Here is a 70,209-nt window from a genome sequence, read left to right as displayed (position 1 = left end):
CATGCAGGAGGCCCTTCCTGCCTTTCCTCTGCTGAGGCATGTACATGTCCCCGAGGCAGGGACATGAAATGGCTGTTCTTGTGATGTGCTCTGAGCAGCTTCTGAAGGAGATGCTTCGAGAAGGTAGCAGCATTTCATGATGCACAATGCTACACTGAGGGTGACTGGGAGCAACTGGGAGCACGCTGGGAGCAATTGGCATCATACTGGGACTGATGTGGTTGATTTAACTGGGACCGTACTGGGAGTGATTGGAAGTAACTGAGATTAATACTAGGACCATACTGGGTGTGCTGGCATGTGACTAGGATCATAGTGGAGGTTACTGAGCTCATATTGGTGTTGAAAGGGAGTAACTGGGATCACACCTTGGGCTACTGTGAGCAATGGCGAGAAAATGGGATTATTCTGCAAGCAAACTGGAGGAACTGGGAATGACTGGATGCATGCTGGAGGACACTGGGATATACTGGGCGTGATTGAGATCATAATGGGATAACAAGCACTTTACTGGGATCACTGGGAGTGTCTGGGAATGGTTATAGACATGCTGAGGCCAACTGGGCTATACTGGGAGCATCTGTAACCGTACTGGGGATGACTAGGAACACACTGGGAACAACGGGGACCATGCTGGGGACAGCTGGGACCCCATGCTGAGGGCAACTGGGAGTGAGTGGGTGTTACCCCAGCCTTTTAGAGGGGCAACACGTTGCGACGTGGGAGTGGACCTTGACAGAGGACAGCAGGCAGCAGCTTGGTGAAACATGGAAAGCTCTTTATTATCTGACTCCAAAGGCTTATATACATTTTGTACAGAGGGCCAAGATTGGCCCAAGGAGGTTACAACCTCCTGACTCCATTGGTCAATATGACCATCAGTCAAGTTCTCTCTCAGAGAACAAGAATGCAAAACATAGAGATAATTTCTAAGAATACATATTGTTTACATGAAGCAGCATGAGAAAGCTGCTGCAAAGACTCAAACACTTGAAGGCAAAAAATTCAGGGACGACAAGTGGGAGTGACTGGGTCTATGCTGGATGTTAGGAAAGACGAGACAGGAAAAGCTTACAAATATGATTGCCTGGCAAGAAATACTGAAAATAAAAAATCTGTGAGTGAAATAGAAATGAAAGCCAGCTTTGAGATGTGATCATGGCAGGCAGGAAGATGGTGATTAACCGGGAGATGGGTTAAGTGATAACAAACAATGTGACACCAAGGGACTCAAGGGTGTAGCCCAACCAAGGTGTCCGGGAAAAGGTAGGTAAGAAGGTAGCCTTTGGAGTTTAGAATACAGAGTGATATGGTAATATAGCAGTTCTCATAGGCTGTATGCAAAGTCTGTAGGTTTTGTATCTCGTATGTGTTGGTCACTGTAAATTAGAATATTCAACACAAAAGAAGATATTATGTATTGTAACAAGGTGCTCCCTCTCTTACCTTACCTCGCTTACCCCTGCCACCTCTCTTACCTCCTACCCTCTTGCTCTCTCTCTCCCTCTTTCTTTGGGGCTTCCCTTCAGCTGAGGCTGGTGGCTGAAGGGAGGCCCTTTTTACCCATGACCCTTGCAATAAAACCATGTGTTTTCAGAGTGTCTCAGGTTTGCAGAGTTCTCTCTCCCTGCCATCCACGGATGTTCTAACAGCTGGGGGCAACTAGGCATGACTGAGACCATGCTGGGAGGGACTGGGATCATCTGTGGAGTGACTGGGACTATACTAGTGACAGCTGGGTGCAACTGGAATCACACTGGGAGGAACTTGGAGCAACTGGGACCATGCTGGGGGCAACTGGGATCCTACTGGGATCACAGTGGGAGAGGCTGGGCTCATGCTGGGGAGACTGATCATACTAGATCATACTGGTAGCAACTGAGGACAACTGGGAGTGACTGGAAACATGCTGGGAGCAACTGAGATACACTGGGAGAGACTGAAACCACAGTGGGGGTAAATGGGAGCAACTGGAACCATGCTGGATGATAGTGGGAGCAGCTGCTGGGGTCATACTAAGATCCTACTGGAACCAGACTGTGAGTGACTGGAAAGGCGCTGTCCCTGATTGGAACCATGCTGCAGGTGACTGTGAGCAACTGGGCCCATACTGGAAGTGACAGGGAGTCACTCAGGGCATGACTGGAATAATAGTGGGAGTCTAAGAGTGACTGGGGTCATACTGGGGTTGACCTGAACCAAACTGGAGGTGACTGGGTGCAACTGGGATCATCCTGAGAGTCACTGGGATTACAGCAGGTGTGAATGGATCCCAACTGTGGGTTACTGGAACCTACTGGGCCCATCTTGGGAGGAAAATATGCACACATTGGGACCAACTGGGATTAACTGGAAGGTACTGGAACAACGCTGAGGGGACTGAGACCACAGCTGGGGAAACTGGCATAATACTGAGATCACACTGGGACCACACTTCGGGCAACTGAATGAACTGGGATCATGTTGGAGGCAACTGGGAGTAACTGGGAAAGACTGGGATCATTCTGAGGTCATCAGAACCTTACTGGGGCAACTGGGATCTACTGGGAATGTCTGTGACCATACTGGGGGTACTGAAACCACACTGGAAACAGCTGGGACCATGCTAAGAGAGACTGGGACTATTCTAGGGACAATTGGGATCACACTGAGGGGAACTGGAAACAACTGGATCTATTCTGGCAGCAAATGGCATCATACTTAGATCACAGTGGAGCAGCTGGGCTCATACTGATTGACACTGGGATCACACTGAGGGTGAATGGACTCACACTGGGATTGACTGGGAGTGGCTGTGAGCAACTAGAATCATGCTGAAAGCAACTGGGAGGAACTGGGAATGACTAGGAACATGCTGGGAGTGACTGGGATATACTGGGAGCCATGAGAATCGTACTGGATGCTACTGGGGTCATGCTGGAATTGACAGGGAGCAACTGGGATCACACTGGGGGCTACTGGCAGCATACTGGGATTATGGTGGGTGTGAATGGACCCTGCCTGAGGGTTACTGGGGGCTACCAGGCCCATGTTGAGAGCCTACTGGGAATATCAGGATGCAGGCTGGTGACAGCTGGGATGTACTGGCAGTAACAGGAATAAAACTGGGGGCAACTGAACCATGCTGAGGTAACTGGGAGTGCCTGGGAATGACTATGAGAATGTTCAGGGCAACTGGGATATACTGGGAGTGCCTGAGACCATGCAGGTGGTGACTGGGACCACACTGAGAGCTACTGGGAATGTGCTGGGGGGAACTGGGACCATCCTGGGGCCACACTGGAGGAAGTGTGAGTTTCCTGCTGGGAAATACTGGCATCATACTGGACTGACACTGGGATTGTACTGGGAGTGACTGGGACTATACTTGGGGGCACTGGGAGAACTGGGAGGTCACCGGATGGAAGTGGGAGCAACTGGGAGCAAATGTGAACATTCTGGGGACAAATTGCATCATGATTGGGAGTGACTAGGCTGATACTGGAAACAGGGATCCTACAGGAGTCAGGGGAAGTGACCAGGATCACACCGGGAGTGACAGGGCTCATACTGGGAGTGCCAAGGAAACTGGAACCACACGGGGGAAGCAACTGGGCCCTTTCCCAGTCATCCCGCCCCTCCAGCCCCAGCACCCCCTGCAGGGGTCCCCGCAATCCCAGCCCCCCGCCCTCTCCCCGGGATCCCCGCTCTGCGGTTCTGGGGCTCTCCTCTCTCTGGGGTCCCGCTCAGGGAAGCCGCGGCTCTCCCGGGCTCCCCAGACCCGGTGTCCCCCTGGCCCCGCCGGTCCCGCGCGCTCCCCACGTGGCCCCGCCAGAGCTCGGAGGGCCTGGCCCGGGAAGCCCAACCCCCACCCAGGCGGGACCCGCATCCCCCCGCCCCCCGCCGGCGCTCTGTCGACTCTGGGACACCCCAAAAACACCTCCCGGGGACACCCCCCATGTCCCCCTGAGCGGCATCTGCGGCTCGGCTTTGGAGCTCTGCAAGCTCCAAACATTCCCCCAAAAAACCCAAACCCAGGGACCCCCCCCGGGATATTTGGGGCGAGCTCCCCCTCCCGGGCACCTGCCGGATGGCGGGCGATCCTCCCGGGGGGCTGAGACTTCAGGCAGCGCTGGACGCGCTCACACCCTCCTCTCCTCTTCTCTCCTCCTGCTTTCTGCTGCCGCTCCGCCTCTTCCTCCCTCCCTCCGCCTCCTCCCGTGTTCCCGAACCCCTCGCAGCCTTCGGGAGGAGTGAGGATGGAGCCGGGGACAGGTTGGGATTCAGGGGAGGGGCATGGGAGGAATGCCAGGAGTGGGAGTGACCGGGCTGTACTGGGATCATACTGGGAGTGCGTGAGAGCAGCGCGATGGCTCCAGCTATTCAGGGGGGATCCAGGTGGGATTCCACCACTACAGGGGTGTTTTTTCCTCCCCATTTAACGGTGTTTGTGGGGCCGCAGCCCCACAAGCCCCTTTTAAGGAGGGGCTTTAAGTGACATTTTTAGAGGGGCTCCCACTCCAAGCCCCTGTGGTGGATGTTTTGCCCGCCAGAGTGGATTTTTGGGATTCTCCCCACCATCGCCGCTTTAAGGCCCCTTGCGCCCCGCTCTTGTCGGGTTTCACTATAACTCCCCTTAAAAAGGCAACACCACTCCCGTTGATTCTGGCAGCGGAGCCCACAAATATCTGTGTCACCCTCCAAATATTCCCCGGCACCCTCCAAATATTCCCCAAGGCCGCAGAACCCCATACAGGCCACCCCCAAAACCCTCTCAGGACACCAGAATTCCCACAGGACCTCCCAACACCCCCCCCCCCCAGACCCCCTTGAGAAGGTTTATACCTGGCACGGGGTCCCCATCTCTGTCACCGGCAGGTTCCCCAAAACAGCCTTGGGTTGCCCCTGGGATCGCCTAATCGCCCCCTTCGGGACTCCCGAAAACCCCCCTCGGGAACCCCCAAAAATCCACCCAAAAACCCCGGGATCCACAAAACCACCCCGGGAACTCCCCACGAATGTTTATACCCAGGACAGGGTCCCCATCGGCCTCACTGGCATCACCCAGGTACCCCAAACTCTGGAGGCCCCGAAACCCCACCTAGGATCCCCAAACGCCTCAGGGCTCTGCTGCTGGGATCAGCAGGAGTGGTGTTGCCCTTTTAAAGGGGAGGTCTAGTGGCGGGCCTGCACAACTTGCGGCTATTAAAGCAGCGATGGTGGGGAGAATCCCAAAAATCCACCCTGGAGGGCAAAACATCCCCTACAGGGGCTTGGAGTGGGGACCCCCCCAAAAAATGTACCTTAAAGCCGTCATGATCCCCCCTTAAAAGGGGCTTGTGGCGCTGTGGCCTCACGAACACCCTAAAATTGGGAGAAAAACCATCCTTTTAGTGGTGGGATTGAAGCGTAGAATAAGGAGTTTACAACTAGAAATTGTAAAGCAAGTATGTTTTATTTCTAGCTGGGACACACGAGGGGGTATCTCCTCCAAACTGCGTGTACCTGGTCAAGACAAGGTCCAGGTTTAAATACACGTGGATTCCACAAACCCTCACCTCCCCACCCGCCCGTTCCCCGCCTTCTCTCGCTTCGTGTTCTAATGAGTTGTAACCTGGTGGTTGTGCCTTGGGAGGGAAGGCCGATGTCTTCCTCAGGCTGATCTTTGTTTCTGGGCAGGTGCAGTGGAGATGTGGCTATTTTTCAGGTCACTGCTCTTGCCAAAGATTAGGAGCTTGATTTTGCTGGATTCAAGCCACAAAGTTGTGCTTTATCGATTTTTGACAAATACCTTGGTCCTGCTTTGCTGAGTTTGAACATTATACATCTTACCTATATGACTTCTGCTTAGTAACTACCTAACAACCAAGCTTAATAGCTAATCTTCTATGTGTTCTTAGTACAAGCAGTTTCTTTACTTTTACAAAATCACCAAAAGCTGCTTCTAAAATCCTGTATTTTTATATTCATAAACATTCTCCATATCAGGATTCCACCTCCCCCGCAAAACCTTAAAAAGAGAAAAACTCCTTTTCAAAGGAGCCAGAAGACCCTTAAATGCCCTCAAAGAGGGACAAGACGCCCTGCTCTGCTGGGGCCTCTCCCAGCTGGGAACTCTCCCGTTCACTGCACTCAGGGGAGGCCCGAACGACGGCAGGTCCTGGGCTGAGCCCCCACTCAGCCGGGGGTGCAGAGGGAACTGGGGGGGCTGGGACGGGGCTCGGGGGTCCTGGGGTAAACTGGAGGACCCTGGGCTGTCCCAGACCCTCCTGTACACCCTCTCCCACCCTTTTCCCACAGTTTCCCTAAACCTCCACTGCTCCCAGCTTGGTTTGGGGTGACCCTGCCCTTTCACTTCGTGTCCTGGCCCGGGATGAGGAGGAGGATGAGGAAGGGGAGGGACAGAGAGGGAGGAAGATGAGCAGAAGGAGGAGGAGCTGGAGCAGGGAGAAGCACCATTAGGGTGCTTTCACCCTAAAGCGGTACTTTCACCACTCCCTGTATCTGCATCTCCTTGGGCCGGAGACCATCGTCCCCCATCCCGCAGGTGCCCGGGGAGGGGGAGCTCGCCCCAAATATCCCAGGGGCTCCCTGGGCTTGGGGTTTTTTGGGGGGATGTTTGGAGCTTGCAGGGCTCCAAAGCCGAGCCAGAGATACCCCTCAGGGGGACATGGGGGGTGTCCCCAGGAGGTGTTTTTGGGGTGTCCCAGAGTGGGCAGAGCCCCGGAGGGGGGTGGGGGGATGCGGGTCCCGCCTGGGTGTGGGTTGGGCTTCCCGGGCCGGGCCCTCCGAGCTCTGCCGGGGCCACGTGGGGACCGGCGGGGCCGGGGGGACACCGGGTTTGGGGACCCGGGAGAGGGCCAGGGTTTGGGGAGCCCCTGAGCGGAACCCCAGAGAGAGGAGAGCCCCAGAACCCCAAAGTGGGGAGCCCAAGAGGGGGGTGACCCCTGGGATTGCCGGGACCCTGTTGGCTGGTGGTCTCCATAAACTCCTGGATCCCTTTAGGCACCAGGGAAGGTGATGTTTGAGAGGATTTCGGGGTTCTGAGGGCATACGAAAGAGTTTTCTCCATTGATTTACAGTCCAGAAGATGAGATGCCTCCATGTAGAGGCATCCGATACTTACAGGGACAAGGTACTCTGCAAACCTGTGATATTCTAGAATATGTGGTTTTATTGCAAGGGTTGTGGGTAGAAAGGGCCTTCCCTTCAGCCACATGCCTCGGCTGAAGGGAAGTCCCAGAGAGAGAACGAGAGAGAGCAATAGGGTAAGCTGACAAGAAGAGGGGAGAGAGCTAGAGCAACGTGGCAGGGGTCAGAGTGCAGGGGGAAGAGAGCAGAGGTAAGAGCAGGGAAAGGAAAGTGAGGTCCAGAGAGAAAGAGCGAAGAGGAGAGCCAAGAGAGCAGGGACCAGAGAGAGAAAGCCAAGAGAGTGAAGAGGGCGAAGAGAGAAGAGCAGAGAGCGAGGTCCAGGTTACAATACATTATATCTCCTTTTGTGATGAATATTCTAATTTACAGTGACCAACCAATACAAGACACAAAATCCTATAGAATCTACATACAGCCTATAAGAACTACTACATTACCATGTGTTCTATTTTAAACTCTAAAAAGTCCTCTTTAGACTTTTCTGTTTTGCTACATTGACCTTTGGATCCCTTAGCCAACAGAAAGGTATTGTTCAATCAAAAGGGATTCTCCTTCAGCTGGCTAGGCTATTGTTTTTAGGTTACATAGTAACTAAGATTCGGTATCCTACAACTCAAAGTAAGCTTCCATTTCTATCTTGATTACAGGTTTCATATTTTCAGAATCTTTTGCTAAGCAATCATATTTATAAGGTTTCCCTGATTAATCTTTCCCAACATCTCCATCTGTCCATCTCAAAACCACTGAATCCCACTGAAAAATGTTCAGTGCCACCTCAAAATGGCTCAGTCTCTTTCCAAAATTACTTGACCTTATAGACGCCTCAAAATCCTCAGGAGGGGATGGATGGGCATTCAGAGGGTTGGTATGGGTTGGGAGGTACATGGGAAGGGGTATTGGGAGGGTGGGATGGGATTTGGAAGGAAGATCTGAAGGTTTGGGATGATAAGACCTGGGAGTTCTCCTTGTTGGGCATCCCCCACATCTGAGGGCATTTGAGATCTTCGTATGTAAATCCTATTGGTTTAGGTATATGGTATGATTTTCCAGGGGAATATTATTTATTGGATCTAAATGAAGATGTTAAATAATTGCATATTTATAATAATAATAATAGAAACTATATTGTTAATCGGAAGGGAAATGTGCAGCTTGTCTGCCAACACCAATCTCTGCAGAAAATCCAATTATATCAATGATATAATTAATAATGAACCAAGTGGACACGGTGACACTCTGGGCCCTCATCTTTAGCAATCTCTTGGGATAGCTGTGTGCATCTACAGGGACGCAAACCAGGGGTGCCTAAGCCTGTTGATCCCAAGTACACCCGCCTTCATATGAGCATGTCGCTGCTGACAGTGGTGCTGTGTGTACCCTCTGCTCTCCAGAGCACTTCCATCCTTTGAGAGATGCTGATTAATTTGGTAGCTGACACCACTGGGCAGGGCCCCCATGGCCCCAGTCTGACCCCAGCACCTGGGCCAAATTTTCACTCCCACAAAAAGGTCTCACCAGCAGCAGGCACTTGGTCCTTACAGCATATAAACACACACAGACACACACAGTGAAACTGGGAATACAGAGAGCAAACACTGAAGAGGATTCAATAGGACAGGACAGATTCTGGTGATGAAGTACCAGGATCAGCCAGCAAAGTCCACTGAACAGCCCCTTTTCACCATACAGTCAGAAAATGATTTGGACTGGAAGAGCTCTTCTCTCGTGATCCCGCCCTGCAATTAGGAGGCACATATGTCACCAGATCAGGTTGCTCAGAGCTCTGTCCCTCCTGACCTTCACTGTTTAGGGAAATGGGACATCCACCACCACCCTGGGAATTTGTTAACACAGCAATTTCAATCACACTTGTTACCACAGCAACTACCACACCAACTATCCACTTAGGACTCCTTCCTAAGTGTGGTGCCACAGCAAGCAAGGCTTGAATCACTTGTGATGCTCAGTTGCCATGGAAACCAGCACTAGGACACCCCACTGCTATGAGCTTGTGCCATAGAATTCTGGAGCTGTGATGTTACCATGACAAGCATCAGCCAAATGCACTGCTGATGCCCAGTGTCATGGCAACCAGACATGGAAATGCTATGCCAGGGACTATTTCCATGGTTACCAGCACTCAGGATGGCTGTCGTGACAACCATCATGGATATGTTGCCAGGGACTGCTGCCATGAACATTTCACTGAGACCTGTTGGCTGCCACCACAACCATTTCAGGTCCTGTTGCCAAGGCTGGTTGCCACGACAACCATCGGGGCAGTTGCTATGGCAGTTGCTAGGACAACCTACACACTACGACCACCCCCCCTCCCCCCCCCCCCCCCACTGCTGCAATTTCCATGGCAACCACCAATAAACCAATTGCCAGGGACTTTGTAAGACACTTGGCCGAATCATTTGCCATGGAAATTATCCCACAATACTATTGAAAGGTCAGTGCCATGACAACCATAACAAAACTCCATTGCTACAGCTGATTGCCATGGTAACTATCCCGTTGCCTCCTTGCCAGGGCTGGGTGCACAGCACTGACAGTATTGGCCCCTGGTGCTGGGGTATGGGCATTGGAGACTGGTTTACACTGTGGGGAGTTAACTTCCTTCTCAGGAGCTTCTCTGGGGCAGGGCTTGGATTTGGGCTGGAAATGGGGAGATTCCAGTAGGTTTTTGTTCCTGCCCAGAGCCAAGGCCTTTCCTGTTCCTCATCCTGCCCCGCCAGTGAGGGAGTTGGGAGAGCACCAGAAAGCAGGAGAGACACAGGTGGGACCAGTGACCTTGACTTGACCCCAGGGTATTCCCAGACTCTGTGGAAGAAAAATCAGTCTGGAAAGAGGAGGGAGAAGCAGCACTTCATGCTGGCAGTGATGGTGTTTGTGTTCCCAAGTCACCATTGCCTGGGATGGAGCCCTGCTCACCTGGGGACGGATGAACATCCACCTGCCTGTGCTAAGAAGGGAATGAATTCTTGGTTTTGTTTCCTTGCACAGTTTTTCCTTCCCCCATGGACCTGTCTGTGTCTGAGCCCAGGAGTTCGGTCTTTTTCACTCTCTGCATCCCATTGGGGGCTGCAGCAAACTGGGCATGACGGGCAGGTGCCAGAGAAAGAGACAGGGAGAGATGTAGCTGTGGACTGTTGCCATGGCAACAAGTACAGGGGACCCTCAGTCCATGTACAGAATCAGGCACAGAAACAGGCAGATATGATTTTACACCCTTCCCTGCTGTCTGCATTTCCTGGAAGCTTTCCGGAGTGTTGCTGGCAATATTTTTGTAATTTTTCAGGTGATTTACCCAACACCTCCCAGGACACACGGTATCAGGAGAATTATGTGAGATACCTTGGATTAATGTTCCCTAGAAAATACCAAGGTTCTAATTGATTAGTTACTGTTTGAGTCTACAAGTGGGCAGTACAGACTTCAATTTTTTACTTTCAAGTGCTCATGGGGAAAGCACACTATATTCTTCCAGATCTTTGCACAATATTTGTTAGTTACATAGAATAACAAACCTTATTTACACCACTGCTCAATGGTTCAAGCTAAGGAACACAAACTACTGGCCTCTCCTGTCTACTGGCCTATAAGACTAAACAAAAAGAATAAAATATGTTTGTGCTTCCCACTTTAGATGAATCTGGGATATTTGATTTTTCATTCTATTTTAAGATGTACTTGTATTTTTCTTGTTATCTCTAGGCTTTGAAGTAGGGTTTGTCATTGTTGTGAAATCAAGATTAATCAAGGATTAATACAGAAATAGATGTTCTGATCTATCCTTACACTTCTGTGGCAAAAGCTGCTGGTCCCTAGGAAGGCTGGCTGGTGATTTCTGTCTGTGTTCAAATATTTAAACAACAACACTTAGTCCCACACTTTATATTTCAGATAAACAATTTAATGGCATCTTAACATGGTTTTCCCAATCTTATAACGTGCATATTTTACTCCTTATGAAGCTGAAATCTTTTTAAATACAAGTAATTCTACTGAAACTTCAAATTTAAAAGTTTCAAAACCATTTTAACACACTGAAAACAAAACAGTCTAAAAAGACAGGTCTAACAGCCATTAAAATGCAGGAAAAAACAAGAGGACTTTAGGTAAAAGTGCATTTAACAGTGACATTTCTTTCACTAAGTATTATGTGTTAAGAAAAACAGAGAAAATTTGAAAGAAGATAATTTCTAATGTCAGAAACAGCTTTGAAACAACATTCTATGCAGTAATATTTATTTCAAAATTTAAAATTGGCTGATTTGTGTCCCAACATTTTGCAGCACAAGGGAGGAAAGGTGGAAATGCTCTGCAGGGGGATTCAGTTATAGATCTATAAAGTTTATATATGTAAAGGAAATGAACATAGTATTAAATGCACTGAGTATGACAGAAAAATGCAGCAAAGTACTAACACTGAGAGAATAACAACCCTGTGGTGGCACCAGTAAGCAATGCCAGCGCACTGGGTATTTCTGCATTTTAAGCAAAGAACTTTACAACTTCTTTCATTTTTCTTTTCCTGTCCATTTTGGAAACTGTAGTCCACCCTGCGTCACGCATTCTCCTCATGGTTTTGAGTTTCAGTGCAGAGCCTGGAGATTTCACATTGGATGGAGCTGGTGTCTAGGAAAGAAAATAAAGCCATCCATTAGTTTCTGCCAACAATCTGATTAACTGTTTGGTTTAATCTTATGAAGGACCAACATACCTTTTTTGGTGCTGTGGAATGTAATTGTGAAGCATGTGGATAATCTTTGTATAATTTTTTAAACATTTCTTCTTCCGAGACTATGCTCTAATAAATTAAAAAGTTAGTTAGTCACACTACATTAAAAAAACTTTTTCTTTCCCCCAAGGATATTAAACTATGAAAAAAGAAAAAAGTTAAGATGTCATTACGAGGCATAACAGTTTAATAAAAAGAATGTAAATTATGTACATACAACTACAGTTCCAGAAAGAACCAATTAAGTAAAAATATACACATAAATATATGGCTTGAATGTGGAAGTCTAAATTCTTTACCTTCATTCTTAGACACAGCAGTGAGCACAGAGTTCAGTACCTGATTTGTTCTCTGATTCTTACCAGGAGGTCAGTATGCTCAGAGCTGTCTGACTGAGTATCCAGTTGGAGAAGCACTTTTTGCTTTTTTCTTGTGCTCTGCTCTGAAGGTAGGTTTGTGCTTCTTCCACTTTGCAGTTTATCTTTTGGAGGAGTCTTTATAATATATGTCTGGGAAAGAAAATTTTTATATTTTTAGATTATGTTTTATGGGCTAAGTATAGAATCTAAACCCAAACTCATGACCCAGTTTACAGTCTAAGAAGACACCTGAGAGACGTGTTGGAGCTGTTATCGTTCCATCCAAATGTGAAGCAAAGACCCAAACAAAGTGGGGTGGGGTGGAAATATCCTTTTTTGGTTGCAAAATGAGGAGAATGAATAGGAAGCTGTGGAAGAGCTGAGTTTCATGGCACATTGTATCTAAGTGCTTCATGCATGTTGTATCTAAGTATTTCTGCTATCTGCAGAAATTCAGGTTATTCTGATCTGTAGGTACTACATGTGGACTAGATCAAACATCTAAGAAAATAGAAACAAACAAAATTGCAGGGAAAGGCTTTCAGAGAAAGATTGATAGTAATATCAAAATTGGTGTTATTTAAAATAGTCTTTTCACTGGAAGTTAAACTGAGAAGCATTTCAATGGTCCAGTGCAGTCCTTTTTTTGAAAGATAACATCAAAATGGTAGTGGATTCCATGGTTCCAATACAAAAACCACAAGCGAACTCCTGACAGGAAAGAAGGGTAAGTTCTGCAGTCAGGAGTACTTTGATATTTTGACAATTTTTACAGCTATATAAACTTTTCTCTCCTATAGAGAAAAAACATGCCTTTACAAATAGACACTTTTGAAGACTAAAAACAATTCTAGAGACATAAAGCAACAACTGAGGAAGAAAAATGACACATTGGAAACCCTTCCACAACTGTCTAATATCTCCATGGAATGGTATCACCCTTTAAAATCCCTGCTTATCCTAGGAAAAAAAAAATAAACATCTACAGAGAAGTAAGAAATACAGGCAGAAAAATGCAACAAGAAAAATTCACTGTTAGCAGTTACCAAACACTACCAAATGTTGGACTGCCCAAGGAGCTTCCTGCAGGTACCAAAGGAGACATTTTTTTTCTTTTCCACCATGTTTACTTCCATAGGAATGTAATTTGGAGACTTTTTAAAAATTTTTGTACATGAATAGATTCACTGTCTGGATCTAAACAAGGTTTAGGAATCTCAGGAACATAAGTTTGTATTTTTTATAACATAAAAAGTTTTAAGTTAAAAGCATTCCAATGTCTTTGGCTGAATGCAAATTATTAGGGCACTTCAATTGATTCTACACATATAAATACTACCAAATTCTAAAACCAATTAAAAAGTTAAAGTTACCTTGTGTTTCTTTTCACTTTCAGGAATCATATTTCGGGAATGCTCTTTTACAAGATTCTCCTAAAAAAAGAGTTACATTATAGAAAGTAAATATTTATTTGAATTCAGTTGTTAAAAAACTTCTTGGTGTAATGACAGAACACAGTCTAAAATCATGGACTGTTACAAAGTTCACAGAAATACATGACCAGATTTAGTACAACTGCAGCATTCAAAAGTCATTGTTTTTCTGTTCAGTTTCATTTCTTACACAACTTCTCACACAGCACAAGCCCAGGCCACACCTCTCATCCATACTGCTCAGTTAGTAAAAAACTCCACCTTTTCTTCAATTTCTGCTTTCAGTTTTTCCTTAAGGGATGACAGTTCACTTTTCAAACATGACAGCTCATTTTCCTAAAAATAATTAAATAAAGGATAAGGTTAACTATGCACAACCTGGAAAAAAGAACACAGTCTGAAGTGAGACAATAATTAAGAGGGATACTCATTACATACAAAAGATAATTCTATTTGTTTTTCAACCCTATACTTGAAGATTTGCTTTAGCTTGTTTAAAAAATACTGAAGTACTGTACGAAACAGGTACATGATCAGACGTGTTCAAGGTAAGACCTTAAAACACTTGGGAGAACAGGAGTAAGAGGGCAGAATCTAACTATTTTAAACAAAACTTTCCTATTCAGACTGTGAAGTCAGAACATGACACACTATCTGGAAGAGTAGACACAAACACACTGCTATGCCAATTTATTTTTAGAGACATTTGGCGGTTTTAGTGCCCAGAATAAGATCTGTAAGAAAATAAAAGCAAACAAATTAGGCTGATTTTTACTGTTCAGTCCCACTGACAGTACACCTCCCCAAGTATTCAACACAAAGAAGAAGAATATGGCATTTATAGTTATATTACACTTCAAGGTGTGTTGGTTTAACACAGCTTGGCTCTCAGTGGGGATGGAGGAAGCCACAGAGGCAGCTTCTGAGAGAGAAAGCTGTTCAAAGCTTTTACTATGTCCAGCAGAGCCAATTTCTGAAGTCTTTGATGATGGCCTGTTATAAATACATATCATAAAATTGATGTTTTGCAAATATTAAGATGCTATATGCTAAAACAACTTTGCTTTTATTTCTGCTATTAAAACTTAAGACATGGTAGTAGTGGTAGCTGATACAGTTATGAGTGAACTGTCTGTTTGGTGGGGATAACATCCAGTAAACGTATGATGAGGACCCTGCTATTGATATGTCAACTGTCAGCATCTGCTGTCTGTAGAAAGTATGAACCAAGGCCCAAACCAGCAGTGATAAAAAGAACTGGCTAAAACCACACCAAGAAACACACATGCTCTAAAAAGGTGGACCCAAGGAGTGGCGATGCTAAACAGTTTCTGGGATATGTAGACCAGTTTCTGGAGAAGTATGAATATGCGTAATGGTCTATGAATACGCAATAGTCTGATGTAATAGAAAAGGTATTTGAAGGATGTCTCCAAAGATAGTAGTTGTGCTCTTGCCTGAGTGCCAAGCACCTGGCCATTAACCCTTTGCTTTATTATCTCTGTCTCCTATTGTCTTCCCATTAAACTTTTTTAATTTTACCAAGAAAGTGAACCTTGTTTTTCACACGGTCCAATTTAAAAAGTTGGTAATGCCTCTGTGACAACATATTTAAGGAAGAAAAAAACTGCGTGCACTTTTTCTTCTTTTTCTGAGGGGGGGAAGAGGTACCACGTCTGGGGCCCTCCCGGTGATATAGCCAGAGTTCTCTCAGTGCCACTAGCAGCCACCAGGGCCACATGTCCCCAGGGCCACATGTCCGGGCCACGTGCCTGGGGCCATGTGCCTGCCCCCATCTCAGCATAGCTTGTAATGTACTGTTACAAATACATATTATAAAGCTGACTTTTCACAAATATTCAAATGAATGCTATATGTATAATGTTGGAAAACTTTGCTGTATCAATATAGTTTATTTCTGCTATTAACAAAAACTTAGAAATGGTGATATGATGAATGTATATATATTTTTTTGGGCTATAGCATAATGTTAAAATGGGAACTGTGAAATCTAGGGTGCTTGGTTTTTGTAAAGATAATCTGGAAATTTTTCACATTCTTGCATTATCCTGTCTGGATGAAGATAACAGTTACAGACCTCAGAACCCCAAAGGAAGAATTTATTGATCCACTGTTACCAGAGAGTGGGACAACAGAATGGAGCCACGAGGAGATTTAATCTGTAGGATAGAGCTTCAAGGAGAAATAAAAATGTTGATCTGAAAGATGGAATGAGGGCAGGTTGGGGCTCAAACAAAGCAAAAGAATGTTTGAATAACGCATGAGGGTCTATGTATATGCAACATGCTGGTGCATTTAAAGAAGTGTTTCTGAGATGGTAATGGTGCTCTTGGCTGAATGCCATGCTGAAGCACCTGGCCATATTTTGCTTTTCTGTCTCCTAATTGTCTTTTTATTAAACTTTTTTAATTTTACCAAGAAAGTGAACCTTGTTTTTCACAGTACTTTGCCTGCTTAGCTGCTTTTAGCCAGCCATGCTGTGAGCAAAAGGGCACAAGCTGTGGAAGCAGCTACTCCTTTTCAGCACCTCACATGAAGAGAGGCACTGAATGGAGCTGTCACCGCGGCTGCCAGCACCACCCGCGCAGCAGTGGCAGGGACCAGGTGTCTGCCAGAGGGGGGCATGGCGAGCAACTCCCTGAGACAGAGCCCAGGCAAGATCAACCTTTCAGTGCTGTATGCCTGGCTCCTAGCCAGTATAAAACTACTACACAAGGACATCAGCCCCTTCACTGAATCATTTAACATTGGAAAGTCCTCCTTACCAGTGCTCTTTCTGATGATAGCTGCTTTTGCTGTTTAATTTTATATACTTTTAACTCTGCATCTTTTTCTTCAACCATTTTATCATATTCATTCTGTGTTAAAAAAACAAACCAACAACAAACTCAAAATATGTGACTAAATGTTGCAGTTATAGATCTATTCAATCTTTAAAAATCAGTGATTTTTTCAAACCAGGCTCCTCAGAAGATTTAGAAAGCACCATGAACAAACACTGATGCTTCTGCAGAAACTGTAAAATAGAAAATGCTTGATTCAGTATTATTTTACAGATTGGCAGAGAGTGCTTTATTTCTAGGCAGCAATATGTGTTCAGCACCAAAGAGCCAGCTGTGCTATTTTTATTAATGGTATCTGCTGAAGATATTGCAAAAGAGAGTAATAGAAATGTAAACTACAATGTGCCAAGATAAACTACTGACAGTCACTAAGTAATCTCAAGAGAAAGAGACCAAACTGATACTGAAAAATACTGCATTCAGATGGTATCAAAGGGAGCCTGAATAAAAAAAAACCCTAAAAATCCTAGAAGTTAGATAAATGGAATTTGTCTACCTGTAGGCATGTTTTCAAAATCTTCAAATTAATTTGACTTCAGATGATGAAAAGACAAGCACGCGTTCAGCTTCCTTTCTCCAGACTCAGGCCTTTTTCTGGTTTTGAAAGGTTATTAACCTGGTATCACACATTACAAATCACAGCAATCAGTAAAACCTCTTACCTTGTGCTTTTCCATAAGTGCCACCATTTCAGTTATCTTATGCTGACATCGGGTATCAGTTTCTCTCTGTATCATTGTTGCTTCATCATAAAGCAACCTCATCTTTTCTACCTGTTAGTAATAAATTGCATTTAATTCAAAAACATTTTAAAATCTTAGTTTAATTTCTTCTTCCCCTGTAGGTGCAAAGTATGTAGTCCCACTTGGAGTTCATTTGCTTTTAAGATCCTTTTCAAATCTGACATCCTTTATGCACATTGTTAAAATGGGCAAGATTAAAGATACATCCATGGCAGGCAAAGTCACTTCGAACCAAAAGGCCATTTCAAGCACTCCGCCATAACATTTCTTAGCATACCATAAAATAATGTGTGGGCAGAAAAATACTAATATGAGAGAAGTTATAATATAATTTAGCTATGCTAATTTTGTACCAAGGGTAGAATTTCTTTGCACTATATCTTGAAACAAAGAATGTTTAACGGGGTTCTTATTTTCAAAGACATATTCAAATATTCAACTTAAGCACCTTATGTACTAAAGCTTTGTTCACAGGCATACACAAGAAGTTCCATTTATGTTGCTAAGACTGAAATGTAAGAGCAAGGACTCTGGTCAAAAAAGCTTCATAAAAACACTTAAAAAATTAAATTGCAGTAAAAATTAACACCTCTCACCTCTTCATGAAGTTTATTTTCATTCACTTTTCTTGCTTCTATGTCTTTTTGATAGATGTCAACTGCTTCCTTATGTTGCTTGTTCATATTTTCCATCTCTAATTGCAATTTATTCACCTTTTGAAAATACAGAATTGCTGCTGTTATTTGTTTAGGAATTAATATGTTAATGATTTTTTTTTCACCTCTTATTTTTGAGCAGAAACACACTTACTTTTCAGGTATATGATTAAATTGTTTTCTATTTAAAAGTTCAGCTTTTTATAATAAAGAATTGAACTTTGGCCTGAAGTGAGTTAGAAAATACTCAAAGAAAGAATGGCAACAGCACAATGGAGAAGACTGACAAAAACAGTCACCCTAATTGCTGTGAATTGCTTGGAGAAAACAAAATACAAACGGAGATTTTATTCCCTCTCTTGTAAATCTATATAAGATTTTCACAGGTTTTATGGCATATTTTTCTCCCAGCTGTGTATTTTGATTACAGTTTTTCCTTTTAAGTTTTTTATATGAATATCCTCAAAAATGTCCACTTCTTTCTTCAAGTGCAGTACCCAAAGCTGGACAAAGTATTCTCATCAGAGGGACTGCAACTGCAGAATACATTTAAAGAAGAGCCTAAAGAGAGTAATACATGTATGTCCTTTAAATGCCTTCCTGTTACAATGGAGTTACTGAACTCTTTTCAGTCCACTACCAACAAAAGAAAAAAAATAAAATAGAGGAACCGATTGGAAACATAATTAATTGTGATGAGAAGTCCATCTTTTTTAAATGTCTAGTAGTCAGTGCTCAATAATTAAAAATGGAACCATCTTCTAAAAACTATGAGCTCATTCCTGCAAAATTTGTACCTCAGATCCATAAACCATTTCAAAATGTATTTAACAAGTATTATCACTACTTACAATGGGACATAAAACCAATCACCTCATCTCTACGCGATGTTATTTAAACCTACCTTCCCTTCAAAAAGGCTGGTTTTCTTGCTCTCTGCAGTAATTTTCTTTTTCAGCACCTTATTCTGTTGAAATAAAACAAAACAAGCACTGAACCTTAATAAGTTAATAGGATTATGTAATGGTTTAACTGCATCAGAAATGTCAGAATCTTCAAAATTCCAGCTTTCATCAAGAAAATAACTCTCTGTGGTGCAGTTCAGGTTCCAGAACTGCAAAAGAATGCTCAATTAATTACTGTGTTAATACTGTTTCTTCATGACCTTAAAAAAGGCTCCGTGTGAGCAACAACAGGGAAGAACAAATGAGGTGCAGAATAGGAATTAAAACTAAGATGCTGTTGACAGAAGGTGTGAAGATGTCATAACAGAAAACAAAAGTTATCTATTTTTACAGTGAAGTTAGTACAATTTGTGCTAGTGCAGAATTCTTTTCTATTAGTGGAAACTGAGATAGGTCCCTATTGCAAGTATATAATTCATACTATGTACTAAATGAAAAAAATAGAAGTTTATTAAAGATATTATTATTGTAATTGCTTTTTTTTCATATTAAGGCTAATATAACAAATCAAGAGATTGCAAAGATGAGTCCTTAATTTGCTCAGAGTTAGGAAAAGAGAGGAAAATTTTAATATTACATAGGTGTATCTAAATATATCACAGCAGGCAAAACCAGCTGAAAAGTCATCCCAAAATACCATGTTATTTATATATTTGTGAGTTTTAAAATCTCTACACACCTCCTGCTGCAACTCTTCAATGCATTTGTTTTTATTTTCTACCTGTTTCTTTAAATTATTCATCTGAAAGAGATATTTCAAATATTAATTAGTAAGTCCTAAAAATTACTCCCTGTCTTAGCAATTCCTGTCAACACGCTCAAACATACACTTGCACCAGTCTGGTTTATTCTAATGGGACTGAAACACAAGCTGACATGTTAGAATGATCAGAGTTTTAGCCATAAAATACTATAAGATGTTAATTAATAGCAGTGAACCAGTTCCTTAGTGATTATAGAGGGAAGAAAGTAGAAATAAAAAAACCCCAGCATCTTCACAATTTAAAAAATACACTTTTATGAAGTTCTCTACAATTCATGAAGAAATGAATTTTCCCAATTATTTTCCAGAATCTTGAACTGCTTTTCCCTTTTTGAAATTTCATTTTCAATACTCTTAACCTGAAATTACAATTGTAAATCTCTGACTTATACAATGAAATTTTGAAATCCATTCTAATGCTAAAAACCCCAGGTTGCTTTGAAACTACAGAAAGAAAGTACAAATATTTGAATCTATTTAAGCTAAAACTCACATTACATATAAAAAGCTAATCCAGAGCCCATCCATCACTCAGTGGATATATGAAAACACAGAAAAGCAGGTTCTCTCTTTGCCTGAAATAAACCAAATCTTTAATATTAAACGTCCAAGCAAAGAGCAGATATCCCAGTGATTGTGCTTGTTTTTAAAATAATAGGGCTCAGCATGTAGACACAAAATGTCACAATTGGCAGCAGCTGTGAAAGAAGAAAGCCTCTGTCAGAGATCACATCCCCCAGGCAGAGCTTTGCTGAAAAAATCCCAACAAACATTTTACATTTAGATTCTGTCCTTCAGGTTATGTAACATATTTTCATGACACGACATGACATACGTTTTCTTCTCTTTCATCCAGTTCACTTTTAATCTCTTCACCTGTCTTTGCCATTTTCTCCTTCAAAGACTCCAGTTCATTTCTAAGGGCCAAATTAACAAGCATTAGTAAATATTTACTTATTACCTTTAACTTCTTTTCAGTACTGCTAATAAACCCGTATTTTATTTTCTAAAAAGAGCTGCTAATGTTGATGGGATGTTCATAAACTGCTCAATGAAAATGTTCTTAAAATAAAGCAACATGCCTAGTAAGTCAATATGTGAACTGTGTATACTTTTTTAAAATAGGAAAAGATGTTCCACCTAACCTAAGGAAAATGCCTCCTAACCTGGAATATTTTAATGCAGCTATGGAATATGGGAGGTTGCCTGTCTATTGAACTGATGGTAGACTTCTGCAGAGAGTAACACTAATCCAGTTTTGCCTTGTCACGTTTAATCCATAACCCTGAACTTCCATTTTCATTTCCTTCACACCTAAGATGTCTAATGCAAAACAGGACAGCTCTTTCTATGTAATACAAAATGATGCAAACATTGCTCCTGTAGCAATAGGTATTTCTAATCTGAGAAAATTTCTACTTGGACAACAGCAATACTGAATAGTTTCTGTTTAGCTATATAATATAGAAAAACATTAATCAAAAAAATCCCAGAAAGGTGCATATGAACACAACTAACTATCTGAGTCTACTTCCTCTAATAATATCAGATATTAATATTTGTTTTTACTTGCCTTAGCTGGCCATTTGCCTCTTCTAGGTTTTCAACTAACTGCTTTGTATTTTCTTCTTTTTTCTTACTATCCTAAATAAATACCGTGTCATCAAAGAAATAAAATTCAAAGCGACTTCTTAAAAAACTCAAACATCCAAATCACACTGAACCGCCTTATACACAAGCGTAAAAACACTTCCCTTCCAATTCAAACACAAAAAATAGTTCAGGTACTCTACAGAATCACGTCATGTTGCGACTTATCATCTGATTTGCAAAACTGAGTAATTTGTAAAATTGAGTATTGCCCTTTAAAAAAAGCTAGAAGTTTACAACTTGCCTCTTGTTTTTCTTGCAGTTTCTTGAGTTCTGCAGCCACACTATTTTTTTCTTTTGCTATTTGTTCTTTCTCTAGTGAAAGCTTATTGAGATGCCCTGTTAGTTGTTCATTCTTTAACCTAATTTAAAACAAATGGCCAAGAGGAATAAGATGCATTTTAAAATCTCCTTTTAAATTAAATATACCCATTATCAAGTGTTACTCCATGCTGAAAAAAGTCCAAGCCTTTATCTACAAATATAAGCTTTGAAGCAAAGTCAGTGATATAAAAAGGTGACAGAAGAAGGAAAGAAAACCAGAGTCAACTTTTATGCAAATATAATTAGTGAAGATGATGTAGTTCAAAGCAGGATTGACAATGAATTCAGAAACTTTCTCTTCTTGTTAACGAAGTCAAAGAGATATGGCACAGCTACATATTCCATAAAATACATACAAATAGAGAAAATGTCATTTACAAATATAAGTATATAATTAATGTCATACTGTGTGGTTCAAAACTTTCATTAGAAAATAATCATAATTCATTTCACTGTGTATTAAAGTAACTTCTATATAACACCAAAAAAAATTGAATACTATATTTTCAAAATGGTCATACGCCTCTTGTTCAAGATCTGTTTTCAGAGTCAAAAGCTGGTTTAAATAATCTTGTTCCTTTTCAGCTGTACTAGTCAGCTGTACTTTCAAATCATGTATTTCTTTCTGCAAAAGGAGAAGGAAGAGTTTTGAGTATACATGCGTAAATTACAACTCACGGAGGCTATCAGACATGAACTAACAGCACAAGGCTTTTAGAAGAACCAAACAACATCCACATCATGGATTATTTAGATCGTATCTTTATATATCTCTGGCGTGATATGGAAGTGGCGTGTGATAGTGAACTCTGAAACCAGTGATGTACATGTCCCCTGCTGTGAGTTTAATTACCTAGTCTGCAAAACTACTAAAATTAGATTCCTTGGACATAATTTCAAATAGACATTTACTTCAGACTTCATAAGCTTTTACATTCATCTAAATAAAAAAGACTAAATAAACATCAGAGAATTCCAGTTGTATATGATAGAATAGAAAGGCAATCAACAGGGCTCTGTCTTCATCCTTACTACAGCTACTGTTGGACTGCAAGGGGCAACAGTCAGGGTCCTCTGTACAGGGAGACAGAAGATCTGCTGTCACTGTTATGAGCAGGACAGTTCAGGGTAGGACACTGTTCTGTGTGCTATTTCTTATGTACTTGTATACTAGTTATGATGTTTAACTTCACTATTTATAAAAACATGTTACTATTGCCCTACTTCAGACCTCTCTGATTTGGAGAGCTTTTTCATTTCTCTTTCCAAATTTTTCTCCCTCTGGAAATTTTCTACAGTAGCCTCAAGATCATTCAGTAGAAGTCCTCCAATTTGCCCATTTTAGAAAATTAGTGAAACAGTTCAGAACACTCAATGCACAGATTATAACAACAAGCAGATGGTAAAATGCACACCTGATTTCACACTGTCTTAACTTTAATTGATACAGTTTCTTGCTAGACTTGTAAATACAAAATCATAATGAAAATAAATCTTTCTTAAGAGTGTACTTCATATAGCTTAGACTTCTGTGACAGAAAATAGGCCTGTGTCACAGTACAGTAGGGTTCACCGAGGCCAGAGCTAACTACCTTCTGATATGTAAGAAAAAAATGGGAAAACTTTATATCCAGAGAGAGTGACATTTGAATGGGCATGAACCAAGAAGGAAAGAACCAAAAACCTTGACAAGGAAAACCAAAAACATAGCAGACAAGATAAACCAAAATACAGGAGACAAGAAAAACAGTGGCAATAAAGAATTTCTTCAAAGAAAACACTGAAATTGTGTGAGAAAGTTTAGCAGAAATGTTAAGGTAGACTAGACGGTGTTTATTTATGGCATTTAAGATACTTACAAAGCAAGAGGAATTTCATATGAAGGACAAATGCCATGAGATTAAAAAAAATGAACATTTACCAGAGTTTCTGACAGCTCTTCAAGTCGCACTTCTTTGTCACATTTTACTTTAGTCATCTCTTCTACAGTACATGTAATGTAAAATTAATGGAACAGAAATAAATTTTCATATTTAGCAGGCAGTATAAAACATTTATCCTTTTGCAATATCCAGTTCTCAAAATTTGTCTGATTAAGTTCAGAAGCTGTAAAGCTAATTTATGGCTTAATCTAAATGTAGACTTGAAAAAATGATTAAGAAAGACATTAGCAAATCTATATCTGAAGAAAAACAAATTATTTATCTTAAATAAAATTCAGAGCCTATTATGTTTTCCACAATTATGGCTTTAAATAAACCACAGACTGTAAGACCAGAGTATTCTCCAAATATTGATGCATCTGCATTGTTCCAGAAAAAAAATCTGAACTGTTTGAAGGTATCACATGGATATGCTGAAAAAGGAGACCAGCTATTACTAACTTCCAAATGTTTTCTATGTGCACATTCACAATACTGGTATTTTTTGCAAGTACTCAACACCAAGGTTGTGTTTGGGGTGGAACTCTCACAGGTCTCATCTTGCCTCATTCTAGACAAGCATTAGCAGTTCACTTTTGAACACTTCTCTATAGATGCCCTCGATGTAGACAAAGACATCCAATTACATCTCTCATCTGTCAGATGAGATCTAGGGCCATGTGCTACACAGCAGGAAAACAGTCCTAAAGGCAGATCTCTTACTCTGGGGACTAAGGAGCACATCCCTAGAAACCACATGATATCAAAGCAGTATTTAAAGATAACCCCTGTCAGCATCATTCCACACCCACCCATAGGAGGGTCTACAGAAACCTTAATGGGAAGTTTTATCTCTGCTACAAGGAACAGAAGTCACTCCTGGCACCTGCAGTGCTAGTGATCTTAGCTGGAAACCAAAATTACTTCCATGAGAATTCATGCATGGATGGTCTTACTATTGGAGCTCTGCACAGCACTGTCCTTTGGCTGTTGCCAGTACCAATGATCACCAAAGAAAAGAGAGTCAGATGAGGAAAAGTAAATTTAGGCATTCCTGACAGGTACAAGTACTGTAAAATCATTTCTCCAAGTACTAGAGACAGTCCATTTCCAGAAAACAGCAGAAAACATTTTTATTACTGCCTAGCTCATTTTCTGTGTTTCTACAAGCCTTACCCAGTTCAGCTGACTTATTTTGGAGCTCCAAAGTAAGCAGCTTTGACTCGTCTTCGTATTTCTTTAATCTAAGAAAATGGTAATTTTAAAAGCACAAATGTATAGTACAATGCACTGCATCTGAAACCTAAAGTATAGTAAGACAGTCTTACCACAAGCCCTTTAAGAACATTTACCTTTCAACAAGCAGATGATATATCTGCCTGCATGCAACACGTAACAAATTTAACTTTTACAACTTCAGAACAGTAGACATAAAAGTAAACAAATATATACTTACAGAAATCTGTATTTCTTAAAGGCAGAATTATGAAAGTTGGAGGGAGCAAAAATTTACTTTCTATAGACAAGTACCAACCATCACAAAAAAAAAAAAACACCCTACATTAAATTCTCTGCATTTAGACCACCATGACAAAAAAAATCCAAATTTCAGCTTCATTTCTAATTGTTCTTGATTTTGTCATAGACTGCAACCTGTAAAATGACTCTTCAAATACAAACTCTTTAATTTACCTATTTTGCTCATTTTGCAGCAAGCTTTTCAAATTGGCAGTAGAAGTCTCAAACTCCTCTGTCAGGGCTGCAAGCAAAGCCTTCATTTTTTTACATTCTTCTGCCTGTGCTTCCTTTTCTCCAGTGACCTGAATTAATGTTTTCACTGTAGTCTGGAATTCGGTTTCTAAGTTCTTTTGAGTAACCTTCAAAACATGATATAATTTCTAAACATGTTTTGCAACAAACAGTTACAGCTGTTTCATATCTAAAGTATCCATAATCATTTATGCAAACACTCATCTAGTCTATTTATACTGTAAAACTATAAGCAAGGTGTACCTCTGCCTTTTGCAGTGAAATTTTAGACTCTTCCAGCTCTGCCCTCAAATGCTCTTGACTGACCTGGGATTCCTTTAATATTTCTTCTTCATGTACTACACAAAAAAGATGTATGTTTATATTTTTAAAAATAGGATATTTGCTACAAAAAAGCCACTAAAAATGGAATTACATGCATTTAGAGAATTTAACAAAGACCAATGGTACTGACATCATACACTATAAATACTTTGAATATAGATGGCTTAAAAATAGTGAAAATAAAGTTCTGAAAAGTAAGTTTCCTCGGTGGCATCTGTCAGACTATAAATTTGCAAAACTGAAGCAATGTATTTTTCCCTTGCAATTTTCAAAAACTCTCACTGCTTGACTCGCCTGAAAACTAGCCTGCCAGTCCTGATCCCACATAAGCAGCTTCTGTTCCAAACAAAAACAAGGCCTTCAAGGCCCCAAAATTCTGCTGCCAACCAGCAATAGAATAAAACCATCATGACCCTGTTTCCTATGCTTCTATAAACAATTAGATTTAAACATAGCAGACAGAACTCTTACATTTTGCTTCTATTAAGTCAGCAATCTTATTTTGTGATGTCTGCAGCTGAGCCTTGATGTCTTTTATTACACCATCTTTTTCGTCTCTCTCCATGGTAAGAGCTGAAATCTAGAAAAATGAAAGAAATATCATAATGAAATCTGCAAAAGGGACAGATATTCATTTTCATTTGTTCGCCAAGTACGATAAGCAGACCTACTGCTGTCATTCAAGTTTGGTAAGGTTGTTAATCTTAGCCAAATATTGATCAAGTCACATTACCTCTAAATAAAAAAAAGTTTTCCAATTTAAAATCAAACCATGAATTCCAGTAGACTATGGGTACCGGAACATCACTAAACTTAGCAGAATCTGACTTAAATGCAGCTTCAGCTATTATTTTTGCCTTTTTTATTAATAACCAGAAACACTTCTTGGCTCTTGCACTGCCCCTTAAGTAACAAATAAAGCTGTATATATTAGATGGTAAAACTGAGCAAACCTGCTTTTCCTTCTGACTGACTTCCAGTTTGCATTCTTTTTCAAACAGGTCCATTTTTTCTGCTTCTTCTTTCACTTTCAAGATACAGTAATATTCATAGTTAACATTCTAGCTGAAATATACTCCAAGGTCAATATAACTTCCAGTTTAAGATTGCTTGTAATTGTTTCCAAGAGTTATTGTTGCGACAGTGTTTGATTTTATAATCAAAATATCTTTTTTTGCCAGCTTTCCACAGAATTAGTCCATTACTCCATGTTTGTTACAGGAAACTAACAGAAAAGAGCATGTGAAAATGAAACAGGAATATAGTAGCCTATACATAGAGAGCATTTAGCTGAAGTTTCTATAGCTATACATTAATGCATTATTATTTGAATAAACTAACTACATGAAATAAATATTTCTAAACTGTACTTCACAGGCAGAACTTAGACTTTGAGTGACCTTTTGAAAAATAAAGTTCCAAATTTGGCCCAGTGGAACAACAACAGAAGGGGCCAGGCAGTGAATACCTGCAGCATAAATAAAAGAGAGTCCCAGTGTCTCAGTGTGACCTGCTCACCATTTGAGCGCTTCACATCTGTCTGCCCTGACACTGCATGTGTAATTGGAGTTATGGAGTACAAAACTGTTGAGCCATCAGCATAAGCACAATAAACAGAACTCTCACATTTGAAACTCATTTCCAATCTGTCCTTCTCTGCTTGCACACGAAGTTCTTCAAATGCCACTGTCATTCTCTGAAAACAAAATTTAATATTTGAAGTTCAACACTGGAAACCCTGGAAGTTCTCCAGGGGCTGCTGCCAACCTCAGCGATTCCAATAAATCACCAGGCAGGCAAAACAGAATATAAAAAGAAGGCAGACATTGTGGCAGTCACCCAGCACTAAGCCATATCACACAAATCACATGGATGTACATCCCAAAGGCTGCTGCACTTTCTCCACTGAATGTGCTTTATGTGATACAAAAATAACTCTTGAAAAGGGACTGAAATCCTGACTTCCTGCATCATACATGACATGATGCACACACATGATGGATACAAATAGTATCTCAACATAAACATGGAACTCAGCACATCCACATAACTCACATTCCTTTTATCAAGCTATGTCACTTACTTCTATGTTGCTATGAAGTTCCTCATACGATTGTCTCATTTCTTCTTTTTCTTGTTCATCTATCAAAGCAAGAAAGCACAAGAATTTTTTTTTTTTTTGGAAAAAGAATGCCAGCTGTCCAAGTCAAGAATTAAAAAGGAATTATCAGCTCATTTCTTATTAAATAAGTCATTATGAAGCATGGTGGCAAAAGTTATAGAATCTAGGGAAAATGTGTATTTCACAGAAAAATTAAGCAAGCTCAGCTTTTAAATTTCCTTCCCAATATAATTTTTTCTGTGAAAAGTATAATTCTGGATCAATTTATGCAACCATATTAATTATTATAAATGATTATTGTTGTTGAACAATAATGTATCAAAACTGCTAGCATTTGATAAACTGTAATGTAGGGTTTTTGCACTGAATTTCTTCCTATCGGCAGACACCTATGACCACACAACTGTCATTATAAAATTGCAACAACACTCCATGTCATATTTTCCTTCTTTTCTTTCACTTTTGTAATTGATACTATTTTTCCCTAAGAAAACACTTAAGAAGAGAACAGTAAGAAACAGAGCTTTCAAAAAAGAACAGTACATCTATACACAAGTGTTTCTAGAATTAAGGCTAAAAAGAAAAAGATACTTCTTAAGTATCCAGGATCAAGTTAGTAAAATTGTAATGACTATAATAACAATTCTAACTTGCATATCAAGTAAATTTCCAATCAAGGACACGTTTTAAAACCTCAAGAATTTAAACTTCATTAAGTTAACCAACTGTTTTGGCTTGTTCAGTTTCGTGAGAAGAATTCTAGTTATTCATTGTACCTTGGGGTGTAAAAAAGACCTTTTTTCCCCACAAACATATGACTGCTGCAAACAGGAAATGACAGCTCTGGAAATTTGTTAGAGTGCTGGGAATTTAGAGTAGATTCTGCTGCCTAAAAACAGGCATGAAGTGCCACTTCGTATGTCCTAATATACTTGCAGTATCTGGGAGGGACTGAGAACCTTCAATGGGCTGCCCAGACCTGAGGAAACCTGCACGGCTCTGGAGTACCTGCCAGTGGCTAATCAGGAGTGTTGACACTGCCTCAAACCTGTAGCAGCATTTAGGCACCCAAATAAGCTCCCACGCTTGCAACCTTTCAGCAAACAATTATACTGGCTTCAGAAGTCCTCTGGATTTAGCTCTACAAACCATACATCTATTAGACCTGTGGCTCCACTTCTAATTTTGTGAGCCACTTAAAATTCACTTCTCATTTCAAGAGCCACATCCAGTCCATCTCAACTGGAGAATGTATCCGGAACAGAACGAGAACTCTTCCATTCGTGAATTTAGAGCAAGCTAGAAGTACATTTACTCTCTTAAATCAAAACTAAAAAAGCATTTACATTTGCTGGTCTTCTCTGTGAAGTGAGTGCAGGTTTCCTTGAGCAGATTACACAGATGCCTCGAAGCAGTGGCTCTAAAGGAGGGAAAAATACCATATGTTTTCACAGGAGTGACAGTATTTTAGGTACCTAAGGAGTAACAATGTAAATGATCTTCACAATTTAACAGCTATATGAAACTGCCCACATGAAAACTGATTATTTTCACCACAAAAGTATATATTTGGTTGTATTACTTACTCTTTCAAGAGATCTTTATTTTCACATATCTCATCTTCCAGTTTTAAATTGAGTTTTTCATTTTCAAACTAATTTCATAGGGAACAAACACAAAAAGACACTGTTATTGAAAACATATTAGAAATACACTTTGAGTTCTCAAATCCCACATGAAAAAGTAATTTTGGGCATCGGTAGACAGAAGTACATTTTATCTCGTATTACATGCTGAGTCATCTTTTGCATGAAAAATGTAATATTTAATTAATAATTTACCAGCAACTGAGACACTTATACATTTATTCTTCATACACATACTCACACAGGACAGATACACACGCCTTCTCAAAATAATCATTTTCTCAAGGCACAAATCAAACTGTAACATTCTTTAATATTTAACTGTATCAATTATATTGTCATACTAAATCAGGAAGCACTGAATCTCATCTATTCAATGTATACTATACAATACTAGCCTGCAGTTCTTGAATGAGTTTATTCTGTGCTTCAATAATCTTTCTATTTTCTTGGAGTTTTCTTTCTTTCTGGTTTAGTTCTGATTCCACAGTCAGTTTCCACTGCTTGATCTTCTCAGCCTCTTTGTAGAGTTTTGAGAACAATTCATTCATTGTTTCTGTATTCTATTAAAATGGGTTCCACAATTTAATCTCAAATACTATCTAATTCATACTGTTGTAGATAACACATTTATCTCTTAGAAACATCACAAGAGTAGTATTTTTCCACAGATGGTGATATAAGTTATATATGATCAGAAGCTAAAGTTTAAATCTTTGTGCATCCACTATGTACGTATCAAATGGCATTACAGAGCACATTGGAGAAACAAATACAATGAAATATCCCAAACTGCCTTCAGACATCACCAAATAGGTGGTCTTAAAGACATGGGTAACTGCAGTCCACCAAAATCAATAGAAGTTTTGCTAGAATTATCAGTGAAGCAAAAATTCCTTCTAGTAGGTTCTTCACACCGTTTCTTTCCTCTCCTTCTGACATACACTGCTGAGTTAAATAAGAGCAGCTTCAGAAACTTTGCCCAGGAGTACCAGTGATATTGCTCTTAACACACAACACAGAGCAGGAAGAAAAACCACCCACCCTTGTGCTCTTAGAACACTTTGAAAGCGTTGTACCAGAAGCGCTGGGCCAGTGGTCAAGGCAAGTAAAAGCAACACAAGAGCCCACACGGCAGATCGGTTTATGTATGATGCCCTCTAACACTATCCTTGTTTTGGCTGCATCATGATATTGCTACAGTCCTGATGGTACTTTAGTAGCTGCTAGGATTAAAAGAAGTCTAGCCATCAGGGATATGAAAATCTGCACGAAGAGAGAAAGAACTGTGTTTTATTTTGTGGTAGCAAACAGTGTTTTGTAGCTGCAAAGTACAGAAGCTGTTGCAAAAAAACGAGCTTTACTGAGGTGTGCTAAAGCAGAAATATGCTGGTAAAGATGCTGTGAAAAGAATCCAGTGCTTGAGGAAACCACTAAATTCATTGTTTCACAGATAAAATAAAGCCAGACAAGGCAATTGGGATAATCTACTTCAGTTTTCCAAAGAATACTTTGACTTCAACCCTTCTGCCCCTCAATAAAATACTCAGAACCAAAAGGATACCTAAATGTTTAAATCTTATTCTAATTAAACTCACAGACTTCACACGCACTTCAAAAAAGAAAAAATAACAATAGAAACAACATTACAAGCATCTTAATTTTTAAAGATTTGTCTCCAGGCATGTTAATTAAATCAAAAATATCTTGTCTAAGTCATTCAGCTTTAAACAGGAGACAGAAAACATTATTCCCTTTTGACTACTTCCTTTAGCCCTGAAATATCTACTGAATAATCCTTTAGGTGCTGTTTGGGAAAAAATTTAAAAGACCCGAAGAAATTATATATATGCAGAGTGGATACTTAGCTGACCTCTTCATCTACGTCAGAGCAAAGTTTTACTTGCTGTGAAACTGTATCTGAAACAGAAAGAGATTTTGATCAATGTATTTCTAAAAACAGTAACAGTGAAACTGTATTTAACAGTGCTACAGATAGGAAACTGGGTGACTACTCATGAAAATTAAAACTCGACAATATAAAAAAATTAAAGAATGTGGATGGCAAATATTTTAGTCTTACCTGAATCAGTGATTTCACCACGGTTCAACATATCGAATGGCATCTTAAAATCATCATCTGGGCATTTGTTAAAACCCTGCACAAATTTAAAAATTATCTTCTTATGGTAGAATTGTAAAGAAGGATTACAAAATCCAGGGAAAAAAAAACACCTAAAGATTATGTGAAAATAGAATTTCATTAATAAAGCAGCTACCTACAATTTTCAAAGCCCAAGGTATTGGGAATGGCTTTGGAATTTGCTTGCTTCTTAGTTCACAGTGGTTTGTCAAACTGTTGGTCTTTTGCAGTTTGCTTTATAGACTGTAGCCAAAGGGGAAGCTTTCAGTGCAGGGAACTCAGCAACTCCTGCCTGTCTGTGCACTGGTGCGTGGCAAAGGACGCAAGAAGCCAAATTACTTTTTTGAAAACGAGTAGCTGATATTTCTTTTTTGCTTTACTTCCAAGGGCAGTTTTAACCATATCTGATTATGTTCCAGCATGAAAATACCCTTTTACAAGGGTATTTAAGTCACAAAAGTTCATCCTGTAAACAGTGTAACTCATCTGCTGTCAGAATATCCAGTTTGAATCTCAACATATTTCACAAGGAGCTTCGACATGAAAAAATAATTTGTTGAATTCCCATAACTCAATGTGGGGACATATTTTCACGGAACACTTGATCTGATGAGAGTAAGATATCAACACCAGTGCGAGCATCTGAGTGGGGCACTGCTCGCTCTCTGGGCTGAATTACCCATATCAAACACGGACTTATCATCGGTGAGGTACAGTGAAAACTCAAAGCAGATGCTCAAGAAGATGATTCCCTACAGTTCTGATAGAAAATAACAGCAAAAGTCCTTGACATTCAAGCCGAAGATGTTCCTCCGGCCCATCAGTCTAGGCATATGCACAGAAATGAGTCCGGCGCCGGAGCCGCCCCTCCCCATGCCTGTGTGTGTGGTCCAGCTCGGGGCTCTGCCGGGGCACTCCCCGGGCACAGAACTCTCCCCGTGTCCCCGGGAAAGGGCCCCTGAGCTTTCCCCCCGCCCCCTCCTCAACCACGGCCTTCCACATCACCACAGCCTGAAGGGGTGGGTGGGCCGCCCTCAGCGGTCCCACGGCCGAGCGCTCACCTGGGATCTGCCCGCAGACACCTGCCCAGCGCTCAGGCGCGGCGGCATGAACAATTTAAACCGGTTGTCCTTCTCCATGGCCCCGACAAAAGGGCGGGCCAGCCCCAGCGCCGGCACCTCTCGGCGGCCGCTGAGGGCGGGCGCGAAGGGCGGGAAGCTACGGCGGCCCCTCAGCTCAGGGAGCGCCGGGCGGGAGCGCCGCCTAGCGGAGCTCCGGGAGAGCAGGGCGCCGTCCCCTCGGGAGCCGCGCCCGCCTCAGGCCCGGCCCGGCCGGACAGAGCGGCGGCCGCGGGGCGATCGGGGCGACGCGGCTTCCTCGTCGCCCGCGGACACCAAAGAGGTCTCGGGGCTGCCCCAGGAGGCGGGTGGGTTGGGGATGTCGCCCTGGTCGCCGGCCGGGGTGGGGTGCACAGGGGGACCTTCGCCACCGCAGGGAAAGCGGGAAAGGTCTGGGGGGAGCGGGGGCGTCCGGCGGGGAAGGGGAGTGGGAGTCCCGCCTGTACAAGGAATAAATGGGAGAGCCCCGTTCTCCTGTGACCACCCCGTGTTGCAAATCGCTCCCCCGGAAACGTCGTGGATGGAATGTTGTGTGTCGGGCACCGGAACGTTGAGAGCTCTGGAAGGAGCCAAAGCAAAGTCCAAGCCCGGAGAGATCAAGGGAGGACAAACCTTTGGAGTGCGGAACATGGTGAGTTTGTGGGTGCAGGGCAATGCAGGGGCAGGTCTTGGAGGCATCTCCTAAAGCTGGCACAGCCCCAGCCGATGGGATTGGTGAGGGAGGGTGCTGTCGGGGGACAGTTGGGAATAGCTGGGCAGCCGGGGAGTTCAGGATGCAGCCAGGGGTGCTCAGAACTGTCCTGCAGAATAGGATCCCTGTGATTCAGGGCTCTGTGTGCTGTGGCAGGTATTGTAATAAGTTAGCTGCTGCGGGGAAAAGTAAACAACAAACGACGCCGTGTTGTACTCTTATCCCTAGAGATGAGATTCTTAATTTGGAAACGCCGGGCAGCGGTGGCTGTGGAAGCCCTGCGGACGCGGCACGGCTCGCTCGGCTCGGCCCGCAACACCCCTCCCGGGGCTGCTGCATCCCGTCTCCCCCAGACACCCGCGGGAGAAAAGTGGACGGGAAAAAGCAACACGCACACACAAAAAAAACCCAGCTCTAAAGGCCGCATGTAGCAAAAGGGGAAAAACCACAGAAACCAAATTACAGAAAAGGCTAAAAAGGCACAAAGCGCTTGTGGCTCCCACCTCTCGCCCCGGAGCCCGCGGAGCTTCGCAGACAGACGCCGCCGATGCAGGGGCCCAGCCTGGCAGAGCCGCTGGGTCTGTTGAAAAGCCCGCGCAGCGAGACGGGAAGGGAAAGGCATTGGAGCCTTCAGCTCCAGAAAGGAGTTGTGAGCAGGAAATGTTGTACGGTCCTCAGAGCTCAAACGTTCCGCATAGAGCTGCGAGCCGACCAGTGCCTGGGGCTCGGGGGTTTTCTGGAGAATAAAGCTCACTGCGCGGAGCTGCCGAGGCCAACGCTCGCCACCACGGCCACTTTCCGCCACCGCGGCTTCCCCTGGAGCGAGAGCCAACCACTCCGCGCCGCCTTGAGTGACTGTGTCCCGCCGGAACCCTTTCCCAGAGGCGCACGCACACAGATTCCATCTGGCTTTTTTTTTTCGGTTCCCCCTGCGGACGGCGTCTTCACGTGGCTTAGGTTGTAAGCAGCTTCAAAGCGGATATGACACTTTTTTAAAATAGTCTTTTCAGCATGAAAAACGGAATTAAAAGGTAACTTTTCCGTCGTTCGTAGGTAGAGGGAACAGAAACAGACCTGCAGACACAGTAGATAGCGACCGAGAGGTCTCTGCAGCACGCGGGGGAAGCCGTTGCCGCAACAACTGCGGTCCCTTCAGCAGATTGTAAATTTTTTTTACGGATTTCTAATAAAATAACATGTAGGTAACGATGTTGTGGCTCCTTTATCTTCGTCTATGGTCGCTGCCCACAAAAACTGCCCCAACTCGTCCCACCTTTCGATAGAAATGACATTTTGTACATCTACTCTTACGTTGTTTTCTACGCCATAGTAATAAAGTTTGCATTTTCCTTTTATCCTGTTTTATCCCGTTTGCACAATTTAAGTGCTCACACATGTTACCGCTTTTTCGTCAGCTGAAATTCGTGATCCAAGATTTCCCGCATTTTAACCCTTTTTAAAACTCCGTCTGGACGTTACCTCGCGGCCCCGCGCGTGTACTTCCGCGCGTGATACTCTCCACGCCGCAAATCTTCCACAGCGTATTTTTTAAACTCACAGTCTGGACGCCGCCCCGTGGCTGCGCTTCCTCACGCGTGCGGACTTTCGGGCGTATACACTCCGCGGCGCGACTCTTCTGCGGCGTATTTTTCACGACTCTTTTTGGCCGCCGTCTCCCCGGTTCAAGGCTCTCCCACGATTGTCGATCGCTTCGTCGTGTTTCCCCAGTGGCCGCAATGCCCTGGGCGGCGCCTTCCCGGCAGCTGTGTTTGTTTCTGTGTGTGTTTCTGTGTTTCTCTGTTTCTGAGCGTTCCGCGCTGTCCGTGGCCCCGTGCGCTGCTCGGCTCAGGTCCCGCTCCACCTGCCGGTTCTTGTCTTTGTGCATTTTGCGAGGCTGGCTGTAGCCTTTCGCTACTTTGTGTATTCGCTGCTTGAATTTCGTTTGGCTGTGAGCTGTTCGTTCTCGACTTTGTGTAGTCTGTCTCTCGAGTCCCGTCTCGGCTTGGTCCCGCGTCCTTTTTCGCGGCAGGCTCGGCCGTCGTCTCCCGCGATTGCGTCGGGTCATCAGATATTGTAATAAGTTAGCCGAGACTCCATTTTCTTCGTACGGGAAAAGCCAATTCTTTATTCACAGAACTTATTTTTTTATACTGTTTTCTCACACCTCATGTCCAACATACAATGAGCTGGTAGTTTTCTTACTACTTCATTTTTTGGTCAGAAGGTGATTAGTTGTGTACATGCTAAGATCCAGGTAGTTTACATTTTTCCTTTATGGGTTCTCATGGAACAGATCTTACTGTTTACACAGATGCACTTATTTTTCAACCCCAGAATAGGTTGTTGTGTTAACAAACCTTCAGTACCAAGACTATTTTCGCATGGGAACCTGCAAATTGCTTAATTACACTTCGAAGAGATTAGAGGCTATTAATTAATTAGAGCAGGCCTGATTTTATGAAGCCTTTCTTTTATAATTCTTCAACCTGTCACAATAGGTGCGGACTCTGCTGTGTGCCAGGAGCAGCTCTCAGCCAGCCTGGGGAGCCGCTCACAGTGCTGGGAGACAAGATCTGGGTGTTGATGCCTGTATAACTTAGATCAAAGTTACAAGCTGCTTATATGCTTGAGTTATAAGATATCAACATAACCTGATAGATCTATAGAACCTGGTATCAATACAAACTGAATCATGACTTTATACCTATCTATCTACCTGATATAATATACCCTATATAACCTGATACCAATGTAACGTGAATCATAGCCTTTTACACCTATATAACCTAGATCATAATTTTTTTATACCTGTATAGCCTGATAGAAAGAAATTTTTACGTGATGTAATGGCAGGTATATAGTTAACTAGTTGCTTAACAGTGAATAGACAAAAAAAGAAGAAAAAAGCTTACCAGGTGGATAGCTTTAGAGATAGATAAGTGCAGTACAAATGAGAAATTGGCAAATGTAAAGGCAATCAGCCTCAAAACAAAGAATTTAGACTGGTTAGGACCAGACAGACCCAGGAACACCTAGTAACTGTGCATGCTCTGAAACAAAGTTGAAAAGTTCAGATACAAAGAGGACATTGGAAGCCTTCATCAAAGACTCCTAATGACCCTCAAATTGGGAAGGCACAAGCACAGTGCAAAAGAACTGTCTAATAACCATGTGCTCATATCATGTCAGTCAGTTCCCGCGAGTGTGTGATGATGTTGTAATGACGCAGTAACACTGAGTGATACTTACTGTATAAATATAGCACTGCACCTGACAAGGGTGGGTGAGTTAGGTGGAGAGATCCCCGTCACCACCAACTCTGGAATAATCAAATACCTGCTCTATAGACATCAGTGTGTGGGGATTTATTTCCAGCCTGTCTTTTGGGCATCAGCAGCAGAGTGTGCCAGGACACCTGAAGGGGAAATTCTGGTTGTAACCACTCAGCAGTGGTAGTTTAGGACTGTTAAAAATGACCGTATAATATTGAGTTTTGCATTTATGTATTAGCTTTTGCATGTTCTTATTGATCATAAGTGTTCAGAGATGCTGCAATTTGTAACTCCTTTTAGCTGCTTGCTAATATAACATAATCTATAATTTTAAGTATGCACCATATAGCCCATGGAAGTAGTAGTGTGATGAATATATTATATCTATGTATACACGGTATAGCTTATAGAAATAGTGTTGTGATGAATGTATTATATTGTAGGCTGTGTAAAACAAAAGTTCACTCTTAGACTACTTTCAAAAGTTTAATAAGGAAATAAAAAAGGACAATGTCCAGCGCTGGGGTGTTCCCAGCTACTGGCCAACAAACACAGCTGTACATTAAGGCAGTGTTATCGATATACTGTTACTTTACTGAGATGCATACATATTACTAAGTTTAATGCATTATTCAAAACATTCTCGCGAGCTTTTGATGTTGCAGGAACTTTCTTTTGTTTTGGTTTTTCACTCGGACTTATCTGCATGACATCCTGTTCCAGTGTGCATTTTGGCTTCCCTGAAGTTCTGTATGTCTTGTTATTAATTTCTGTAATGGTTTGTCCCTAGAACCTCCCTTTCCCAACCCCCAATGGCTTTTCCCTAACAATAGCCCACTCCACTTTCTGCCCTAGATAGCCCTGCCAATGCCCCCTGTTCTTAAGTCATTCCCCTTCATTCCTGTTCTGGGTGTTGCCTTGCCAGGAAATGCCCCCTGTATTTAATGGGCATCCTAAGCCCCAGAGCGCTCACTTCCACATTGGCCTGGGGCCTGAAATAAATCTTCTTACTTCCCATGTGTGAGCCCTCCTTTCTTTCAAGCTGTGACCACGTTTCTGTCTGAGGTTCAGACCCACAAATATTACATCATATGGTTCACTGAAGAGCAAGGCTAGCTGGTGGAAGCAGCTCAGAGGAAACCATTGCAGCTTAAGTCAATGTATTTTATTCCTTCTTGTGGCTTCATCCTGCTGTTTCACACTTCCCTGAAAAGAGGAGTTTACAAGTTCTCTGATTCTCCTCTGGTGCTCTGGTTTGTGTCACTCTTATCACTTGGAGAGGTCAGTCAGCAGATGTGAGAAACAACATAATTGCTTTGTACAGTTCTCTCAGTTACAGAGAAGTATCCTAACATTTTACATTTGGCTAAGGCCTACAGTACAATACATTCATCACACCCTTATTTCTGTAAGCTGTAAGATGTAGACACAGATATATTTATCACACTATTATTTCTACAGGCATACTTAGAATGATAGATTATGTCATATTAGCAAGCAGCTAAAAGGGGTTATAAATTACACTGTATTTGAATACTTACAGTCAATAACAACATGCCAAAGTTAATACATAAATGCGAATGCCAATATTATAGGGTCATTTTTAACAATTTCTGCCCTTTGTCATTTTTACTGTATTTGGCTTGAGCTACAGCTTTTGAACTTCTGCGCTTTTGGCATACTGATACCTTTCACAGATCTTAAGTGCCTTCCCTAGGTTTTAATAATCTTTCATTTTTCTCAACACTGTAATTTTCTGCCTCTTTTTTTATAGTTTCTGACTCTGGATGGGTGGGTGCTGTCATTACTTACATATTTTGAACCACATAAGTAATTAATCGGATAAGGCATGGGATTAAACATGGAAGAAAAATGAAGCTTGTTATCCCACATAGCACTACAAATCTTGCCTTTTTTCCAGCAGAGTATTCCAAGAAAGTCTTGTAACTATCCTTTATTCATTATAGATTTCCATCTTTGGCCTGCAACATGGGCTGTTTTCCAGATATTTCTGGCTATATCCAAAACTGCATCCCCATTATCATCAATTTGTTGACAACAATCAGATGCGTTAAACTTTCCGCAAACTCCTCCTTCTTCTGCTAATAAATAGTCTAGTGCTAAGCAATTTTGATACACTGCTGCTCTGGCTTGTCTTTGCTGGCTGACTATGAAGTCCACGGCCCCAGCTGTTTCGTTAGTTATGATTTCCACAACTGCTTGGAGTCTTATGATGTGATTTAAAATATAGCTTGGGGTTCGATATCCCCAATGCCCATCTTGTGCCCAGGTGGCTGGACCGTATGTCTGTATTGCTTCAGGAGGCCACTCCTCATTGCCCTTTTAGTATCCCCTGATTTCTCTGATTAGTTCTCTCGTGTTTCTTTTTAAAGCATTGTACATTGTGTTCCTAAATTATCTCAGTTTTGGTTTGGTAACAGAAAAAATCCTGGTTGTAGAATTCCTAGAGTACAACTTCCTTTCTAGACAGAAGGAAGTTTTGGATAAGCCCTTTCCCCACATATCCAGAATAAGCCATTGGGTGCTTTCTAGTACTCATTTTTTCGCCTATTTGTGTTTTCCCAAAATTTAGATATTGTTGGGATCCCAAAAATAGGGATTTTTCTCAGGATCGTTACACAGGAAAAGTTTAATCCTTTTTTTCATACCTACAATATTTTCCTCTCCTGGGTCCAATATTGTGTTGGTTTTTCAGGGGTCCGCCATGTGAAAGTTCCATTATGAGTTTTGGGGGTTTTTTTAGGAGGTTTGTCCTACCTTGTCCAGGAATTCTTTTCCCATATGCTGGAGGCATTCCTCTCTTATTATTTGGGAATTTAATATCCACCCCTCTGGTTGGTTTTCTCTTTCATGTTGCTTCTGTTCCATTTGAGAAGTTCAGCTGGGCCTAGGTTACTACCTTTCCATGGCCACTTTCCTGATATTAAAGCTCCCACACCTACCCAGCAGCTGGTAACATTTAGTTCTTTACCAGTTCTTTCTCATAGATCTACAAACAGGTTCTTCTTAGTTTTGGAATTTCTGTTCTGTTTTCTACTTGTTGTCTGAGGTTTGCATATAAACCTCTGTGGGGGATTGGCTCTGGGATGGGTCACTGTATCTGTTTATTTGTTTGCTTACTATTATTTGCTCCAATATTAAGTCTTATATCAAATCTCGTTTCCTTTTCTATTCTCAGGTTTGACCTATGGAAAAACAAACCCACTTGTTGTCCCGTGGGCATCCATGTTTTAAACCTAGAACCTATGTAACCCTATACATTCAGCCATTCTGTAGGCAGGTGTCTACTTCAGATGAATTATAACAGTTGTGGCTGAGGAATGTATGAAATCTGAAATAAGACCCTTAAGTTTTTTCATGGTACAGCGGTCTGTTGCATTTGTGACATGGAACATCTGAATTCCCAAGACAGAAAAGACTAATGAGGAATAATAGGAGTCCAGTAAAACGTGCACCCCCCCATTCCATGCCTTATGGGATTGCTGCCCACAGCATGTAAGTATGATCTTCTTGGCGTGGTGGTTAATCTGGTCTTGCATCCTTATCTCCTTATCACAAAATTATATATTTCACCTGCTTTTATTTTATTGTGGTTCTTTCTTGTTCCTCAGTCAGTCAGCACTTATTTATTTTCACTTGTAGAATAGGATTTTATTACCTCCTCATCATATGGAGTTGTCTGCACTCAAAATATGGTCCCTGTTTTTGATCTATCACAGTCTCCCACTCAGCTTCTAATAGCTCGTGAGTATCGGGAGGCATCCATTCAACTCTACAGCAAAGTGCTAGAATTGTTACTTGCCTTTGATAGGTATTTGAACTTTCTCCTTTCTCTTGACAAATTTTACAACACACTTGCTGCTTGGGGGAAGCTACAACACCAGAGCTGGCCACAATTTTTACCCTGACATTGTGTCCAGCTTCGATGTCTTGCCCCACAGTGTTTCAGGAAGGGTATGTGACCAGGTGTAAATCCGGGAGCTGTTTCATTAGGGAGAGCTGATGAAGTTTCTTTTTGTAGGTTGCAGGCCAAATCAAAAACTCTAGGATTTATGGACCCGGTGTTTGTTAATCTATAAAACCCCGAACACCCTGATTGGGGGCGTAGTAAAATGACTGTCCCGGAGTTTGGAAAGCCTCTGGCCTTTGGGAATACAAAAACTGATAAAGCCCACAGGGAACTCTCCCTTAGTCTGGATTGATGTGTGGTTGTCTGTAGTTTACTTGCCCCATTGGGTCCGCACATTTTGTTTTAGAGTCATTTTCAGTTCTTCTGTGGAGGTGGTGATCTTCTACTGGTCCTTTTATTCTGCTAGCATCAGTTCAGCCTTGCTCAGCAGTTCATACAGCTGATGCAGTGGTGAGCAGAACCTGAAATGGACTTACCCATTGGGGGTTAAAGGCTGGTCTTTCCATGATTTAACCATTACCCAGTCCCCAAGACTCACATTATGAATTTTGAAATCTAGGGTAGCAGTCTGGGGGATTCTCCCCTTTTCCCAAAGATCTTCCAAAGCTTGTGCCATAGACAGGACATGTTTTTTTACACTGTCCTCCCCTTCTTCATAAGTGGCAGTGCTATTTGGTGAAATCAGAAAAGGTAAACTAAACATCATTTTATAAGGTGAAATCCCTAAATCTGACCTGGGCTGTGTTCTGATTCTTAACAGAGCTAGGGGTAGACATCAGTTTAGTTAGAGTACCCTTGAGAGTTTGATTTGTCTTTTCAATCTGCCCCGAACTTTGTGGGTACCATGGAGCGTGTAATTCCTATTCTATACCCAGAGCTTGGACCACCTCCTGTGGTACTTTTGATGTGAAATTGGTTTGAGTTGAAGTTATTTACTATTCCATACTGGGGAATGGTTAGTTCTAAAAGGGTTTTGCTTACTACATTGACAGTGGCTTTAACCGCTGCTATTGCCTCCACTCAATGGATTAAATGATCTGCTATTACTAGCAAAAAATTTCCACTGTTGCACTTGAGGGGGAGCTCAGTGAAATCTCCTTGGATACTGTGAAAGGGTTGTAAGGCTAATCTTCGCCCTCCTTGGCCTGCTCCTCTCATGACCTTTCTGCTTATTTTTTGGCATATCACGCACTTTTCAGCTATTTGCTTAGCTATTCTAAAAATTCCCATGCAACCCAAATTCCTCAGAGCTAATCACTTAGTGCTTGGGTACCCCAATGAGTCTTATTATACATGCCTTCTAACATTTTTTGCCAGCTTTTACCAGGTTTATTTAATTACTGTCTTCCATCAGATAACACCCATTCCCCTTTATTGTTCTTTTTTGCTCCTCTTTCTAGGAATTTTCTCTCTTCTGTTTCACTGAATATTGGTATATCCTGAATTTCTTCTGTGGGGGCTAGAACCATCATTATGCTCTCTTCTCTGGACTCAGGTGCAGTTTTAGCCTCTAAGTCTGCCAAGTTGTTTTTCCCGTATTTCTAAGGTGGTTCCTTTCTGGTGTCTCCAAAGGTGTACAACAGCCATTTCTTTTGGTCATGTCAGGGTTACGTTCCCACTGTGCTAATTTTATTTCCGGGGGCAACTGGGCGGGGGGAGGATATCCATTGATGCTTTCCTTCCCCTTCCTCTGAGGGCTTTTTCCTTGCTTGCTTTATTGTCCCATTCTTATCATCTTATCCCAACACCTCCCGCACAACCGTTTTGTTTTTCTTCTTGCTTAGCTTTCATGTGAATTTAGCTCTACACTCTTCACAGGTATTTTCCCAGTTCTCTTCAGATATAGGCCAAATCCTGGAAACCCAATATTGTATTCCACACGCAACTTTGATTATTTCTGCCTTTCGTGACGCAGCCTCTGCTTCCCTCCAGGCATTTCCTATCCTTAGGCTATTTACTTCTTTGTGTTCTACAGAGATCAAGAAATTAAATGCCCAAAATCTGTTTCTTAATTCTGCCCTTCTACACTCCTGGCACCAGGCAGTTTTGCTTGAGGGTTTAGTGCAGCCCCACAGCCTCTTCCAGAAGCTGCAGGCACGGCTCTATGACATTGAGGATACCCCAACACCATCTTTCCCCCATACCACCACCACCCAACCAACCCCTCCTCTGCAACATCCAGGGTACCTGACACCCCACCCTGCTTCCACCCCAAATTAATGCCTCCCCATCCCCAGTAACACAACTGTGACATGGAGAGGACCCCAAAACCAGCTGGGGCATGCACCCCACTCCAATTAACCCCTCTCTCACCCTAATTAATACCTCCCCCACATCCATCTCCAACACCCCCAATCCTCACTCCCCCCTTCCCCCCAGGTACCACCTAGCTGCACAGCTTTCAGCTGGGGATGTGCTCCAGCGGGATCAATGTTGACGTTATCCAGGTGGGAAGGGGGGAGGGGGGTTGAGAGTCAGGGTGGGGGTTCCTCCTGCTCATGTGACCCTCCCCACCCGGGCCGGCAGTTACCAGGGCCGGTGGGGACCGATAATTGGGCGGGGGGCGCTGCTGGAGCTGCAGGAGAAGGAGACTTTCGTGCCCAATCCCCACCTGAATGAGTATGGTCCTGACGGCCGCCTGGGTGAGAAGTGTTAATTAGGGGGGAAGGGTTGATTGGGGGTAGGGGAGGGATTACATGGATGGGGGAGGGATAATAGGTAAAGGAAGGAAGAGGAGCTAGTTAGGGGAGGTTTGAATGTGCTGAGATACAGAAAGGTGTGTGGGGGGGTGAGATCTTGGGGGAGGGGCATTCTTGGGGGTAGGTCGCTTTGGATGGGATGGTTCAGAAGTGGTGGGAGGTGGAATCATGGTGGTGGGTCAGGACCCTGCCAGGGACCAGGCTGACCATGGTGGCCACATCTCAGGGCCGTGGGGGGACTCAGGTGACCCTAGGTTGAGGACCAAGTCATCATGGTGACCCCAACTTAGAGTGACCATGGTGACTCCACCCCAAGGCTCAGAGTGACTGGGTCAGCATATGCCTAGGTGACCACCTTGACCCTGGTGACCCCAATTGTTATATGTGTGTATTATAAAATTGGCTTTTCGCAAGATGTATGCTATATGATTAATAGCATAGTAAAGATATAAAGGTATAAGTTTATTTCTGCTATTGGTAAGACTAGATATAAAGGGAGTAGTTGATGTAGCAGCTGCTTAAACTGTCTGTTTGGTTGGGATAACATCCAGTGAACATGTAAAGAAGACTCTGCTACTGATAACACCAACTATCAGCATCTATCACCCGCAGCAAGCACAGACCAAGGCCCAAGCTGGACGCGATAACAAGGACACAGCCACGAAACACGCATGCTCTAAAAAGGCGGACCCAAGGAGGGACCCTGCAGGGCAGTTCCTGGAATATGGAAACTAGTTTATGGAATTTCATATATCGATATAACGAGAAGGGTATTTAACGAGTATCCCTGAGAAGGCAAGGTGTGGACTTGGCTGAGTGCCAAGTCACCCGGCCGGCCGTTTTTGGTTTTTTCTTATCTCCTAATTGTCTTAATTATTTTATTAAACATATTCCTTAAAATTTACTAAAAAGTGAACCTCGTTTTTCACACCAATCCAGGAACATGGGGTGGCCAACGTGTCCTCCACCTTGGGAACCAGGTTGACCCTGGTGACCCTTGTCCCCCCCTCCTCCAGGCTACTCAGTGGCCAGGCTGCGCATTCCTGCCCAGGTGCTGGTGGCTGCAGGTGCACCTGTCACCTCCACATCGGGGGGATGGTCCTCTTCGAGGTGACCAGAACTACTGGTAATGGCAAATGCTGCAGACCCTCACTGAGGAGCAGGTGGGGACAGGGTCCCTGTGAGTGTCCCCACTTCCCCCAGGGGACACAGATGTCCTCTCACAGGTGGGGTCCTAATTCAGGGCAACCCTCTGTGCCATGGAGTAGGATCCCATGCCATCCCCACCCTCTCCCAGGAGACACACTTCACCTTGCAGGTGGGGTCCTACTTTGGGGACGTGCCCAAAGGCATGCCTACCCGGTGACACAGATGCCCCCCCACAGGTGGGGTCCTATTTTGGGACCACCTGCGTGCTGGACTAGGGTGAGGTGACAGCGGCATTGCTGGTGGAGGTCCCCAGCCGCTATAATGGGTGGCAGGGAGGACGGATGCATGTGTACAGGTGGAAGGAAGTAAGGGGCCACCACCTCTGGGTCCACCACCAACCATAGGAACATGAAAAGTAGGGGATAAGTTGCTGTGGGGAGACACTAGCCCAGGGATATTGGGTGAGCGTGATGACCTCGAGTCAAGGACCATGGAATGGGGATAACCAGGGTTACCCCAATCTGACTGGGGTGACCAAGGTGATGTCCATGATGTCCTTGTTCCTCCAGGATGCCCTGCATCCCTCTGGGCAGCTTTGGGGTACCCCAGGTCACCCTTTGGGTGGTTTTTGGGCGTCCTTGGCCACCCTGGGAGACCTAGATAGTGACACCCTGCCCAAGGTGGTTGTGGGAGCTCCCCTGGAGGATGAGGAATGTGGGGCCATGTCATAGGTAGGTTTATAAAGGAAAGGACTTATGAAATCAGGCCTGGCTCTGCTAAAATTGCCAAAGCTGGCCTGTCATTTTTTTGAAGTGCGGCTAACAAGCAATTTGCAAGTTCCCATGTGAAGCTGTTTTGAGAATGAGAAGTTCCTTTAACACAACAATCCATTCTAAGGGTGAAAAACAAATGCACCTGTGTAAACAATAGGATTTGTCCCATGAGAATCCACAAAGGAAAAATGAAAACGGGTCTAGAAAGAGAAAATTTGATAGACGCATTGTTGGGGGTTAGGTTTGTTCCTTTTTTACTTTAAAGAATTTTTTCCCCATAAGTTACCAAGGAGACGACTAGTTGAATACTTAAGAGTACTTGACCAAAACAAAGAAGTAGCCAAAGATTGGTTAAGATTTTTCTTTATCTGTTGTAGCTCCAGAAGGGAGGGAGTAACTGCCTTCTCTGATAACAAGCCAGCTGTGAAAAACTGGGTGGGGTTTTGTTTCTTATCTCTGCTCAGTCTTCCACTGCCTCCCAAGCCAACTGTTAAAACCAGATGGAGTAGTTTCTTATCTCTGTTCACTCTTCCACTACCTCCATAGGAATATCTTCTGTTAATAGACCATTAAAGTTCACCAATGGCATGACACATTTCATCATCCTATTATGAGACGCTCCACCCAGAGAGAAGGAGCCAAACTATTTCCACCTAAATAAAAAAGAGACACAAATGTCACCAGGCACTCCAGTGTTCCCATGGGACTCCCAAAGGAAGACCAGACCCACCTCTGGACCCTTGGCTCCACGGGATTATCTCTGCTTCCAACAGGACCACATGTGCCACTCTAGGAGGGCTGACTTTGGACTGTTTCCAATGCTCTGACCAACAGGGTGTCAGGTTGTATTTCTGACTCTGTCAGGGTTTTCTGGGATTCCTTGTTTGTTTGCTTGCTTATTCTTTTGTACTACAACATTTGTATTTTTAATATCCCTAGTAAAGAACTGCTATACCTATTCCCAAAATCTTTGCCTGACAGTCTTTTAATTGCAAATTTATAATAATTTGAAAAGGAAGAAAAGAGGGCTTACATTCCAAAAAAAGACTCCAATCTTCCTTGGCAGATACCTGTCTATCCAAACCAAGAGACGCATACAACAGCCCTTACTGACCAATGGACTGAGTTTCACTGTATTGCTGACCATTCAGGTTTAACACAGTGGCTTCTGATATTGCCCATAAATACGAGCTTTGTGAATAAAGAATTGGCTTTCTGCATGAAGAAAATGCAGTCTTGCCTGATCAATTCCAACATATGGTGACCCCGAAGATGTGATTGACATGAGATGAACAGGCTGTCATGAAAGAAGAAGGTGAAACGAGCCAAGCTGACTGCCAGACCAGGCGGCCAGACGAGACTTAGAGACGGAATATACAAAGTCACATAAGGAAGATCACAGCTGGCCATGAGTATGGTGGAGGTGGTAGTGAATGGCAGCCTGCAGCGAGACGAGACACAGCACACAAATGCAACCACCAGCAGCACCACTGGCCACAGGATTGGCATGGAAAGGAATGCAAGCAACCAATATGCAAAGTAGCAAAAGGCTAGGGCTACAGTCAGCTGTGGGATCAGCACGGAACAAGCAAAGACAAGAGGCGGCCTGTGAAGTGGAACCCATGCGACGAGTGCACAAGGCTGCAGATGGCATGGAACACGGAGGAAAGAACACAACTCCCTGGAGAAAGTGCACACCCGGTGAGAACAAAATTAGGAGTTGCAGAAAGCAAACACAGGGGATACATGGTCCTGAATGGCGGGGGATAGGCAGCCGAACCAGAGTTCGTGGGAAGGTGAGGCAACCTAAGAGTTGCCAAGGAGAGAAGGGCCCAGTGAGCTGTGGGGACAACAGTCCCAAGAACTGTGGTGAGTGAATGGTCAAGAAGCGGAAAATCTATTACGTCTATTAAGGCGTGGTGAAAGGAGTCGCAGAATAGAACCGTGGAAACGGCACGTGGGAGTGGCGATCACGTGGAAACGTAGACACCATGGAAAGACAGCCAAACTGAAATTCCAAAACCTTTTAATGATCCTACAGAATTCAGGCAGGTTTCCAGACATATCCAAAAGGAACTGTTTCCTGAATCGAGGCTGAGCTGCAGCTAAAAGGACACAAATCCCACAGGATGGAGTCCAGGAGGGGCTTCAGTTGGAGGGAGGGGGAAAGGGGATGGTGCCTGGCCCTTCTGTGGGGAGTGGTGGCTGCATCATGGGGGGCAAGGGACCAGGGGGGGTACCCCAGGTGCTGAGGGGGCACTGGCAGGGGTGGCACCAGCCCAGAGGGGCTCATGAGGGGCAGGACCATGCCCCCAGGGGGAGGGGGTTTGTGGAGTCTGGCAGAGGGGGGGGCCATGAGGGCAGCCTGTTCATCAGGGGAGGGGGCAGTAGCCTCTTGATGGTTGGGGCCTTGGGGGGCTGGGGGCTTCTCCATCTTGAAGCGGCATTGAAGGAAGAAGTGTTTGGTTTCTCTGTTCCAGTGAGTCCAAAACTTTCCCTCTGCTTTATCAATTGCTCTGCTTGGCACCTTGAAGGCGATGGTCTCGTAGGGCTCTGCTGTCATCAGCAGGTACTGCCAGCGCCGTTCCGGGGCCTCGATGCACTGCTCATAGGCTGACACAAAGTGGTGCTGGGTCAGGATGCTCCCAGATATCTCGGGGTAATCGATCTGCAAGAGGAGGCTCTGCTGGCCTGTTTCTGGGTCACTCTGGTCGCTTTGTAACCTGGGCACCCAATTTGCATAAATTTCTTCACTTCCACTTTGACCTTCTGTGGGGTGGGCTGGGCAGGGGCTTCCTTGGCAGCTCGTCAGGCCAAATTGGTCTGATGCTTCTTCCCCTGCATATGTGCCAAGTAGCTCCCCTCATTGTTGTGGAGCGTCAGGCAAAGCTTGCACTCAAAGGAGCCCAGATGATGTTTCATAAAGTAGGGCTCCTTGTTGATGATGATGGTCTCCAGGGCTGGCTGCCGCAGCCACTCCCACTGCTCCTGGCTGCTCTCAGAGGCCAAGGTGTGCCCCCACTGCCCATTTTACCCCCAGGGTGGTGCTGAAAATCCATGCTGGGGACTTCTGGGCTTTCAGCTCGCCCTGGAGAAAGGGGGGGGTGTCTGTGTGAGACCCGGCTCCCACCCCAGCCCACGGCTCTCCTCCCAAGATTATTTGCAGCAATTAATTTTAAGTTCTTAGGTATGTCCTATAATCTCAAATTTTATCTATAGCAATTTTCTAAAGTTTAGGAATAATTAGCTCACAAAAAAACAATTTTACTGCTCAAGCAGACAAAGTCAGCATACAACCTGACCCCCTGTTGGTCAGGGTGTTGGTAGCAGTTCAATTAAATTGTGGCTGCAGTCTTCTTGGAGTGACAGATGTGGCTGTATAGAAGCAGAGATCCTGTAGAAGGCTGTAGTTTTACTCTGAAGGTTCAGTGGTGGCATAGAAGAGTCTGATCTTCCTCTGGGAATCCAGTGAAAAAAAGGCTGCTGTGGTCTTCCAAATTTCAGATTATATCCATCTCACAATGCTTGGCTCCTCCCCCTGGGTGGAGCATCTCCCAGTGGGATGGTGTAATTTTATCAGTCATGCAGTGAGACTCAGTGGCCCATTAACAGAAGATATTCCCGGGAGGGAGGGTGGGTCATGGAAGAGATAAAGAACACTGCCCCACCTGGTTTTAACAGATGGTGATAGAATGCATACTGCTGGTGGCATCTTGCATTGCAATCTAAGACAGTTAAATGTTATTTTTCTACATTGTATGATAGTTGTTTTCTTTCAAGAAATAAGATGACTCCGACTAAAACAGATGTGATGAAACACTGATAAGCACCTGTTTGTAGATAAAGAAGACACAGCATATTCACCCTTGATTTTGTGGAAGATTCTGTTGCTGATTACAATCTCTGCCATTTTATCTTCCATAGATCACACAGATGACTCAGTGATGATTCTACATTATGGCTGTTTTAGTGTTTTCCTTTGTTTCATTTTACTGTCATAGGTACATGATTGCTTAGAAAGGTGTTATCTCAACTGCCTAGAGATGGTTACCACTGATATATTGACTGCACAATGTGAATTTACCAATTTTATAATACACATTATTCATGAGATGTTCTTACTGTATTTATAGCCAGCTTCTCATATGCTTTAACATCTCTCTGTGTAATTATCTAAAAGACACATGTCATTTCAGGATCCTTCTTTTTTGTTCTCTAGCTGCTTATGTATCTCTTAGACTAGGTTAGCTCTCTGGCTAGTCTCTGCACTTGCTCTGTGCTTTGACCCAATGCTGTCTCATAATCTTAAGTATTTTTCAGAGTTCCAAGAAAAGATATCTGAGCTTTGTTGAAAGCCTCCTCTGAACTGCTAGTCTTGTGGAATTTCCCAGTTATTATCACAGAAGCACTCCAGCAGTTTGCTGTGTTTGAAGCATCTCTATCTATCCTGAAGGAAACTTTGGAGGGATCCAGCAACTGGATGGTTTGATGAGCCTTTAAGCCCAGGTAACATCGAAAAACAGGATGTGAAAAGGTCTTCTACCACTGACCCTGCAGTGATCAATAATTCCCCATTTGTCATTGTGAGAAAGTGGCATACACCTTGTGAGGAAATGGCATATACATTGTGAGAAAACGACACACGACTTCCAAAAATCAAATCTACACTGTTGCACAACAGGTCAGGGGTTGAACAAAGCTAAAGAATTCTTGGAACATGTAAAAGAACTCAAAGGAATGTTCGAATATGTATAATCTCTATGAATATGCATGTGAGCAGTGCAATGAAAAAGTATATAAGGAAAGTTGTTATAGCTAACTCGTGTGCTTCTGGCAATTTGTCAAGCACCCCAGCGCTGGATATTATCCCTTTTATCCCTTATTAAACTTTTAAAAATTTTAAAGACTGAGGCTTGTTTCTCACATACTGGAAGCTGTTTTATGGTCCTTGAGGGTCATCTAAAGGGGTCTCTGGTGGTTGTATTCACTGAATGCTTTGATATTAAAGGTGACCTTCCCTTGAACTTTTTCCTTGGGCATGTACTATTGTTTCTTGCTACCTAACTTGCCCAAACCCCCACTCTAGTCCTTTTTATCTGTTTCTCCACTGGTTCCAGTCACATTTATCATCCTGTATGCATACCTTTACATCCTTCTATTACACTGTTTCCCTTTACTTGATCCATGAGGCCCCCTGGAACCCCCCAACCTGCATGTCCCCTGCAGTTCTCCACACCCTGTGATTCCTGTCCAGTGTCTGAGCCCAGCCTGGGGTTTCCCAATATGCAACTGTGGGGTGATGGAATCCTGTGTGGGGTCAGATGTGATAAACCCCACAAAGGTCTGTCACCTCTGACAGGTCAGCCCTTGCAAAGAAATGGCTTAATAATAGCAAGACAACTTCTCTGGACATGCATTGTAAAACAAAAGTTTTTAATAATGACAAAAATAATAAACATTATAGGACTAAAGAAATATAATTGAACACAGTGCAGAGAACACTCTTACACTGGCTAAGGCAGTCCAAAAATGTGATTGAGCTCCTCTGTGCAGTCTTTTTAGCACTTGATGGTCCAGGTGGGCTATCTGGCCCCTTGCCCAATGAAATTGGCAACAGGCTTTGAGGTACATTTCCAAAGCCCAATCAGTGCTCCTGTGCTGGCACTGGGCCAATTACATTGACAAGGTTATGGAAAATTCTAGTTTAACTTCCTTACATGTTCTTTTCCTTATATAGAAACACCTGTTTGGGTATGGAAGTGCATTACTACGTGGGGTGCCTGGACAGAAACCCTTTTGAGTGAGTAGGGCTGGATGGAGCCAAAGGTGCTGTGGGTGACAGAATATTGGATATCCAGACCCAGATTGCTAAGTTGCTGGCAACCTGGAGAGGCTGTGGGGCTGGGATAACCACAGTGAGGGTGTCTTAGGGTGATTTTATGATGATGCTTTATTCCCTATCGTCTGCTTTATGTCCAGAAAACAAGTGCTGCAACTTTAATATGGACCTGGGGGTGGGGAGCTGTGGACTTGGTATTTTCTGAGCTTGAGAAAAGCTAGCTCTGCTCAAGGGAAACTTTACAAGTTTTTCTTTTTCCCAAAACAACCTTGTGTAAACAATATTCCTTTCCCATAACAAGTGTTGTTTGCTATTTCTGTTACTTAACCAATGGGAGAGGTCTCAGTTCTACAGACCAATAACATGTCTTCTTAGCACAGCACGTTATAAAAGGGCTGAATGAATTGTAAATAAAGCCTTCTGATTTCTACTGCCTTCTGACTGGAGTCAAGCGTCTTTATTTCATGTCCTATCGCAACAGGGAGCCTTGGGCTCCTGGGCAGACTTTGTTCAAGCTCTCCTTCTCTGGGTGCTCCAGACAGCCTGGACTGGGATGCTACATTGTTCCTTCCGTTGGATTGGTTTGGGGGCTTTTTGCTAATGGGAAGCAAAAGTGTTTTTTTTCTTTCCCCTAGGCTGGAGGCTGTACCGGGAATCCTCTCACGATTTGTTTCTCTTTTTTCCTTGAACTGTTTCAGCTTGGTTTTTTTTTTTCTCTTTCTTCACTGGACTGGGGAGCCGGTGGGACCACCTGTAACCTGAGACCTTGGAGGAGCTGAACCGTTGCAAGAAAGGACTTTAAAATCCACCAACTTCAGCTGCTGCAAGGAGAAGACTGACACCAGAAATCCAACAGGTTCCCAGCTGCTATGATCTCTTTTCTCCTCCTATCCCCACAGACAAAAAAGGACAGTCACTATCTTTCAGCCACATTGCAAGGGGATGTGGGGTATGGTTCAATTTTTTTTTTTTTTTCTTTTTTTTCTTTTTTTTTTTTTTTTTTTCACTTTCATCCCCTGGTATCTATTTCTCTTATTGGCAGAAGAAAGGGGAGTTATTGAAGCCCTCTCTCTTTAGGGAAAAACACTAATTTTAGAGTGTTTTTCTCCTAGAATTTGTCTTCAAACCAAGACAGAGGGGGGGAGGGGGGAGAGGACAGGATCTGGGGGAATCTGAAATCTGTGGGGTTGGAATGAGGATCTGTGGGTCTCCATCAGACTCTGGAGCTCCATAGGGCTGCATGGGGCTCTCTGGGGGTGGGACACAGCTCCATGGGGCTCTATGGATCTGACTCACCCCTCCAGGTCTCCAGACAGTGCAGTGGGTTTGCAGCAGATTTGCAGCTGTGACTTCCTATTTAATGGGAATATCCATGGAATCTATGGGGAAGGCTACAATGGGTGGGATTTCATCTTCAGGCTGGGATCCAGGGGTTTGGTGGTGGCTGTCAGTGCTGCCTGGATGATCTGGGGGTGACCAGGCTGACCACAGGATGAATTACCTGGAGCACATCTATGTGGAATGGCTTTAGAAATACATTGGATATTAGTGCTGTACAGAACATTAGTACTGGTATGCAAACGTGGGAGTGGAATTCCCAGAGGAATGTGGGATTTGGGAGGGCAGAATTCAGGAACACAAGAATTCCCACAAGAATCCCATGGATGGATCTCACAGTCATCCCATTCCTATGGGAATTCTGTGAATAGATTTCACCTCCATCCCATTCCCATTGAAATTCTATATGTGGATCCCACTATTGTCCCAATCTCATCAGAATCTCATGAATGGATTTCTCTCTTATCCCATTCCCAGAACCCCCTGACATCCATGTGTACAGAAAAGTGGAACATAGGACTGTGCCCTGGCACAAGTATGGATTCTGTCCCAGGACCATCAGGATCAGCTAGATGAAGAGGGAGGAAATCCAGAATCAGGAGATTGAGTGGGGTGAAATAATTTTGAACATTGATGACACCTTCCACACCTGGGCCAGAACTGAGGCGCTGCCAGGGGAGTGGAAGCAGCACCAGTGCCAAGTGGAGCATCCCAGAATGCTGGAGCTGGGGATCTTCATCTGGGGAAAAGATGGAAGTGCAGAATCTGTTAATTGGGAATTTAGGAATGAGGAATTTGAGAATGCAAAGCAGCAGGGTGGGGGTTCCTCTTCCCCTTCTGACCATCTTGTGCTTCCCAGAGCTGGAATCAAACTGGAATTATATCCCAGTGATGGTTGCTGTGTCCATCATTGCTGCATCATGATCCTCATTGGATTGAGCATCTGGAACATGTAACACATGGGATGGTGGCTGGGGATGAACACCAATCCACCCAACAGCATTCTGGGGATCCTGCATTGTGGATGCTGATCATGCGTTATTTCCATAGGGAAATGGGAGAGGAATGGATACAATACAGTGGCTAATGAGTACCAGTGGCAGATCCAGCTCTGGATCACCTCCATGCAGATAAATCCTGCTGTATGATCCATGCTGTGATCTCAAAGATCTTCTCTTTCTGCATAAACAGGCAGAGAAACCAATTGTTTGACTGCAGGTACAGAGTGGGATCTGTGTGGGATTCCGGAGGGAATATAGGGTGGGATTCCAGATTAGGGCATGATTCCAGATCTGGATCAGGTAGAATTCTGAAGTGTATCTGGGCTGGATTCCAGAGCAGGATCAGGTGGGATGGATGGAGCAGCACTGGAGTGGGATCCCAGAACAGGACTGGGGGACTCCAAAGTGGGGGTTCCAAAGCAGATCAGATGGTATTGATGGGGCAGAATTGGGGCACAATGGATACAGTAGAATCTGGTGGGATTCCAGAGTGGTTCTTGCTCTCTGTGGGCTCTTTAGCCAGATCCAGCCCATGGGATCGGGACAGCAACATGGTGACACCATCTCTTACTCTCATCCTGGCTGGAATCACCACCATGGAATGATCCATGGTGTCAGCTCCAACCCCTTCCCCTCTCCCTGCAGAAAACCGCAAATTACTGGCCGAGCTCAACCTGCTGCTCTCATCCATCATGCAGCAGACCTTCCCAACAGACTAACTTTCTGTTTTCCCATGTTTTAAACACAAGAATTAAAATTATTCCAAATGTTTTAATTCTGGTATGAGAATACCTTGGTTTGGGCAATAAATCCCAGTTCCTTCTTCCAGTAGGAAGTAGGAAGCCCAGCAGTTCCTCTCTGAGAACCAGGAATAGAAAAGGGGACATAGGGAACTGGGATGAAGACACTGAGGATAGGTATGGGGACACTGGGAAAGGACTGGGGACACCGAGAGCTTGGAGTGGGCACAGCAGGCGTGGGATGAGGATATGACATCCATACCCAGATCCATCCCTTGGGGTTTATTTCCCACTCTGTGTCTCATGTCCAGGACGAGACATAGGAGGCATGGGGACCACAGATCATGGGGAAATGATGGTGCTTGGATACAGGTGATCTGTGCATGGGGGATACAAGGAAGGATACAGAGGACACAGAGATCCAGGGAAAGGGGGGACCTAGGGGACACAGTGGGGACATAGGGAATACAGGGACCAAGGCGACACAGGGAGCTGGGATCCAGAGGATGTGAGGATAAGGGAGTCATAGGACACTGTTACTGGGGACACTAGGAGCTGGTTGGGGATACAAACACCAGGAATGGGGACACTGGGGCTAATTCCCCCTTATTCCCTGCCAGATGCAGCCCCCTTCTCACTGCCCATGCTGGGGGCCTCGGGCCCCCCAGTCCTGTCTCCTCCAAGGAGCAGGCGGCTGTAGGCCCCGCAGCGTTCCCGCAGTTCCTCTGGCGTCCCAGTCTCCACCACAGCTCCGCGTTCCAACACCACGAGGCGATCAGCCACATCCAGGACCCGCGGCCGGTGGGACACAACCAGCACGGTCTGGGCCAGCCCAGTACGCAACCAGCGCTGTGCCTGGGGCCAGAGAACCCTCATCCCATCCCATCCCATCCAACTCAGTCCTACCCAGTCCCACCTGATTCCACCCAATCCAAACCAACCAATCCGACTCTACTGTCCCATTCCTCCCAGTCTCACCAAACCCCATCATACCATTTTTACCATCCCACCTCCCTGTTCTCTATCCCACCCCCATGCCCACTATGCCATCCTGTCCACACTATCCCCACCCCCACTGTCCCATCCCATCCTACTCCCACCACCCCAACCCTTCCCATCACTTTCTATCTCTCTGTCCTCATCCCAGCATTCCTTATCTCCTCCATTCCCATCCCATCCCACCCCACTCTATCACATCTCTTTGTCTTCATCCCTTCACTCTATTTTCCTGCCATCCTACACCCATGGTCTCTATCCCATCCTCACCATTCCCATCCTACCATCCTGTCCTATTTCTCCACCTTGTTGACCCACACCACCCCATCTAATCCCTGTCTTCATCACATCATTTCCACTCCATCCCATTATCCCTTATTCCTACCACCCCATCTTCTCCAGTCCCCATCCCACCATCCCATTCCAGCCATTCCATCCCAGCCATCCCACCCTTCCACTCCCATACCATCACACTCCATCTTCACCAACTGCACCACTATCCCGACCAACCCCCTCTATCCCACCCCACTCACCGCCCCCTCGTCTCCATCATCCAGTGCCTCGTCGAGGATGAGGACAGCCGGATGCCGGAGCAGAGCCCGGGCCAGGGCCACACAGCGCCGCTCCCCTGCTGCCAGCCGCCCTCCATGCTCCCCCACCTCTGCAGGAGCAATCCCATCAGAGGAATCAGTGGAATCCAGCCCTGGATTCCCCCCTCTTCTCCCCACTCCCTGTGCTCCCCCACCTCTGGAGGGATCCTAGGATCAGTGGGATCCCAGCCTGAGAGGTCCTCCCACTTCTCCATACCCCCCCCCACTCCCTCACCACTGAGGAAGAATCTTATGGAATCTGACTTCAAGGATCTCCACATACCCCACCATCTGCCACCCACCATGTTCTTCCATCTCTGACAGAGGATCCTGGGATCAGAGGGATGTGTCCTAGGAGTGCCCCATCCCCCCAGCTCTCACCAGTGTCCCAGCCCAACTCCAACCCCTGGATGAAACCCCAGGCCCAAGGATTCCCTTGGTATCCCTCTGGCTCTCACCGGTGTCCCAGCCCTGCTCCAGCCCCTGGATGAAGTCCATGGCTCCAGCAGCAGTGGCGGCCTCCTGCAACTCTGACTCTTTGCAGTGCTCCAGCCCCAGCGCAATGTTTTCACGGATGGTTCCAGAAAACAGGACAGGATCCTGCTCCACCAGCACCACCTGTCCCAGCCCCAAGCCCTGTGATGCTGTCTTGGCTCCTGGTGCCCCATCCCTGTTCCATGACCCCAGCCTACCTTGGTATCCCCAGTCTCCATCCCTGATCCCATTGTCCCCATTTGTGTCCCCAGTGTCCCCATCCCATTTCCCAGTGTTCCCATCCAATTTCCCAATTTCCATCCTACTTCCTTTTGTCCCCATCCCTCTTCCCAGTGTCCCCATTCCTGCTCCTGATGGCCCCACCCATGCTCCCAAGTCCCAATTCCATTTCAGTGTCCCCACCCCTGTCTCCATTCCATTCCCAGTGTTCCCAGTGTCTCCGCTGTCCCCACCTTTCGGTGCAGGTACTGGTGCTCATATTCTGGCAGTGGGATCCCATCCAGCAGCACCTTCCCACTCCCAGGATCCCGCAGCCGCTCCAGCAGTGCCACAGCCGTGCTCTTCCCACTTCCATTGTGCCCCACCAGTGCTGTCACCTCCCCAGAACGCACCTCAAAGGTTACATCCTGTGGGATGGGGACAGGTGATGCCAGAATTCTGACCCCTGGGAACCCCCACCTCCCCCCAGACCCACCTTCAGCACAGGGTGCTCTGGATTCCCAGGATATGTGAAGGAGACCTTCTGAAAAGTGACATGGCCCTGAAGCTCAGGGGGTTCCCATGTCCCCCTGACATCCCCTGTGGGTTTCCGATCCAGGTATTCCCAGATCTTCTGTCCAGCAGCTGCATTGGTCAGGAATTGATTGAAGCCATAGAGCAGCACCTGAGGAGAAGGATGGGGGTGGCACCGGGATGGACAAAAGCATGGACAAATGAACAGACATGTGGATTCCATGGGATCACCTGGACATGACTGCCGACTGTGTCCTGGTACAGCAGGAAGGTGACGAGGACCCCAGGAGTGATGTATCCGTCACGGAGCAGCTGATGGCTCCGGAAGAGCACCAGGACCCGGATGGCCAGCTGGAGCACCTGTGGGTGGGAACAGGGATACTGGTACTCCCAACCCACCGCTGGTGTCCCCATTCTGCCTGTCCCCACCCCTCTCCTGGTGTCTTTATCTCTGTTCCAGGTGTCCTCATCCCTGTTTCTGAATCCTCATTCCAGTCCTGGTGTCCCCATCTCACTGTCAATGTCCCCGTTTCTGATCCTGATCTTCCCAACCTTTGTCCCAGTGTCCCCATCCTGCTTCTAATGTCACCATTCCCATTCCTAGCATGTACATTCTTGATACAAATGTCCCTGTTCTGGTATCCCCATTCCTGGTGTCCCCATTCTGTTCTCAGCACCCCCATCTCAGATGCTGGTTTCCCATTCCTGGTCCCAGTGTTCCCATTCCTAGTATCCCCCTTCACAGTGTCCTCATCCCTGATCCCCACTCCCTGGTGCTCCCATTCCCAGCCCCCCCTTACCCTGTGGACAAGGGTGAAGAATGCCAGCTCCAGCTCTATCCGCTCCTTCAGCCTCAGCTGCTTGGCCAGGTTCCAGCTGTGCTGCTTCTCCTCCTCCTCCTCCGCCGAAAAGATACGGATTGTCTCAATGGCAGCAACAGATTCCTGCACCCCTGAGGCTGTCCGGGCAGATGCTTCCAGCATGGATTGCTGCAGTGACTGTGGCAGCATCAGGAGGTCACCAACTTTCCCAGGTCACCTTCCTGGCCCACCATCCACATCCCATCACCAGAATTCCCATCCCACCACCTATTGCATCCCCACTACTGCATTCCCACCATCCCACATCTCTCTCTCCCACCCCCATCATTCCCATTCATTCTCCCAGTCCTAATCCCACCATCCCCATCCCCACTGCCTCATCCATCCCCACCATTCTCATTCCCAGTATCCCACTCCTCTGGTCCTCATCCCTACTCCCATGTCCCTGGGCCCCATTCAATCACACCATCCCAACCCGTCTCTCTGTTTTATCCCACCATCCCATCCCATCCCATCCCACCTTATCCCATCCTTCTCTTCCCATCCACACCATTCCCATCTCCACCATTCCGTTCTATCCTCATGCCAGCATTCCCACCATCCTATCCCCCTGGTCTCTATTCCCTTTCATCCCACCATTTCCATCTCCATCGTCTTCCTTTCCATTCTCCATCAGCCCCATCCCCATCATCTCATTTCCCTGGCCTCCATCTCAACTCCACCATTCTCACCCCCTTATCCCACCTCTGTGTCCCCCTCCCACTCTTTCCCTCCTGTATTCCTGACCTGTTTCCGTGCAGTCTGGATGCGGTGGGTGGCGATTACAAGGGGCAGCTCCAGCAGTGCTAGCAGTGCCAGCCCCGGTGCCAGCCCCACCATGAATGTCCCCACCACCAGGGCCATTCCCAGGCTTCGGAACAGCTGGTTGGCTCCAGATGGTGTTGCCATGCACACCCGTGGCACTTCCATGGAAAACTGGGCCAAGAGCTCAGCTGTAGGGTGGGAAAAGAGGTTGGGATCATGGTGAGTGGGGACAGGATGGTAATGATGTGATAGAGACCAGTGGGATGGGATGATGGGAATGGGTATGGAGATGGTCAGGGTGGAATGGGATGGGACAGTGGAGATGGGATGGTGGGAATGGAGATCGCAGGATGGGATGATGGGGACGGTGGGATGAAGCTGGGGACATGCAGTGGGATGGAGGCATGAGAATAATGGGGACAGGACAATGGATAGAATGGGGAAGCGGGATTGGGACAGGATGGGACATGGGGGTAGAATAAAGCCAGGATGATGGGATGGGATGGGATGGGATGGGATGGGATGGGATGGGATGGGATGGGATGGGATGGTGGGAATAGGAATGATGAGGATGGAATGGTGTGGGAACTGACAGTGGTCAGAACATGGATTATTAGGTTCCAGGCAGTGACTTGCCGCCTGTGGGAAAGCCAAGGACAGAACTCTTTGTCTGGCCTGGGAAATCATAAGGAGGAACCCAAAACAACCTTGTAGATATCCTCCTCCTGACATCTGGTGTTTTTTCCAACTTGTTTACTGGTAGAGATGTTTACAAAAAGGTGGTGCCCTAAAAAACCAATTCTATTCATTGTACCAAAAGACTGTATAAAAAGAATATGTCTTACAATAAATTTTGCTATAAGCCCTCAGAAGAAATCGGAGTTCTACGTGTCATTACATGAGGCGTCCTGAATCATAATGATAGATAGAATGGTTGAATGAGAGAACAGACAGATGGGTTAAGATGGGATGGGTACTGGAGGCTGGGATGGTGGGTACAGGACTGAATGCTGGGATGGGGACTGGGGTGACAGGACAGCTGGGATGGGATGGGAGAGGTGGGATGGGTCAGGGAGTCTGGGGCTGGGCCATGCCCCATTACCTGCTGGCACTCCCTGGAAGAAGTCCAGGTCTTGGTGTACCAGGTGGGAGAAGAGCCGGAGACTCAGGCTCTGATGGAGACGTGCTTTCAACAGCATGAAGAACCCCCCACGGCACCCGGAAAACAGCACACTGGGGGGAGATGGGGACACCGTGACATCAAGGATATGGGACATGGGGACAAGCCCTGGGAATGCTGCAACCTACCTGGTGGCTCCAGCAGCCGCCACCATCCCAATGGCTCCTGCGGTGAGTCCATCCCCACCCCCGATGGCATCCAGCACCTTCCCAGTAACATACGGTCCTGACGTCTCCCCTGGATGTCACCGAGACCAGGTCACCATGGGTATGACCACTGACACAGGTGGACTCTGATTTGTGAGGGGCAGGACCCAATCTGGGGAGTGGGGATCTAATTTTGGGAAGGCAAGATTTGGGCAGGAGACAATTTAGAGGCATCAGGACCCAGTTTGGAGGGTTTAGTGCCAAATTTAGGGGTTTGACCTCCAATTTAGGGTGGGGCTCAGCACGCTATTTTAGGGGTTAGAACCTAAACATGGGAGATCAGAACCCAGTTTCTTGGAGGTCAACATCCATTTCTGGGCATCAGACCCTAAGTTTGAGGGTCAGCACCCAATTCTGGGAGCTCAACACCCAAGTTTAAAGGGTCAGAACCCATTTTGGAGGGCCAGCACCCAACTGAAGGGGTCAACTCCCAATTTAGAGGGGTTATCACTCAATTTTAGGGTGGTCATCGCCTATTTAGGGGCCCAGCACTCAATTTTTAGGGGCCAGCAACCAATTTGGTGGGGGGGAGGGTGTCCCAAACTGGGTTGGCTCCCAGTCTGGGCCTGCAGAACCCAAATTTGGGGAGTCAGCGGCTCTCACCGCTGGGCTGTCACCCACCAATGGCCGCCAGCACGAGGCAGAAGAAGGCAGCTCCAAGGACGTTCCGCTCCTCCCAGGTCAGTGCTAGAGCGCGCCGGATGGTGCCAGGAGCCTTGGGAACGCTGCCGGGGGTCTCAGGGACACCGCCGGGGGTCGGGGGTGCGGCCCAGGCCAGCAGGGCCAGTGCGGCAGCTGCGTGGGTGACTCCGAGCCAGGCGGGCGCGGCGGCCGTCAACAGCCCCGGTCCAGCCCCGGGCGGCCCCAGGAGGTGCCGGAATGTTCCGAAGGCTGCGGGGGTGGCGGCAACCGTGACGGCGGCCGCGGTGGCCCCGGAGGGACGGCCCCGGGGCAGCAGCCAGGTGGCCACGACCAGGACTGGCAGGCGCAGGGCGGACTCGAGCCACACGCCCGCCACGCCCAGCGGCGCCAGCACCGGCACCAGCGGCACCAGTAACACCAGTGTCAGGGCATCGGCCACCAGCAGAAGCCCGGGCAGGAGACCAGCGGACGGCAGCGCCATGGTGGGACCAGTACAGATCAGGGTAGTGCTTCCTGTATGGCTCCCGGGGAATGATCGACAGCCTGTAAACTCACCAGTTAAAACCAAGTAGGACTGGGGTGCTCCCCTGTCCACACCAGTTGTCCCAGTCCAGCCTGGGCTGCTCCCCAGTTCAGACAAGGGACTCCCAGTCCAGACGAGGCCCTTCCCAGTCCAGACAGGACGCTACTCAATCCACACCAGTACTCCCAGTCCAGCCCTCTCAGCTCCCCAGTCCACATCAGTGTTTCCCGTCCAGCTTCGGGCACTCACCAGTCCACACCAAGGCTCCCAGTTCAGCCCCTCAGTAGCTCCCTGAAAGGTCCGTTAAGGTTTCGCTTTCGAAGCCCCGCCCCTCCCGCCCTCTCCACGCCCCACCACGCCCCTCTCCACGCCCAGACCCCGCCCCCTTCCCGCCCAGACCCCGGCCCCTCTTGGCATCGCCTCCTTCGTCTGACAACCTGCTCCGGCTCCCTCTGCCTGGCAACCGATGATGTCACCTCCACTTTGACCAATCATGGACGTTTATTTAACGTGTGGGCGTGTTCAGACCGGGATTTCAGGGGATTCCCGCCGGCCGCGCCCCGCCCCCCCGCGCGTCTTTAAGGCTTTCCGGGAAAACGCGGCTGCTGCTGGGAAAGGGCCGGGCCGGATCGGGGCAGCATCGGGATCCTCCGAGACCCAAAAGGTCCAGACTAGGACACACTGGGAGCAGTACCGGGACCGGGCACGGACTCTCTGGGAACCTCGGGACCCATCCGCGAGAAGAACCGGGAGCAACCGGGAGCAGCACCGGGACCCACCAGGACCTACCCATTCTCCTGCCCCCGATGCTCTCTCCCCCCATACGCCGGCTCCTGGCCCTGCTGGGCCCCGAGCGCGGACGCTGGATGCTGGTGGGGGGGCTGATGTCAGCTTCTGCCCTCGGTACGGGGGGACCTCGACCGGGGAGGGGGGGAAGGGCAGGACCCCTTTGAGGGGCTTATGGGATCTGATTTGGAGGATTTGGACATAACTGGGGAGGGGAAGGCAGGACCCGATGGGAGATTGCAAGGCAAATTTGAGGGGTCGGAACCCAATTTGGGGGAGGCAGGATCTCATTTGAGGGAGGTCAGAAACCAATCCGTGGGTCAGGACCCTATTAAGAAGTATTGAGCACTCAATTTGGGGAATCAGGATCCAACTTTGAGACTCAACACACAGTTTTAGGAGTGGTCAGGATACAATTCTCGGGTCTCAGCCCCTAGTTGACCCCCCAGGGGTCACCACCGTGTTTCGGGGTGTCTGCGGCCCCTCACCCTGATGCTGTGTCCCCATAGGTGAGGTGGCTGCCCCGTACTTCACGGGCCGTGTCACTGACCGGGTGACACAGGAAGATGCAACAGCAGCCGTGTGGCCCCTTGTGCTGGTGGGGCTCGGCAGGTGGGTGACACTGGAGCCACAGGGACACCCCGAGGTGCCAGTGACCCCGTGCCCTCCCTGACCCCCCTGTCCCCGCAGTGCCATCACAGAGCTAGCCTGTGACAGCATGGCAGCTGTGGCACTGACACGGGCACGGGACCGGCTCCAGCGTGGTGCGGTGGCCGCAGTGCTGCGCGGGGACATGCCCGGGCCTGGGAGCAGCCTGGGGGACACGCCAGGCGCGGTGGCTGAGCGGGTGACAGGGGATGCCGAGGCAGCGCACTCGGCACTGGCCGATGTGGTGGTGCCGGGGCTGTGGGCATTCACACGGGCTGTGTCACTGCTGGCCACGGTGGCCTGGCTGTCCCCGGTGCTGGGCCTGCTCACCCTCCTGGCACTGCCCCTCTTCGTGCTGCTGCCACGCAAGGTCGGATCCATCCAACAGGTACTGAGGGGACATGGGGTGTGAGGGGCCCTTGTCAGCTCCCCGTGTGCCTTGTCCCCAGTGTCACCTCCCTGTCCCCAATGTCACCTCCTTGGGCCACTTGTCACCTCCCTCCACCTTGAGTTCACTCCAAGTCCTTCCTGTCCCCTCCCTGTGCCTGTGGTCACTTCCCCATGCCCACTATCACCTTCTCCTGTTCCCTGTTTCCTCCCTGTCCTCCCACCTCCCATCCCCATGGTGACCCTGAGGTGACTTCCCTGTCCCCTCATGACCCCATGGTGACCCTGTGCTGACCCTGATGTAACCGTCCTGTTCCTTCTGTGACCCCATGGTGACCCTGTGGTGATCCCCTTTCCCCCTCCATCCACCCAGTGTCCCCCCCATCCTTATGGTGGCCCCTCTGCACTCCCATGGTAACCCCCTTGTCTCCACTGTGACCCCAGGGTTGACCCCCTGTCCTCTGTGTCCCCAGGACCTGGCACGGCAGGTGCAGACAGCGCATGCCAGCACGACTGCTGTGGCCCTGGAGTCACTGCAGGCCATAGGGACCGTCCGGGCCTTTGGGCACGAGGCTGGTGTCACCAAGCGCATCCGGCAGTGCCTCGCCCAGGGATACCAGCTGAAGCAGAGGGAGGCGCTGGCCTATGCAGCTGGGCTCTGGGCCAGTGGGGTATGGGGATATTGAGGACACAGGGGGATGAGGAGTAGTGGCATGGGAATGGGGGATATGTTGGCACAGGGATGGGGTGGCAGGAGGCTGGGCGATATGGGAATGTGGTGGCATTGGAATAGGGGACATGAGGACGTGGCAGCAAGGGGTCACATTGGATGTGGTGGCAGGGGGATGAAGACATGGGGACAGGCGTATGGGCATACAGTGATGGTGGCACAGGGATGGGAGATGTGGTGACAAGGGCTGGGGAAGAGGGACACAGTGGCAAAGGGCCACGGGATGTGGGGACATGGTGACATGGGGGTGGCAGGACATGCAGTGTGAGGGAGCAGTGTGGGGCCAGGGGACATGGAAACATGGTTGCCTAGGACTGAGTGGGATGGGGATGGGTGGCCTGGGGATGGGAACATGGTGACGTGGGCTGGGGCACACAGTGGCATGAGGCTGGGATAACACACTGTGTGTCCCTGTGTCCCCAGTTCCCTGCACTGGCCCTGAAGCTGGTGCTGCTTCTCTTGGGAGGATACTTGGTGGCCGCAGGGACTGTCACCCCTGGGGAACTGGTCAGCATCCTTATGTGCCAGCTGCACTTCACCAGGGCCGTGGAGGTGACGAGTGTGTCCCCTACATGTCCACTCTGTCCTCTCCTGCCCTCAACTTATCCCCAACCCTATTCTCTGTGTCCCATGTCCCCCCACCATGTCCCCCTGTCTCCACATCCTCCCAGGGATGTCCCCATGCTCTCCTGCCCATGTTCCCATCCCTGTCTCCTGTGTCCCCAGCCCCTCCCTGTTGTGTACCCTCCATATCCTCAAGTTCCCTCACTTACGTCCCAGTGTGTATGTGCCCACCAGCTCCCTATGTCCCTATCCATGTCTCCATGCCTGTTCCCCATGTCCCCAGTCTGTCCCAGCCATGTTTTTTCCCCTAGTCTTCAACATAACCCTGCTGTGTCCCCTTCATGCCCCCAAGTCCCATCTCCACCTGGCTGTACCTCTCCCTGTCCCCATATTCCTCCATGCTCCTTCATGCTCCCCTGTGTCCCCAGGCTCTGCCAGGTCCCCAGTGTCCCCCCATGTCCCCATCACCCCCCATGTCCCACTGTCTCCTGTATCCCCAACGTCCCTTTTTTCCCCCAAGTCCTCCCATGTCCCCAGGCTATGCCATAGCTTCCCTATATCACCTCATATCTCTATGTGTTTTCCTCATGTCCCTGTGTCCTCAATGTCCCCATGTCCCCAGGCTGTGCTCCTGTACCTCCCTGTCCTGGGCAAGACCATTGGCTCCTCTGAGACACTCCTGGAACTGCTGGAGCAGGCCAGGATGATGGCACCCTCAGGGCCACCATCACCTCTCACCCCCCAGGGTGATGAGACCACATGGACTCGAGGCTTGTGCCTCAAGGATGTCTGGATGTCATACCCTGGGCGATCTGAGCCAGTCCTCAAGGTGATGGGCGACACAGGGGCATGGGGAGACATGGGGGTATTGTGAACATGTGGGAACATGGGACACAGGAGGACAAGTGGATACTGGAGATGTGGGGAGGATATGGGGAAACTTGGGATGTGGGGGGATATGGGACAGGAGCACAAAGGGATATTGGTAACATGGGGAAACATGGGACTTGGGGGGATGTGGGACAGGAGCACAAGGGGATATTGGAGACATGGGGAAACATGAGAGCTGGGGGGATGTGGGGCAGGAGCACAAGGGGACATTGGGGCCACGGGGGAACACGTAGGACATGGGGAAGTGCCAGGTGCGATCCCTGTTCCTGCCACCAGGGGGTGTCGCTGTCACTGCGCCCCGGGGAACTTGTGGCCGTACTGGCGCCCCCTGGCGGCGGAAAGAGCTCACTGGTGGCGGCGGCCCTGGGGCTGCGACCCCTGGCGGGCGGGGCGGTGCTGCTGGACGGGATTCCCCTGACCCCTCGCTCGGACCCTGCTCTGCGGCAACAGGTGATACAGACGGGCCACCCCCAAGTCACCACGGCCACCCCTAGGGCGCATTCCATCCCCTGCTGCTGTCTCCCTGTCACCAAATCTCTCCAATGTGTTTCCATGGCCACCCCTGGGTCTGCACCTGGTCCTCAATAGGTCCCCAGTGCTACCCTCAGGTCACTCCTGTGCCCCAAATGGGTCCCTACTGCCTCCCCAAGATCACCACTGAGTGCATCAGTGCCACCCCCTGGGTCCCCAATTCCACCTCTGTGTCACCTGGGTCCTCAGTTCCACCCCTGTTGTCACCAGTGGGTTACCATGGCTACCCCCAGGTCACCCATTGTCCCAACATCCATGATCACCATGTCACCCTATGTTCTCAACACATCGCCACTGGCACCCCCAGCTTCTTCACAGCCATCCCTTTGTCATCAGCCAGCCTCACCATGACCCTGCCACCACCCCATGTCTCCATATGTCCCTTCTTGTCCCTGCCAGATCCCTATGTGCATGTTCCCCGTCTTCCTCCATGTCCCCTGTCCCCACAGGTGGCTGGTGTCCCGCAGTGCCCGTCCATCTTGTCTCGCTCCCTCAGCGCTAACATCACACTGGGTTGGGGACATAAGGAGGGGACACAGGTGATGGCAGCAGCACAGCGGGTGGGGGTGCACACTTGGGCCCGACAGCTGCCGCACGGCTATGACACAGGTAGGCAAGTGTTTCCATGATTCCCCTGTAGCGTCCCCAGTGTATTCCAAAGATGTCCTAAAAGTGTCCCCATAATGTGTCCAAGGTGTCCCATTGGTCTCCCCAGTTTCCCCAATGTGTCCCCATCATGACCCCATGATGTTCCCATAGTGTCCCCATAGTGTCCCCTACTGTTCCCATAAACAGCCTCACCATCCCAAAAGTTGTCTGTAACTTCCCCATGGTCTCCCCACCATGTTTCTTCTGTCTCCTCACTGTTTGCTGACTATCCCCATGATGTCCCCATAGTCTCCCCATGCTGTCCTCTCCATGTCCTCTCTGCTTCCCCACTGTCCCCTCACTGTTGCATCTCTGTTCTCCCAGTGTGCCCGAGAGCTGTATATATATATATATATATATATATATATATATATATATCCTAACATATACCCAGTGTCTCCTCTTTGTGTCTCAAATGTGTCTCCATGGTGTCCCCTCAGTGTCCCCATGCTGTCACCACCATGTCCCATTGTTGTACCCTCGCTGTCCACACTCTGCTTGCTTGCAATTCCCCATGGTGTCCCTTCAGTATCCCCTCTCTGCGTCCTCCTTGTCCCTGGAGAGGTGGGTGTACAGTGGGTGCGGCTCCCCAATGTGTCCATACAATGTCCCCACAATGTCCTTGTGGTGTTCCCATGGTGTCCCCTCTGTCCCTAGAGGTGGGCCCACGGGGGATGCAGCTTTCAGGGGGGCAGGCACAAGGGGTGGCGCTGGCCCGGGCCCTGCTCAGGACCCCCCAAGTGCTGGTGCTGGATGAGCCCACGCGTTCACTTGATCCCATGACCCGGCACCAGGTAGGTCACAGCCCTGCCCCTGTGTCCCGTGGTCCCATCCCCCGGGTCCCCTGGGTCCCCATGTCCCCTGGGGTCCTCACTTCCTATGTCCTCTTGGTTGCTGGCCCCCATGTCCCCTGGGGTCTCTTAGGTCACCAAATTCCGTGGATCCCTGCCTCTGTGTCCCTTTGGTCCCCATGTATCCCCTAGGTCCCTTCCTTGTCCCCCTGTTCTCTGGGTTCCCACTCCCCATGTCCTTTGGATCCCCAATCCTTGTGTCCCCCATGTGTCCCATATCCCCTGGGTCCCCACTCCCCAAATGCCCTGTATTCCCTTTGTTCCCATTCCCTGTGTCCCCTTCATTGTTGCCCCCCATGTCTCCTAGGGTCCCCTCTGCCCTGGGGTCCCCTGAGTCCCTGGGTCACCAAATCCCCCAGACCCCTGCCCCTGTATCCCCTTGGTCCCAGTGTCCCCACCTACCCTGGGTCCCCACATCCTCATATCACCTAGGTCCTTGTCCCACATGACCCCAATCCCAGAGTCCCCTTGGTCCCGATGTCCTCTGGGTCCACGTCCCCACTCCCCAGATCCCTCACTATGCTCTCCACCCTGGGGTCCCCTGACACCCCCATGTCCCCCATCTCCACCATATCCTCCCGTGTCCTCATGTGCCTTGATCCTGCTGTGTGCTTGCAGGTGGAGCAGGAGCTGCTGTGTCCCGGCGGTCCCGGGACAGGGGAGGGGCCGGCGGTACTGCTGGTGACAGGACGGGTGGCCCTGGCCCAACAGGCGTCGAGGGTGGCCTTGCTGGAGGGGGGACGGTTGCGGGAGCTGAGGTCCCCCGGGGAACTAAGGACCCTCCCGTGGGGGACAGCAGGGGACACCGGGGATGGGGAAGACTAGAGCTGGCAGGAGGGCACTGGAGATGGAGACTGTGAGAACAGGGATGAGGACGCTGGACGGGGAGGGGCAGTGGAGACATGGGGAACAAGGATGGGGGCACCGTGGGGGAGAGGATGACTTCGGGGCCAGGGCTGTTACAGTGACCGAGTGTGAAATCAGTCAATAAATCTACGAATCCACGCATCAATAAGTCAAACAATAAACGCATAGGAAGTGGGGTTGGGGCCGCCCCCCCCCCCCCCCGGCGGGGCCCCGCCGCCCCTCCCCCGCCATGAGCTCATCGTGTTGATGGAGAAAATTCCTTGGCGGGGGCAGGGGGGACACACGGAGGGGAGAAAAGGGCGAGGACCAGGGGAAGACATCGGGTGGACACGGGGTGCTCCCCCCACTCTGCTCCCTCCCCCACGTCTGCCCCCGCTCCCGACCTTTTGGGGGTCCCAGGGGCCCCCACCCCCGCACCCCCCCCGCTGTTGTTGTTGCTGCCGGGGCCATGAGTCACGGCCACACCCGGATTGGGAGCACTGGAAGAGGTTGTGCTAGGGCACTGGGAGCACTGGGATGAACCATACTGGTGTTACTGGGACCCCTGGGTTGTGCTGTGCCACATTACTGGTGTTACTGGGAGCATTTGGACAGACTATACTTGCGTAACTGGGAGGACTGGGGTGGACTGTGCTGTGTCACTGGGAGCATCAGTATGAGTTATGAGGAGTCATGGGTTAGGCTTACTGGGGTTTTGGGGGTTACTGGTGTTGCTGGAATGGGCCATACTGGTGTTACTAGAAGGACTGGGGTGCGCTGTGCCACATTACTGGTGTCACTAGGAGTACTGGGGCAGGCTATACTGTGGTTCCTGGGACCACTGAGATGGGCTTTCTCATGTTACTGGTGTCCACCTGGAATGGGCCATACTAGTGGTACTGGGAGCCATGGGTCATGCTATGCCATATTGCTGGTGTTACCGGGAGCACTGGGACCTGGAGAGAAAGTGGCACTGGGGTTACTTCTAATGTTGGGAGCACTGGGATGAGGTGTCTTGTGGTACTGATGTTACTGGCAGGACTGGGATGAGGTGTAGGACAGGTCCTACACTACTTGAGAGCGCTGGGATGTGCTGTGCTGTGTTGGTGGTGTTACTGGTGTCACTGGGAGCACTGGGATGGAATGCACTGGCGTTCTTGTGAGCTGGGGGTCAGTCTGAGGCACGTTACTGGTGTCACTGGGAGCACTGGGAGCCCTTCCCTCTCGGTTGTTTGGTTTCCATGGCGACACCCCAAACACAGGCGGGGGCGGCTCCCCTGGGGGTGCGGAGAGGGAGTGGCCCAGGCCCCGCCCCCGGCCCCGCCCCCGATGGGCTACCCCGCCCGACCCAGAGCGAGAGCGCAGCGGGACCGGCCGGAGGTACTGGGGGGACTGGGGGGACTGGAAGGTCGCTGAGGGGCACAGGAGGGACTGGGGGAACTGGAGTCACTGGGGGGTGACTGGGCGGGGCTTGGGAGAACAGAGCAGGACTGGGGGGGCACTAAGAGAACTGGGGGAAACTGGGGGAATTGGGGGCACTGGGAGGGACTGGGAAGCATTGGGAGAACTGAGAGGGACTGGAAGGGACGGGGCGGGGAGCTGGAGACACTGTGGCAACGGGGGGGGACTGGGGGGTACCAGGGGGTCACTGGGGGAAGTCGGGGAGGTCTGGGAAGATACTGGGGGGAACTAGGGGGCATTGTGGAAGACTAGAGGAATTGGGGTGCGCTGGGGCAAATAGAGGGCACTAGCAGCTCTGGGGGAACTGTGGGTATTGCAGGAACTGAGGAGGACTGGGAATCACCGAGAGTTCCTGAGGGGGTCACTGGTGGTTACTCAAGAGTCACTGGGGGTTACTGGGAGGTGCTGTGGTTTGAGGTGTCTTTGTGTCTCCAGGAATGTCCCCCACGTGTCCCTCATGTCCCCACAACTGTCCCTGTGTTGCCATGCGTTCTCCCTGTGTGCCCCTCATGTGTGTCCCTGTGTCGCTCAGGTGTCTCCAGAGATGTTCCTCTGTCCCCTACTGGTATGCACGTATCCCTGGGGATGTCCCCAGTGGTGTCCCCTGGGTGTCCCCTATGGATATCTGTCTTCCCCCTCTGTGTCGCCGTGGGTGTCCCCCAAGATGTCCCTCTCTCCCTGCATCCCCCCATGGGTGTTCCCTGTGCTTCATGTGTGACCCCAGAGTGTCTCCACATCCTCCGTGTGTTGTTTCCCTTGGATGG

General features: G+C 46.9%; 3 protein-coding genes, 1 long non-coding RNA gene and 1 pseudogene across 8 annotated transcripts; 2 read left to right on the top strand and 3 right to left on the bottom strand.

The window, feature by feature from the left end:
• Nucleotides 1–11,061: 11,061 nt before the first annotated feature.
• Nucleotides 11,062–34,053, bottom strand: SYCP1 (synaptonemal complex protein 1). Of its 4 annotated transcripts, none has more exons than XM_083881514.1 (27): nt 33,875–34,053; nt 31,503–31,578; nt 31,293–31,339; nt 29,360–29,427; nt 29,120–29,193; nt 27,735–27,793; nt 27,278–27,347; nt 26,605–26,678; nt 26,123–26,231; nt 25,571–25,665; nt 25,250–25,434; nt 24,734–24,801; nt 23,557–23,618; nt 22,157–22,260; nt 21,556–21,673; nt 21,235–21,305; nt 20,497–20,578; nt 19,578–19,640; nt 18,838–18,900; nt 17,874–17,990; nt 17,197–17,307; nt 16,457–16,549; nt 13,932–14,006; nt 13,611–13,670; nt 12,241–12,387; nt 11,861–11,947; nt 11,062–11,775 (listed from the first exon to the last, which is right to left on the bottom strand). In XM_083881514.1, the coding sequence occupies exons 2-27, from the start codon at nt 31,543–31,545 to the stop codon at nt 11,632–11,634; spliced, it is 2,289 nt and encodes a 762-aa protein (XP_083737640.1). In that variant the 5' UTR covers nt 31,546–31,578; nt 33,875–34,053; the 3' UTR covers nt 11,062–11,631. The 4 variants fall into 4 exon arrangements, with proteins under 4 accessions (XP_083737640.1, XP_083737638.1, XP_083737639.1 ...); XM_083881512.1 differs by lacking the exon at nt 33,875–34,053 and adding an exon at nt 32,624–32,888; XM_083881513.1 differs by lacking the exons at nt 16,457–16,549; nt 33,875–34,053 and adding an exon at nt 32,624–32,888.
• On the top strand, nt 32,971–34,577 carry LOC310921394. The gene is made up of 2 exons (XR_014592131.1): nt 32,971–33,311; nt 34,050–34,577. It is a non-coding gene; the product is annotated as an uncharacterized lncRNA (long non-coding RNA).
• A 12,766-nt stretch (nt 34,578–47,343) lies between these two features.
• Nucleotides 47,344–48,254, bottom strand: LOC310921383 (splicing factor 3A subunit 2-like; annotated as a pseudogene). The gene has a single exon. The product of its transcript is annotated as a splicing factor 3A subunit 2-like (transcript).
• A 5,875-nt stretch (nt 48,255–54,129) lies between these two features.
• On the bottom strand, nt 54,130–61,441 carry LOC310921393 (antigen peptide transporter 2-like). Its single transcript, XM_083881516.1, has 12 exons — nt 61,352–61,441; nt 60,559–61,122; nt 59,860–59,968; nt 59,654–59,784; nt 58,534–58,739; nt 57,727–57,924; nt 57,158–57,286; nt 56,889–57,077; nt 56,647–56,820; nt 56,158–56,317; nt 55,643–55,770; nt 54,130–54,968 (listed from the first exon to the last, which is right to left on the bottom strand). The coding sequence occupies exons 2-12, from the start codon at nt 61,058–61,060 to the stop codon at nt 54,720–54,722; spliced, it is 2,175 nt and encodes a 724-aa protein (XP_083737642.1). The 5' UTR covers nt 61,061–61,122; nt 61,352–61,441; the 3' UTR covers nt 54,130–54,719.
• A 236-nt stretch (nt 61,442–61,677) lies between these two features.
• LOC310921483 (antigen peptide transporter 1-like) lies at nt 61,678–68,163 on the top strand. Its single transcript, XM_083881618.1, has 10 exons — nt 61,678–62,005; nt 62,398–62,500; nt 62,579–62,924; nt 63,397–63,594; nt 64,077–64,205; nt 64,840–65,046; nt 65,385–65,558; nt 66,089–66,248; nt 66,945–67,081; nt 67,757–68,163. Exons 1-10 carry the CDS (start codon nt 61,909–61,911, stop codon nt 67,961–67,963), a joined length of 1,758 nt encoding a protein of 585 aa, XP_083737744.1. The 5' UTR covers nt 61,678–61,908; the 3' UTR covers nt 67,964–68,163.
• The last annotated feature ends 2,046 nt before the right edge of the window (nt 68,164–70,209 follow it).

Source organism: Zosterops lateralis, assembly GCF_965231275.1.
Source record: "Zosterops lateralis genome assembly, chromosome: 34".
Classification (NCBI taxonomy): Eukaryota; Metazoa; Chordata; class Aves; order Passeriformes; family Zosteropidae; genus Zosterops; species Zosterops lateralis.
The sequence above is the reverse complement of the archived record's forward strand: the minus strand, read 5'-3'. Positions and strand labels throughout refer to the sequence as shown.

What these genes read in the sequence shown, in the direction of transcription:
- SYCP1 (XM_083881512.1), bottom strand. Translation starts at nt 32,701, where the DNA reads ATGGAGAAGGACAACCGGTTTAAATTGTTCATGCCGCCGCGCCTGAGC. An exon ending in TGGTGAAATCACTGATTCAG is followed by an intron (nt 31,340 to 31,502) that starts GTAAGACTAAAA and finishes TTTCTGTTTCAG; the next exon opens with ATACAGTTTCACAGCAAGTA. An exon ending in AAAGTGAAAAGAAACACAAG is followed by an intron (nt 12,388 to 13,610) that starts GTAACTTTAACT and finishes TTTCTTTCCCAG; the next exon opens with ACATATATTATAAAGACTCC.
- LOC310921393 (XM_083881516.1), bottom strand. Translation starts at nt 61,060, where the DNA reads ATGGCGCTGCCGTCCGCTGGTCTCCTGCCCGGGCTTCTGCTGGTGGCC. An exon ending in TCTTCACCCTTGTCCACAGG is followed by an intron (nt 57,287 to 57,726) that starts GTAAGGGGGGGC and finishes TCCCACCCACAG; the next exon opens with GTGCTCCAGCTGGCCATCCG. An exon ending in GGAGCAGGGCTGGGACACCG is followed by an intron (nt 55,771 to 56,157) that starts GTGAGAGCCAGA and finishes TTGCTCCTGCAG; the next exon opens with AGGTGGGGGAGCATGGAGGG.
- LOC310921483 (XM_083881618.1), top strand. Translation starts at nt 61,909, where the DNA reads ATGCTCTCTCCCCCCATACGCCGGCTCCTGGCCCTGCTGGGCCCCGAG. An exon ending in AGGTCGGATCCATCCAACAG is followed by an intron (nt 62,925 to 63,396) that starts GTACTGAGGGGA and finishes CTGTGTCCCCAG; the next exon opens with GACCTGGCACGGCAGGTGCA. An exon ending in ACCCTGCTCTGCGGCAACAG is followed by an intron (nt 65,559 to 66,088) that starts GTGATACAGACG and finishes CTGTCCCCACAG; the next exon opens with GTGGCTGGTGTCCCGCAGTG.